Genomic DNA, 70,942 nt, shown 5'->3' on the forward strand with positions numbered 1-70,942 from the left:
TACATCCGTAGACTCGAGACAGAATTCCCGATGCATTTTTGGGACTTTCAGGTGTATGGACCAATGTTTTCTTTTCTGATCAAACCAGAAAGCTTTAATGAGCAATTGGATTTGTCTCACATTAACTGGCTGGACACAGAGGACATCGAAATGCAGCTGATGCACATCCAAGATGGCGCGGCCACGTCCAGACGCCTTCGTGACCGCTCCGCTCCGACTATCCATTTTTCTTGTTTTTTATTTATTTTTTGCTCTGGTTTACATTCCAAAATCCTCTAGTCTTATAGTATACGACGGCAGATCACTTGTAAACATCGGTGACAAGGTTGCACATCTTATCTTGGACACTTTTAAACCTAACCCATCCTGGCCGCCAGAGATTCTACGCGCGCGAGAGAACAACAAAGGACGGGCCGCTCATCCGAGGCGTAGAACAAAAAGCACTGGGGAAAGCGCGCTGGCATTAGGAACAGACTGAGACAGCAGGCGATCACAGCACCACTGCCCAGTATCCTACTGGCCAACGTACAATCCATGGAGAACAAACTCGATGACCTAAGAGCAAGAGTCACCTTCCAACGTGACATGAGGGACTGCAACATTCTGTGCTTCACGGAGACATGGCTGACCCCCACCGTGCCGGACCAGGCCGTAACTCCGTCGGATTCATTCTTTGTGCTCCGCGCGGACAGAACGGCAGAGTCGAACAAAACAAAAGGTGGAGGAGTGTGCTTCATGGTAAACAGAAAGTGGTGTGATGCCAGGAGCATTTCTACTCTTTCCAGCAGCTGCTCGCCACATCTGGAATTCCTGAGCATTAAGTGCCGCCCTTTCTATCTGCCCGTGAGTTCACCTCGGTCATCGCCACGGCAGTCTACATCCCACCCCAAGCGGACACAGGTATGGCTTTGTCCGAACTACATGATGTGCTGAGTTCGCTTCAAAACAAAGATCCGGGCGCAGCCCTCATTGTAGCAGGAGACTTTAATAAAGCGAACCTCAGACAAGTCATGCCAAACTTTTACCAGCATGTCTCGTGTCCGATGAGGGGGGACCGAATTTTGGATCACTGCTACACACCATACAAGCAGGGCTACAAAGCCGTCTCACACCCGGCTTTTGGGAAGTCTGACCACAACGCCATCTTCCTCATCCCCAGTATAAACAAAACATACGGAGGGAAGAAGTAACCACAAGGGAGGTGAAACGGTGGTCTGCCCAATCAGAAGCTACGCTACAGGGCGACTTTTCGGCGGCGCCGACTGGGACATGTTCAGAGCATGCGCAGTCAACATCAACGAGTTTACGGAAGTAGCAGTAAGCTTCGTCAACATGCTAGCGGAGGAGATTATCCCCACTGCGAGAGTCACCACATTCCCTAACCAGAAACCGTGGATGGACAGATCGATCCGGCGCTGCAGTAAACGCCAGGACCGCCACCACAACGCGGGTCTCGCCACTGGCGATATGAGCGCCTACAAAGCGGCATCATACGAGGCGGCGCGCGGTGAGAGATGCCAAACGCCGGTACTGGGAGCGTGTGGAGTCCCGCTTCCACCAGGGCGACACACGGAGTATGTGGCACGGACTACGCACCATTACGGACTACAAACCCAGGGACACTGCGCCGATCAACGCCGACTCTGCATTCACCAATGGATACATTTCACTGTGTGTTATACTTGTATAACTATGCATGTGACAAATAAAGAACCTTGAACCTTGATTGAACTGAAAAGCTCTGTGGTGGTCAAAGTTTGCAGAACTACGAACACAGCAGGAATCCATAGCTGCATGTTCATGGAGCTTGCATTTTCACCAGCTGGACATCACTACCTGAGAAGTTTAACTGTCTTCAGAACATTGCAGAGGCCTTATTGACAGTATTTGGCTCTACATATCTGTGTGAGCAGATTTTCTCTCACATGAAGAGTGTCCTCAGGTAGCCGTCTGAATGCTGGACACTCAGAGACCTGTGTCCCTGAGTGGGAGACCAGAGATCACATTAACATGTGTGTCCCTGTATTAACAAACATGCCATATTGGCCCAGTTTATTTTTCTTATCATTGTTGAGAGGAGACCATAAATAGTATTTGCATTTACTGTTGTACAGTTCATTTGCTGTTATGGAGTTCTTGTTATGGATAAAAAGTGTCTTTTTTTGTTTCAAAATAGCTGATAACCATTCGCTGATAGCTGCCAACATCTGCCAACAAATATAATAATTCTATAAAGTTGTTCTATATAGTGTGTAACTGTTAGTATAGAGCGTTATTAAATTTATTGCTAATGCAATCATATGGCACATTGACTTCTGAGGAAATTTTAGATGGCATTCATCATCAGAAAGGTTGCCGACCCCTGGGTTAGGGTATGGGTAAGTTAGTTATGATAATTTCACTTGGCTTGGGAATACACTAATGTCACTGAATGTCCCCATGATGATAGCTATGTGCCCGTGTATGTATGAGTCCATCACCCAGCACACAAAGCAAGCAGCAGTAACTCTAGGCAAAATTCAAGTAATTGAGAAAAACCTTTAGCCAAAGTTTTTCGGCTCATCTACACAACATCACGTTCAAGACTTCCTCAGATCATTGGCACACAAAGGCTGCAGGATCTAATGAACCACTATTACGAATGGTAAACAACAGAAAGACAGATTGCGACAATTATTAGTCAGACAGAGAGACTGTATCCAGACCAGTCATCAAACTACTACACTCCAAGTACTGCATCATTACGGTGCCCTGGTCTCTTTGCTCCCTTGGGGCATTAAACATACTTACTCGTCCTCATGTCAGTAGTGAGACTGCGAGCAGAGGACATCCTCAGCTTAATGTCTGGGTCTTGGTCCATCACCACTAACGTGGCCTGTCTGTTTACTGCTGGCCACTGCATCACCACATCATTCTCCCCACTGGCCAAGTGGAAGTACAGCCCGGTGTAGTTGCCTGTGTAATCAGTGTAACTTGACAAAGGTATGACACGAACACCATAACCGTAACCTTCAGGGCTGTAGAAGCGTGGGCTGTCGATAACTGTGCTGGTGTCAGCCATTTCCATGAAGTTCTGGATTCGCCACGCAGCATTGGGACAGCGCGTCTCGGTCAGGCTGATGTCATCGATATAGATGCCACCGGTGGAAGCAGAGGGGTCCCCACGCACAGCTTGGAAAGCATAGCGGAATTTCACATCCACTTCCAACTGAATATGGGTGATCTTCCACGTATGGTCAGCATCCGCTGGGTAACAGAAAGGAATGAGAGGATAAATTGTTAATATTAAACAAAAATAACCAAAGTAAAAATGAAATGAGGATTTTAAATGATGATTTCATTAATGGGAGAAAGAAACTTAGCCCATCAACCCAGCCCTAATGAAAAAGTGGACCAATCACCTTTCGACTCATCCTCTTCAGCCCCCACATCTTCTTCGCTAAACCTCTGCACTTCGTAATTCACTAACCGTCCCTCATCTTTCCCCCCCTTTTTGTCCGTTAATAAAAGTACTCCTTCCATCTGCTCAACCAACACATTCTCACTCCCAAAGCGTAATATTTTACGCTAGGTGACAAATCGTCAACATATTACGCTTCCGGGCACCCAACGTGTCCCTAAATGACAAGATCGGAAAGATTAGACGACATGAGAACCATTTGGAATCAATCTACAGATGTTCATTCATTTTACTTAAAATAGTGGAAAACACTATTTAACGTCATTAAAGTGCTGGTTAAGGTTAGGGATCAGGTTAGGATTAGGGCTGGAAAACATGACTGGAACGTGTATTATCGCGGGACTGTCATTCTACTGGATTTCACCCATAACCTGGCGCGTAGCATAAGAATGCGGAAGGTTACCTTTCGCGTTCCTCAGGAACGACGCGGGATGTGACAAATCGTCAGGATGTTACGCCTCTGGAGTGAGAATGGGCTAGCTCAACATACTCTGTTCACTTGTTTGCACATTTCCATGTCTTTCCTTACTCACCCAAATCCACTGCATATGCTTTTCAGCTCAAAATCTCTGCCTGGACAATTGATAAAGTCCTTTTCTCTCCTTTTCTTTCATTTTCAATGAATATGTTAATAAATCGAATCGCCTAGTGCCAAAGGTAATAACAAACAAATGTAATAATATTCAGGCAAAACATTTGCAGCCTTAAATATACCTGAAACTAATATTGTAAAGTCTTAACTTTATAAAACAAAATACCTTGAGGCAACTGTTGTAAATTAGTGCAAGTTTGAAAAGGTGGAATTGGTAAATGGACTGGACCTTGTACAGCTCTTTTCTAGCATACTTGAGCACTTTATACCACTTGCCTCATTCACCCATTCATCGGGCACTTTGTTTCAACATGGAAGTGCTCTCGATCTAACATTCACACTCCACTGAATACATTAGAGAGCAACTTGGAATTCAGCATCCTTCCCAGGGATATTTAGATAGGAAACTAGAGCAGCCAGGGATTGAACCAGCAATCCTTCAGATTAGTAGATGACCTACTCTAACTCCCAAGCTACAGCTGCCACGGAATTCAAGTCATTGCAGTCAAATGAATTGTATAGACTACAATCCGATACCTCCTAGCTACTTTGTAATCTTCAGACTGCACCTTCTGCAGAGATGTAGTCCACCTGTGTGCAGTTCCTCCACTCTTGTATGTCACCCTGTGTTCCTCCCTCTTCCTGAAATGTGTTGTTCACCGCAGCCATTTTCATCCTTTTTGCTAAATCCACTACTATGTGTCCTTCTGCTGTTCTCTCCTTAAAACCATACCTACCCAACACCTCCTCATCCCCTCTGTTAGCTTCACTTACATCTCTTCTCAAGTCCACATCCTCCCTCCTGGGTACACTCAATTTTTCTGTTTCTCTTCTAGCTGACATCCAACCTGAGGAGTGTACGCACAGACAACATTCAACGTCACCAGCTTCAAACTCATGATCCTGTCTGACACTCACTTCACCTCTACAACATGTCACAAACTCTTCTTCCTCGATTACCCCTAATCAATTTCTCTTCCTACCTACACCATGTTAGAACAGCTTGTTCCTCACGGCTACCTGGTCTTTTGTACACACACACACACACACACACACACTACATCTACCTTCATTCATTCCATCACTCTCACCTCCACACTCCTGCTTTTCCTTCTCTGACGCTGCATCCTACCAGAACTTCCCGCTATTCCCTTCCTTTGTCTTCCTACAACAGCAGCACAGTTTTCATCGTGGCTGGGTTCTATAGTAGTTTTTCCCCTTAATAAAGGAAATAATCATTTTAACATTTGTGTATTTACTTAGGTTATTTTTGTGTGACAAATATGCAAAAAAAACTCCAAGATATCAGGAAGAGGAAAACAGTTTTTCAACAACCCTGCACAGATGTCATAACTCAAAGAACCGCAACTTTCCATTTTTGAATTTTTTGTTTGTGTATGCAAATTGTGACGTAAGAACCAGCAATTGACCTGGTACACCATAAAAGTCAGTAGAGACTAAAAGAAGAGGAAGAAACCACTTGTCTTGCTCAATCTATTGGTCAAACCAACCAGACTAGCAGACACATAAAATAAAGATGCAACAGAAACATTTCACCAGTGCTGTACCTGAGAGAACGTGTTAACTGTCGGTATGGTTTATGTTGGGAGGATGACTTGAAATAACATCATTTGAATGCCATTTTTATTCTGCTGAGAAGTTAAGCAAATGTTCCAATGAACATTTGCCTTGATGCAAAGCTGTTTGTTCAGACATTTGCTTCAACTTCATGAGGAAGCTTAAGGCATTTTCTGTGAAATGCTCATCCTCGCTAACCTGCTCATTCGAGAAATACCATAAAAAGTGCGTATTTTCTTCATCCTGCGAACAGTGTCTGTGCCATCATCTGTCTTGACCCATATCACCAGCCTGTCCGCGGGGCCCCCTGTCATCTTGTAGAAGAAATGCAGACACTGAAGGTTCCTCTTGGGGTAGAGGATTCGTGATTCCAGCATAGCAGACTCCTGAGGCTCCCCAGTCATAGTGTTGAAGTGCATGAAGTATCCAGCATCTAAAAAAAATAAATAAACATAAGACAATATATAATAATGTTTCATTCTCTCTGAAATTACAGTAAACATGAAGAGACATTATTCAGACCTCTGCATTGTCCCAGGAGTGTGTGATCCAGTGCGCCTGCAGAGCTCTGAGTGTGGACCCACTTCACATCATCAGAGGAGGCCTGGATCATCCCACAAATGCTTGCATACTCAAAGGCACACTGATCCAGCAGGGTGAGCGGGCCAGCTGTATGAGAATGAGAGGAGAGGTATGCACATAGGAATGTTTTTTACACAGTCCTATAGCTGTCAGATTTAAATAAATACATGAATATAGTTGACTGATTGAAGCCCAGTGCGACAACATATACATACAGCAGTTGTACATCCTGTTGAGCCTGAGGGTGTCCATCTTGCTGAAATCAAGGTACTGGCCAATAATATTGTAGAACTCTGGGATTTTGGTGGTGATAGTGGGGATGGATTCATTCTTATTGAAGGAGAAGGGCCTGTAGTGCATGACGGACTCATAGTCGTATGCAGTGTTTTGATCAGTGATGAAGTCGTCATTGTATTTGTTGAAGTTATGTTGAAGTCCTGCAGGAAATGTTCTCTTATTTAATAAGTGTTATCATAAAAAACAATCATAAATAATTGTACATTTGACACTTCAATTATGTGTCACAATACAATGCATCATAGCATTACACTATAATGATCGTTGTATGTATGTTTGTATGCTCCCTGCCTCTCGTGCACACCGCAGGGTTTGCTAGTGTAATTATTTATGCAGCAGTACACTTTATCCTAATATTTTTTCAGTTAATTTCTACGTAGAAAATGGCTAAATAGAATGAAGGAACTACATATACCTGGCGTAACCTGGTCCAGCCAGATGTTGACATAGTCATTCCGGTCCATGCGGGATTGTTCATGGTAAAATCCCAGCGCATGGAGCAGCTCGTGCTCAACCACCGCCTTGTGGTCACAGCCTGGTCCCAGTGACAGGATCTGACCTGTCTGCTGGTCACCAACACTAGAAAAGCACCTATGGGAGAGGAAGCTTTTGATAACAAATTATAACTGCAAATGTTCAAAGCTTGAAAATCAAGTCACCAGTTATGACATAACCCCTCCAAAGAAACTAAGGAAATTACCAACTGTTTTCAAGTAGTACACAATAGTACTGGTGTACTATTGAGTACTATCGGTACTTTTTGTCTAAGCAAAACAAGGTTACCCACACATTCTTGATAAACATTAGACAGTACAAGGATAAGTGTAGATATAAAATGTTAATAACTAAAGGTAAATAGTGCAACCCTAAGCCCTTTGGACAGTGTTCCTCTGTGAAACTTCGTCATCTAGCCTGAACCTAAATGCACCGCTGAGTCCACCAAAACCATTGGTGTCACAGTTTATGACTGTAGTAAATATTTGTGAGGAAGCTATTCTCATACCCTCCTCTCTTTTCAAACTTGATGTAGGTCTTCTCTCCCTCATAAGGCTTGAAGTCAACGCAAGACTTGAGCCTGTACATTTCAAATGCCTGGTGGACGCAGCCTTTGGCATTCAGATCTGCGAAGCAAAGGAAACAGTCACAATTCTCACAGGATATTTTTCATCAGGCACTTTTATAGAGCAAACTGACTTCTGGAAAGATTTGCAGCTTCTTCCTCATTGTCTGATAATCAGAAGGCAAAAAGTGAGACTAAGTGTGAGTCATTAAAGGAACTCACCCAAATCATCACCAAGAATGTAAGGGATCGGAAATTTCCATCTGTATCTTCGGTCAATGAGGGCATTCCTCCCTTTCTGCAGCATGAGAAAGTGTTAAAAACACAGAGATCATAAATGTTATCTAGTATGATAAAAACACAATAAAAGTTGTTTTATTATCATAATTATAACTTTAGTTACTTAAAAACAAGATTAACAGTGATGAGACAAAGCTGCAAATTAAGCAATTCCAAAATGCTCAGCAGCTATTAAGCAAAAGCCTGGTCTGCACTCCGATTACAACTTACGGGAATTAAAATGTCCCCTTCAAACAGGTTGGCATCTGATCCTACAGCACGGTAAAAAAAAAAGAAAAAGAAACTGTGTTTAACTGCATCAGCAGCAGCACCAAGTATGCAACAGTTTTGATATTACAGCCATTACGTGTTACATATCTCACCCAAGTTTAAGATAGGATTCTCATCTTCTCCATTCTCATACACCTCTGTAACGAAAACAGACTTGGCTCAAAGTCTTTCCACTTCTCTAAAAAGTTCAAGCCTTTCAAGTATCATCTTTGCACATACCGTGTACTTCAGGGGAAATTGGTATCTGCAAAACACACACACACACACCAAGACGTGCAGGTAAACATTCAGTCTCTTCTTTTAAGTCTCTCTAGAAATGCTGAATGGATACTTACAGTGTATGAAGTGTGCAGAACCACTAATCCCAACAATAACAGCACTCTCTCCATCATGATGCAGCGTGTCCCCAAGTAAATGCTGCTTCTTTGGTTTACAAATAATACGACCTTTGGAAGTGGAGGAGCTTTATGCCAGCTGTAAACAGTAACTGAGGGACTTTGACTCAAATTGTTACTGATTTGTGGGTGTTTTCACATGTGCATCAGCCTGAGGTGGCGTGAATATCTCTGCCCTTCCTGTCTTAGGCTATTGCCTGGGTATTATTAGATTCTCTGATGGCAACCCAGAATTCAGTGTAGCAATCAGTCAGGAGCACAAATGCTGATTTTTTTATGTGATATGTGAGGAAACTCAACTCCTTTGCAGTCAGCACACCCATCATGATGACTTTTTACTATGCCTTTCTGGAAAGCATCATGACTTTCGCCATTACCTGCTGGTTCCATTACCTCAGCCTTCTGAACAGGAACAGACTGCAGCACACTGCATCAGTGTGATCTAAAATCATTGGCCTGCCTGTCAGAACTCTGGCACAGGTTTTCATCAACGACCCCTCTCACATTCTTCCCCTGCATTTCAATGGCTCCTCGCTGGGCGACGCCTCCGTTGCATTTCCTGCAGGACTGAGAGGAGGAGAGCCACCTTTGTCCCCAAAGCCACCCTGCTTAGACCATTTCCCACACCCATAAACATAAACTACTCTACAGTCTTTTTATACTGCAGACACTTTACTCACTTTTAGTCACTTACAGTTATTTATTCACCTTCAGTCACTTTAATTTTAAAACTGTGTATATACTGTATATTCTGTGTATTTATTATCTCACTCTTAGTGCCTGTTTATGCCCTGTCCTTATCTTCAATGCCATGCTGCTCTGTTGTATCTTAATTGCCCCTTGGGGATAAATAGTCTTTCTGATTCTGATTCTGATATATTCACGTGGTAATCCAAAGCATAAGGCCCACTCTCCCTAGTTCTACCTATGCTCGCTCACTGTTCTTCAGGTGTTTTGACTTCAAATGTGTAGGCAATTTGATAAAGTTGTGGGTTTTAAGTTAAAGTCTCGATTGTCTATATTTTCCTGTGGGTATTTAAAATCAGACGTTTATTTTTTTATGACCAAATCTAATCGCTAGATGGGGACAGATACCCAGTTTTTACCAGTACGGCGCTCGGCACTACTGCGCACGCACATGCTACATAAAGCCATACGTAACCCCGGTAGACGGTACAGTGGACACTTTCTATGTTAAATCCACACAGAGAGGGGAAGGAGCCAGTTAAAACCTATAATTCACTCCAACCCTGAAAACAGTCACGCTCTTATCTTTGTTGTTGGCGATGTTACACAGAATTTTCCATTGATATTATGGTCCTCATTTCCCTACGTTTATACAGACGGACAGATAAAAGTAGCAGTGCTGCAACTTTCACGATGTTATCTGTGTTGTATTACAGAAACGCCCCCAAACGCAGCACAGACAATGGCATGTATTGACACTCGGTACGTCACTGACTTAAACGCAGCTTTTAAAAAAGTGGCATATATCAAGATTTAGCTAAAGGGTGGGCTTTTGCTATTCTCGTCTAATCAGCTCAGATGCCAAAAACAGTCTTGGACTTGGAGAGGAGACGATACCGACATGCGTCCACACAATGCATTTTCCGAGTTTAGGTAGTTGTAGCCACTGCCTTTTGTGTTACCATATTAGCGTAGTTTCCTATCACGTTAGCTAATGTCAGCGAGGTGGCTAATGACAGTGCCACATTTAGCCTAACATGCTCAAAAAAGATGGTGTGAAACCTTCGAAAAAATGTTTTGCCCACTATCGGGATTTCACCTGACAGTGGGTGAATATTCATATTACTGTGGGTATGTCACAATGGCGTACCGAGACGAGGTGGCCGAGTGGTTAAGGCGATGGACTGCTAATCCATTGTGCTCTGCACGCGTGGGTTCGAATCCCATCCTCGTCGGAAATTCCTTATGTTTAATGTACTAAATTTTGATATCACTTTTCATAATGTTTAAAAAGCAACAACGCTTAGCTTATGAGGATTTAACCATGCTTTAGCACTTATAATTTAAAATGACTTTATTTAGACAATTATATAAACAGTAATATTATTTAGTTGCTAAGCACTTTTTACAAACACAGTTACAAATTGCTTCACAGTTTGGATAAAAAAAAAGACATTAGAAATATGTGGACATATTTATACATGCAAACAGAATCAACCACACACATATTAGAAGAACAAAGGGCCACAAATAATGGGGCAAAAGATACGGTAAAGCTAACCTATAGAAATGAGTTTTCAGCACCCTATAAAAACAAATCCGAAATCCAGCTGACCTGATAGGCTGAGGAAGGCTGTTCCAAAGTTTAGGAACTACAACCAAAAAGTGTGGAGCAGTCAGATGGTCAGAGAGGTCAGGTGCACTTATAAGGTCAGTAGCTCTGCTACACAGGAGCCTGTCCACGTAGGGCTTCATATGTTATTAATAACATTTTTTTTTAATCAAATTAAATCACATGCAGGCTAGTTCTTGTTAGCAGTCTAGCTGTTGGTTTGTTGACCAATTGAAGATGGATTAAGGAGGAATAAGATGCAGAGAGTTACAATAATCAAGAGGGGAGAAAATGAAAGTGTTTACTAGAGACTCTACATTACTGGGAATCAAAGGTCTGATTTTTGCATTATTTTTTAAGTAAAGTTAATAAGACTGGATGAGCTCAAGCTCATCTTAATTTTTGGTCAAAAATAAGACAGAGGATCTTAGTAGATTATTTGATATTGTTGGCAAAGGGGCAGAAGTAATGACAGAGCTACTTAGTGAACACAAGAACCTCAGTTTTGCCAGGATTGGGAAGAATGAACGGTGGAAAAAGCTTGCACTGGTAGTTAGACACAGCAAAATGTTTTAGTTTGTTTTGTTAGCTTTTTATTCTTCACATTGTTGTAACATTCCATCCCGGGGACTTCACATTCTTTTGCATTTCTTCTCTGAGATTCATTTCAAGTGCTCCTCGTCCGCTTGATAGCCCTTGTTGTGACATCCTTCTTTTCCAGCCATGTGTTTCTCATCAGAGCTCTCCTGGGCATTGGCAGGACAACTTACATCTCCTGTGGCCCCATAATGACTGCCATCAGACCTGGGAGAGAGTGTCATGGTCTCTGTCTGTCCCATCTTGAGGTCATCTGGAGCTCGACTGTTTGTTGTCTGAAGAGAGTTAAACAGTGAACTTATTTTCCTTTTATACAATAGACGATAGAGTGAGTTCTATTTTTTGCTTGAATGTTTGTGAACACGTTACCTTGTGATCACGTTGATAGCGATCTATGGCGTACTGGTATTTGGCTGCACTGAGTCCAAGAGCACCAGCTAATCTTTCTCCGAGGAAGTCACAGGCTGAATTTGGAAACAGAAAATGTGGAGACTCAGTGAAGCCTGCACAAACAGCTAAAGTCATGGCCTTCTCTACAGTCACTTGGTTTCTGTATTATGTCACATGGCATACCCAGCAGTGAAAACCTCCCAACTAGAATGGCCACATTCTTGAACGATAGAGTCTGAGAAGAAAAAAGACAGAAGCAATCACATGAGCTAACTGCTAAATATTCACCACAAGTTCCTCCCTTTAAACAGATGCCCACCTTCTGTTTAGGTTCTTCAAAGGGAGTTTTGTTTGACGTCTCCTCCTCTTCCTCCTCGCGGTCTTCAACTACCAGAGTTTCACCGCTGGAGAAGTGGATCACCTTCCTTTCTTTGGGCAAAGCAGGACCCCCAAAGTTTGTTTCAGTGGTGTCTGCTGATGTCTGACGCATCAGAAAACTTTTTATTCACAGCATATCATCTAAGTACTGTGTTATACTCACTGCATTTATAATGCTATTCCAAATAGCACCGGAGCGACAGAGTCATGGCAGACAACTGGACACAGTTCATTTTTTGAACACAAGCTAAGCTAACAGCTATGTTTGCTTCATTATCACAGCACTTACTTCCTGGTTGTTCATTCTTCGGGTTACATTAGTGTTTCTTAAAGGACAAGTATCCATTCATTGTTCTGTGTCACTGCTGTGCCGGACATCCATCCATGCTGACTCGTGTGTTGTGGAGAAAAACAGCTACAGGATACAGGATCTGACTTGAAACCTGAGACGCCAAATACAGAAGTACACAAACCTTATCACAGGCAAGTCGCTCCAACACAATCAGTTTCACTCTTGAACTCAAGGGGCTGGGCTTGGGAGGCAGGTTTGGTGGCGTGTTGAATATCACAGCTTAGCCATGCTAAGCCACTCTGCTGTTAAAGTAGCAGAAAACAAGTCAGATTTTCTTTCAGTGAAGTCTTTGACTGCACAAAGTGGCAATCACGCTATTCTTAGATAACCAAGGTTAGCCTTACTAGCTCAGACAAGCAGTGGAAAAATAACAGAGCACAAACTCTATACCAGATTATCTGGACTGTTAGACTGTTGGGTTATTAGAGTATAGGGTATTGTAGGGTTCGTATTATCGTAGGGTCTTTACCTTACATTATAAAAATTATGCCTTCCAAACCTCGAGTCCTCCGCACCCTTGAGTCTATGGCGTCGTTTTAAAAACAGTTGAAAACAGGACTGCTTACATCTATTCAGCAGTCATTTGGATAATCTTTTGTGTGATTAAGTTTTTTTTTTCATTCAACCGTATTTTTGTTATCTTTATAATAGTATAATGTTCCTATCTTACGTAAATAAATTTTACTTACCAACTTTGAGGGACTAGAACAGAATTGTTTACCGCTGAGATAGCTCAGTCTGGTTTACAGAAAAAACATTGGAGGCAGATGCTGTGCAGGTAAGCTATGCTAACTGTGTAGCTTTAGCTGTCATGTTTATAAACTGAGTCTTGGCTACACAGGCATGGCCAATGACAAACATTTTCTTTGCTATCCACCACCTAGATAATCGCGCTTGCCAGACTTACATGCACACCAGCCTCATCATTCACGTTTATTAATCTGACCATATCGGCCACCAAGTATACATTTTTACTTTGATTCCGTGTGCTAGGGTGAGGAAAGAGAAACAGAAAAATTCTGACAGTTTGCATACCACAGTTTTTCAAATCCATTCAGTTCAGTTTTATTTATATGGAAAAAAAAATCAAAACAATAGTCACCACAATGAGCTTTGTATTGTAAGGACCTTACAATGACAGAGAGGAAACCTCAACAATCAGACAACCCCCATGAGCTAGCACTTGGCAACAGTGGGAAGGAAAAACTCCCTTTTAACAGGAAGGAACCTCTGGCAGATGGGTGTGTAGATTTGTAAAATTACAAGAGTCGTATGTTGTTCAAACACACATGGACCTAAGAGGAAAAGCTCTATGTTTTGCATGTACCTGATGGTTCTTGTCCCATTTGCTATGCAGAGAAAACAACTTATTCTGTACATCATAACCAAATTATTTGGGTATGAAAATAATGACCCTTCTTTCACAAAACATTTCTGTGTTGAAATAAATCTATCATAGTTTTTAGACCAGTTGTTTCAGTTTGACCTCTTGTGGACGTGATGTGACAGTCTTGTTTTTACATCTACAAAAAGCCGAGAAGAAAAAAGTGAGTTTTAAGGGAATATTTAATACCATTGAAATACCTTTTACATGAAAGACACCATCAGAGGAGGGGAGAGCTGCAAGAGTGCACAATGTAAAACCGGTGATGTGGCACACCCTAATGACAAACAGTTGTCTTAAAAAGGATGTGGAACATATCTGATTCCTGCCACGCCTCCTGGATAAATTCACTGCTTAAAGTGTAATGACATCCAGTCTACTCAAAAGCAAAGAAAAGCACAAGGATGAAAATAAGTGCAAAACTCAATAAAAAGTCCAACGATGAGTTCAGGGAAGCAAATATACACCAAGGTTACGAGTATATTACAGTTTTGTTTCTCCGGTAATTAGTAACTTGAGTTTTATTTTTATTAACCTTTTATTTTGAAATTGTTAGAGTCTGATGAATATAAGAAACTTCCTTGAAGCAGCTCTTCAAAACCAAGTCAGACACAAAGGTACAAATGTCGATGTGTGCCTTTAAGGACCGGGCCTGCACTCTGCACACTGTCAACTATTGACAACAGCATGTGAACAACTAACAAAAGTAAGCTGTTCGTGCATCAGTTCACACACTGAAACGATTGACTCCAACACCAGCAAAAACGTGATTGGACTTTATACCCTCTGAAGTGTTTTGAATTGTCTGATAAATTACCACAAACACAAATAAATTAAAAGTTTTAGGGGATAACAGATACAAATTCACAACCTGATAAAGAATGATTCAGCCACAGGTAATAATAATAATATTATAGTTCCTTTAAATGAACAGTCAAAGTAGAAAACAGCTATGTCATGTACAAAAAGTATAATACATAAGTCGTGATGTAAATATTGATTGTAAACTGCTACTACAGCTAAAAGAAAACCAAACTCAATGGCAAAATCATGTGCTGTCCTTTCTGTCTGTCCAGTATCGATTGGGATTCCTATTGACCAGTGTAAATGTTTGAATGAGGATGCTCTGGACACGTAAAATGCAATTTAAAAACTAACAGTTTCAATTATCTTATTCCCAGATATACAGGCAGAGTGATGGAGTGCAGTTTCCCACATTTACTCTTCTGGATTAATTACATTGCATTTATATGTAGTGCTAACTATTCAGTATCAAAGTTTAAGTATCTACAGCATTTTTATGTTTTAGGAGGCCACTTTAAGCCTCTTTAATAAGTCAGTTTCCATTATCTGAGTTATCTGTAATCAGAGCGACCAGTTTACAATGCAGCCAAAGGCACCATTGACATAACCATGTGACCCATAAGGCTTATTTATTTTCATGTCCTAATTAAAAGTGATTCTCACAGAGATGTTTTGAGGATCTGGTCACATAACTGGCTCTGACTTAGATACAGTGATAACTGCTAAATGTAATATGCATGTCTCAGCATGAATGTACAACATGAGGACTAAATATTGCAAGAAAAGAAAGCATCTCTGGAGTTATGTGAGAAAAGTAAATGGATGTCATCGTTGTAAATGACGGTCGTGAAACAGGCTGAAAATGTACTGAATGGAAAGTTTAGGAGAGGACGCAGCCTGTGTCCTTCTGAGGCTTCAAGTCAGGTTCCTTCACTGGCTTCACCTCCTCCTCCTTGGGTTTGGCCTGCACATCAAATATAATTATAATAACACCAACAACTATACTATTGTTATGAAATAACCTAGAATAAATAAATAAATGATTTGGTGTGTACCTTGTCGTTTTTGGCTCCCTTTGTCAGATCGAAGGTGGCGTAGACCTCAGGAGTGCACTGCTCACTGAGAGGCGGCAGCTCGAAGGGGACGGGCTCAGCCAGACCGTAGCTCGCCTTCATGTCCAGCTGTGGCGGCTCAGCCGGGACTTTATGGAAGTATCTGTCCAAAGTAACAAGTAGAAGGAAGAATTTCAGGTTTTCATGTTTGGATCCTTCCCCTGTTGTTTCAAAGACCCTTTTTGAGGCTAACTTAAATATGTACAAGACTTAACCGTGCAAAGACAAATGGGAATCCTCTGTTGTGGTTCTCACTGAATCATCGTCAGCTGGGTCTTTTGATGCTATGTGATCAACTTAACTTACGACTCTAAGAACAGTTTCTTGCAAAACTGCCAGATTTTATTGTCACACTGTTATCGGCCTCTGTCAGTTAAGGGTCATAGTGATTTACAAATAGACTTGTTTCTAGTTTCTCTTGTCATAAAATGCAGTGTTTTCCTGCTTTTACCTGTGCCTGACACATGAAAGGTACCTCTAGCCACCAGCAGGTGGCATTTATGCATCTACAGACTGACTGGCATTAAAGCACAAACAGAAGAAGAAAACAACGATCACCAAACTGCTGACCAATGAAACGTGTGCTATGCTGAAATTAGATGCTACTGTACAAACAGGAACGGGCATCAACAACTGTTTACATAAGGATAGCTATAAACTAGGAAGTAGAGTGGGCTGTCCCCTAATTAGTTAATCCAGTTTTATTTACATAATCACACCAACGCTTTAAACTGTAAAAGACCCTACATTAATCCTCATGTTGAGGTGTTTCTAGGTGATAAAAGTAAACTCATGTATGTGTGTGAATGGGACAAATGTAGCTTGTAGTGTAAAAATGCTCTCTGGTTGTTTATTTGCAGTGAGAAGCAGGCGGGTTGGGTGGCGATACAGCAGGCAGGGGCTGAACATAAACCTGAAGGCGAGCGTTTGTGAAGGTGAAGCTCAGGGCAGCCAGCTGACTGTTTAATCTGACAACACACAAATGTGCCTTGTGTGAGTGGAAAATGTGTTGTTAATGATTGAAAACATGTCCTGTTTGAAGGCATAGTTGGACTCCTGAGCGCCACGGGAACAACGACGTGAACATCGCATCATCTCGTCATATGTGTGACGGGGAAAGTGCAGAATCTGAGCCACAACTCTGTGTGTGTGTGTGTGTGTGTGTGTGTGTGTGTGTGTGTGTGTGTGTGTGTGTGTGTGTGTGTTTGGGGTCTGGCTGACTCACATGAAGCCATTTTCTCTCTGGCACTTCTCCAGCGTCATTTTGATGAGGCCACCCAGCTTGAGGAAGAACAGCTGCTCCGACGGTTTGGCCGTCGTACCCGGGCCTTTGGTCTGACGGTACTCTTTACACAGCGACTCAGCGCGGGAGTAACCTGCACGCAGATGTTCTTGTGTTAACACAAAATATATCCAGGGAACAAAGAAGGGAAACAATTCAAACACAACTCTAAGATCTGCTGCAGCAATCACAGGAAGCTCCTGTTTGATAACCTACATGAGACTGAACCCAAGTGAGCAGGTAACACTCAGTAAGCACTGCAGTCTGCAAAGAACAGAAGTAACAGTCTTCTGTATGGCATGACTTCAGTTTTCAGATTAACACAATTAATGAAGTACTTTCAATAATAAATTTACAAAAGAATAACAATGCAAAAAAAGGTTTAAAAACAAACACACACACTAAATGACAGATGGTTCTATTAGAAGCAAAGACAGAAGAAATAGGAGCTTAACAAATTTATCAGACCACAGCCAAATTTAAGACTTCTGTAATGACCAAAGTCACATTTACCTCTGCTGAGGAGGGAATGTGTTTGTGTGCACGTGTGTTGTTTTGTCTGAAGTCTGATCAAACTTAGGAGTGCAGAGTTGGTTAGCAATTCATTCAAGCCTGCTTTACAGTCTTCAAGGTCAAATCAATGATTTATTAGTGCAAAAGCCTTATAACTTATAAACTGTGATTTGTGTATTTTCAACATAGAAAGTGCCATGTAAAGATTTAAAATATGTCCCATTTGACCTCTGACCTCTCAAAGTGATAACAATGCTATACAGAGCTATTTAAGACTTTTTTAACAGGTTTAAGGCACGTAGGGAATGATATATGGGGATTCTTAGTATGACGTTGCTCATATATATTAAATACAATAGCATTCCCTTTAAAGTAGGGCTGGGTATCGTCACTGATTTCTAGAATCGATTCGTTTCCGATTCACAAGGTCCCGAATCGATTCGATCCACGATTCGATTCAATTCGATTCGATTAAATTCGATTTAAATCTGGGAAATTTTGACAGTCAGAAATATTATAATTCAGATCAGTACATTTACATATTTTTGTATCTATAAAAAGGAAGCTAACACACGCAAGACTTTATCAAAGGTGTGAGCGTCACAGCAGATGCCTTTGTGTCAAAGTAGCTGAAGATAAAACACAGAAAAACATGAAGGTGGTTTTCCTGGCCTGGGATTTTATAAAAATATTCTGCAGTACATCAAAAACGAAAGAAAACCATTAATCAACACATGAACGTTACCTCTGACATTACAGTGATTTTATTAGAGACACGGCTAAGCGTTTTGCATAATTTTAAAAAGTTTAAATTTGTTCAGTATTGGTTTTCTTTTCGGAAGAATGTAAAAGGGAAAAAAGGAAAAAAACAGCGGCAGACAGCGCTGTAAACAACAGTAGACTTGTGCGTAACAAGCAAGCGAATAATGCAGAAAACAGATTTTTAGACGGGAAACTGTTCTTGAAGTACAGAGAGAGGGGGAGGGGGAGAGAGAGAGAGAGAGAGAGCTGTGCATGAAGTGTGATTTTATCATGGTGGAAGCAAAACAGTAAAAGTCAGAGTGATTTCATGACGATGTTTATGTGAAGCGTAGTTTGGACCTTCTTTTGCTGCTGGTTCGGTCAATATTGTTTGAAGAGCGATCAAACTAACAGCTTTAGAATCAGCGCAAAAAGGGCGTGAACACAAAGCGCGGACCCGCCGAAACATCAGAATCAGCGAGCTGTCAGTTTTCAGCCCCGACCGTGTCCGTGCTGTTGTTGTGCCAAAAAGTGATTGTCTGCCAGAAAGTGATTGCCGTCCGTGGGAGCGCGCACAGCCGCTTAAAGCTGCAGCGCCCGTCAGGTGAGAAAAGCGACATCTCACTGATTCTGATCCGCGGGTCCGCGCTGTGTGTTAACGTCCTTGTGAAGAATCCGTGTACCTGCTCTCATTTACTGTCTTAGCTGTTTGGTGGTTGTTGAAATTTTGTGACGTTTCACCTGAGATTCTGGCGTTTCGGGCAAAATAAATTTATATTAAAAAAATCGATTCAGGATTTTAGTGAATCAATTTCACGTTATCCAAGCCAGAATCGATTTTAATCGATGAATCGATTATTAAAACCCACCCCTACTTTAAAGTAAACACTGCACAGAGAGTGAGCTGCCTGGGTGGGGGTTTGTGCTCTCGACGTGCTTGTTTACGTCTCTGTAATTGCATTACACATTACATCATGCATACATACATTTCTCTGCTTCCTGGAGAGATCTGATTGCTTCTCCACATTTGTCACTTGCCAGCAGTGTCTGTCCATGATAGCAGTATGCCTGCAAACATAAACTCAATGACAACAATCTACAATACTTTGTTTTTTTGTTTGTTTTAATGTTATTAACCATAGCTGTGCTGCAACCTTTAGCTTACATAAGCCATGTAGAAGAGCTGCTTCAGTTGGAGATACTTCCTCCACTTGCTGCTGCACTCTGGCTCCAAGGTGTTCAGTGTGTGGTCTGTAGAGACAGAAAACTGACCTTCATATCTTTTCAGCAACCATCATTTTATTTTCTAGGCTCTTGGTCAACAAACCAGAAAGCTTCCCATTGTACCTAGTGATCCAAAAAGCACAGTTGCCTCAGTGACTTCATTTGTTGGAAGGCATACATCTTTCTATAACTTGATACCTCAAAGTCAGAAATGCTTCTGTTCACTTGTTCCATTACTTAGAGTTCTCCTGAGTTTCAGCTCTTAGCTTTGAACAGTTAATTTCATTCAATTCAATTTTATTTATATAGTCCCAAATCACCACAACAGTTGCCTCAAGGTGCTGTATTTATAAAGCAAAGACCCTACGACAAGATGTCCAGTCTTGCTTCTTCCAACCATTTCGAGAATAAAACCAATACATTTCATTTATTTTCTCAAGCCTTGACTGCTACATCTTCCTCCTCTATGGCTCAAACAAAAAGTCACTTTCTAATTTCCAGCCGGTTCAGAAAGCAGCAGCTCGGCTTCCTGTTGGTTTTAGCAGATGGCAGTCCTTGCTTCTCTCCACTGGCTATTCTGGCTAGCTGACAATTTTGAGATTTTACTAATAGGGATTTAAAGCATGTATGTGTTTGGTCCTGAGCTACAAAACATATATTGACACCAAATGAGCTAAATCTCCTCTGATTCCTCGGTACAGTTTCCTGGCTGTTAATCTGAAGGTGAAAGTGCTTTCAGGCTCCCACGGGTTTGAAATGCCCGAGGGGATCAGGCACTGACTGCCTTTAAATCCCTGATTAAAACATCATTTTTAAAGACTTGCTTTTACATGCTGGCATTACACCTTGTCTAATTTTATTCATTGTTGTTTTTCCTTTCTCTTTAATGTTTCCCGCCTAAATGTAAAGACTGGTGCTCTGTTTAAATCGTTGATCCTGCTTCTCCCCGTCTGTCAAAGCACTTAATAAACTCTGTTTCTAAAGGTGTTATATGAATAAGGTTCATAAACAGGTTTATTTTATTCGTGTCAAAAGTACAGACCAGCTTTTTGATAGAAGTTTGCAGTCTCAAATGCCAAAGCTGCGATGATTGTCGCATTGTGTTTCAGTTCAATCGCTCTGGCAATGGTCACTGTAAAAACAAAAGAGAGGAAAGAACCAAACATTTGCACACCGTGTCAGTGATGATTGACGATTAATGATTATCAGTGTCACATGGACTCTTGACTCAGGCCTTCCATTAACTGTCAGATTATTTGCAGAGTCAGCCTTTTTATTTTTAGACTCCACTAGAGCAGCTTTGGGTGAGTCACACTTAAATGGTTATATAATTATGTAAGTCAAATTCTGGGCCAAGGTTTGGCCCCTCTGTTCATCCACTGAGCCAGTTTTAGTCCCATCCCCCTCTCTTTAAGCCAGCTTTCTTCTGCTTGTAAACAAAAGGTTTGAGGAGGAGGTGAGTGGAGCTTCTGTGCCCACACCCACAGCTCAGTGTCACAGATGGTTACAACAGGGATACACATCACAGAGACGAAACAAGAGAAAAATGCACTTTAAAACAGGTTGCTTTCAGGACCCGTTTTCAAGTCTGTTGATAGCAAATTAGCCTTGTTTTATATCTTATATTACAGTGGTAGGTCTTATATTAGTATGCAGGATTATTTCATCCTATAAGTAAGTTATAATTAACATCAATGTGCCTCAAATGGACAATGTACTTTGGACTCAAGAAATATAACAGACTTTAATGACCATCTTAAACGTCAGAGATAAGAGGAACAATATCATCAGCAATCTGGACGATCACTGCACAGTGATCACTGTCGTTACCTTCCTGTGCTTCTGCCTGACACTGGATGATGTATGCATCAATGACTCGGGGCTCCAGGTCTCTGCCCTTTTCAGCTGGAGTGATTAGGCGAGGGATGTGGACATCCTGTAAAGACGATATCAGAATGAATAAATAAAAAAAACAAAAACAAAACTATAGCTTATAAGTCTTAAATCTCTCAACCTATTTGGCTGTAGCTAAAAATAAGAAGAAAAAGAAAGAAAGAAAAACTGTAGTAAAGCACTACAGGGAGTGCAGAATTATTAGGCAAATGAGTATTTTGTCCACATCATCCTCTTCATGCATGTTGTCTTACTCCAAGCTGTATAGGCTCGAAAGCCTACTACCAATTAAGCATATTAGGTGATGTGCATCTCTGTAATGAGAAAGGGTGTGGTCTAATGACATCAACACCCTATATCAAGTGTGCATAATTATTAGGCAACTTCCTTTCCTTTGGCAAAATGGGTCAAAAGAAGGACTTGACAGGCTCAGAAATAGTGCTGGGCGATATGACGATATATATCGTGTGGACGATAGAAAAGTTTCTATCGTGCCATTTGTCTTCTATCGTTTCTATCCCGAATTTTACAAATTATTACATAAAATATATCATTAACCCTTTAAAACCGGTCGGAGCAGGCAAACTCCGTTTTGCCTAACTATTTTTAAATCCCTGTAGAACTGTAACCACGTAAGGTAGCGCAATAATGGTTTTTTTTGCATATGAAACGGTAGGAGTTGTACTTACATCTTATTCCATTAGCTTGCCCTAGGTCACGGTTTCCTTCCACACATAGCTTTGCAAAATTGCATAAAAGCACTTCCAGCAACAAAAACATAATATTCCAGACTTGCAGCAACAAAAACATAATATTCCAGAAACAGGCTTTGCCGATCCGATCAGCTGTTCATAACACTTCCTACGTTGGACTATAACTCAGCGCGAACTATCGCATGTCCGCCATTACATGTCCGAAACCGGAAGTGATGTCATTTTCGCGGAAAATGTAGTTTTTTAAGCTTCAAAGCCTATGTTGGTGTTTTTAAAAGTCATGTTTGACTTTATGTTCTTCTGTATCGTTTCTGGGATGCTTAGAAGTCAAATTACACTGCTGTAAATCGTTTATTTTGATGCACATGCTGTGTTTTTGCAAATTTGCATTTATTTATTTTCATTTTTCCTGTAGTATATAAAAATTTGTGTATCTCAAAAATAAAACTATGAAGACACTCAAAATAAATCAATTTTAAGATAAGCTCTGGTGGACTTGGTTCTATGGTAGGTCTTAAAGGGTTAAATAGCCTGTGCAAATATATTAATGTTGTCTTCTCACTTTACATACTCTTAACTTTATGCAAGAGAAAATAAAGTATAAAAAAAAGAAAAAAAAGAAAAAGAAAAGAAACTGTCTTGTTGTTTTGCAACATGGTGCTGCTTTACATGCACCCGGATTTGCGACATGCTTTACAGTAACTCAAAACAAAGACTGCACCCTCTCCACTCGCTGTTTAAAGACTGCATACTTTCCAGATGACCACAGGTCAGGTGGTATATCGTGATATATATCGTTATCGTGATATAAAATAATTCATATCGTGATAAATATTTTTTCCATATCGCCCAGCACTACTCAGAAAAGTCAAAAATAGTGAGATATCTTGCAGAGGGATGCAGCAGTCTTAAAATTGCAAAGCTTCTGAAGCGTGATCATCGAACAATCAAGCGCTTCATTCAAAATAGTCAACAGGGTCGCAAGAAGCGTGTGGAAAAACCAAGGCACAAAATAACTGCCCATGAACTGAGAAAAGTCAAGCGTGCAGCTGCCAAGATGCCACTTGCCACCAGTTTGGCCATATTTCAGAGCTGCAACATCACTGGAGTGCCCAAAAGAACAAGGTGTGCAATACTCAGAGACATGGCCAAGGTAAGAAAGGCTGAAAGACGACCACCACTGAACAAGACACACAAGCTGAAACGTCAAGACTGGGCCAAGAAATATCTCAAGACTGATTTTTCTAAGGTTTTATGGACTGATGAAATCATAGTGAGTCTTGATGGGCCAAATGGATGGGCCCGTGGCTGGATTGGTAAAGGGCAGAGAGCTCCAGTCCGACTCAGACGCCAGCAAGGTGGAGGTGGAGTACTGGTTTGGGCTGGTATCATCAAAGATGAGCTTGTGGGGCCTTTTCGGGTTGAGGATGGAGTCAAGCTCAACTCCCAGTCCTACTGCCAGTTTCTGGAAGACACCTTCTTCAAGCAGTGGTACAGGAAGAAGTCTGCATCCTTCAAGAAAAACATGATTTTCATGCAGGACAATGCTCCATCACACGCGTCCAAGTACTCCACAGCGTGGCTGGCAAGAAAGGGTATAAAAGAAGAAAAACTAATGACATGGCCTCCTTGTTCACCTGATCTGAACCCCATTGAGAACCTGTGGTCCATCATCAAATGTGAGATTTACAAGGAGGGAAAACAGTACACCTCTCTGAACAGTGTCTGGGAGGCTGTGGTTGCTGCTGCACTTAATGTTGATGGTGAACAGATCAAAACACTGACAGAATCCATGGATGGCAGGCTTTTGAGTGTCCTTGCAAAGAAAGGTGGCTATATTGGTCGCTGATTTGTTTTTGTTTTGTTTTGAATGTCAGAAATGTATATTTGTGAATGTGGAGAGGTTATATTGGTTTCACTGGTAAAATAAATAATTGAAATGGGTATATATTAGTTTTTGTTAAGTTGCCTAATAATTATGCACAGTAATAGTCACCTGCACACACAGATATCCCCTAAAATAGCTAAAACTAAAAAAACTAAAAACTACTTCCAAAAACTTTCAGCTTTGATATTAATGAGTTTTTTGGGTTCATTGAGAACATGGTTGTTGTTCAATAATAAAATTATTCCTCAAAAATACAACTTGCCTAATAATTCTGCACTCCCTGTATAAGACGCAGGTAAAATCCTTTAATTTCCTCAAAAATCGACAGTGTGCCTTATGTACGAATTCTGGTTGTGCTTACTGACCTCGAACCAATTTTATGGGGTACACGGCGCTCATAAATCTGTCAAAAATGCTTCAGTACGACTTTGGTAAGCTACGAAGCAGCACTGCTTGATGGATTGTCAGAGCATTACGGCTACCGTAGTCAGGAGCCTCACGGAGTAATCTGGGTCCTAAACTCCATCTGCTTCAGGTCCCAAAGGCAAACGAACACTGAGAGTTAAAAACTGTCTAAATTCTTTCATCTTTAATAAAATGATCAGAGATGCTGCTTTACCAGGTTTAACAATTAAATTTAACATCCAGGCATCCATGAAAACAGAATTTATTAAATTTAACAGAGTTAGAAGTTAGCAGGAAGTTAGATTGCTAGTTTCCACCTAAACATGATGTAGCATGTTCTGACTGAGAGATTTCTGAAAAAATTCAAACATACAGCTCTGCTATCACTTCCAACATGAATGAAGACAGAAAACTAAACAGCAGTGACGTTTGTAGGGTTACTGAAAATGGGCTAGCTGGTTTATAATGGTGTGCTACGTGATCGCTAGCAACACAGCTATGTTGGCATAACATGAACACAGTGAAGCTGGAAGATGAACGCTAACTTTTTTTACACTGGATAAAAGTTAACGTGAGGGTTCCCGATGGTTAAGGACAAATGCAATCGTATGTCACGATGCTGTAAACGGACCAAACTTCAGTGGGGAGAACAACTGAGATAATCCATTGGCAGTGTTGGGGAGTAACGGAATACATGTACCGCCGTTACACATTTAAAATACAAAATATGAGTAACTGTATTCCGTTACAGTTACCGTTTAAAAAGGCAGTATTTAGAATACAGTTACTTTGTTGAAATAAATGGATTACACAGTGGTATTTTCCTGTTTCATATTGTCGCGGGTCAGGACTGTTTGGGTTTTGTTTGACAGCTACGTTCTGTTGTTCCAGGCGGCAGCGTTACGGTTGCCATGGTTACATGGTGACACGCTCTCTCTGTGACTGTGTGTTTCCTGGGTGAGAGAGCGCCTTTTTGTTGTTGTTGTGCAATGCTAATAGTCAGAATGCTACAGGCATAGCTCTAAACACTGTAGCATCATGGGCAGTGTAGTCCGTGCTGCAGGGAGAATGGACTGCCATACACGTTATGTGTCTGTGAGCGCGAGGAGGGAGAAAAAGGACAGTGGAAAAGTACGAGTTGTCATCGAGCAAAAACGGGAGCTGGAAGCATGTAAATATAATAATAACCACCGCAGCCAAGAAGAGTGCCTGACGAGCCCAGTTGTAAGTACGCTATTAAGACTCGACTGTACACTGTGTTCGTGTTTTCCTCCGAAACAATAAGTTCCGTTGGAGCAGCCTTTCAACGCCTCTCTCTGTCTCTCGCACAACAAAGTAAAGCTATTTTAGCCAGAGGTCCCTTTACTATGGTTCGGAGCCGCGGACCTTCAGTAACAGTAATAAATCACAGCAACAGTACATTCACGTAGTTGTAAAAAGCATGATAATATATTAAGTAATCCAAAGTATTCAGAATACGTTACTCTAATTGAGTAATGTAACGGAATACGTTACAAAATACATTTTGGGGCATGTATTCTGTAATCTGTAGTGGAATACATTTTAAAAGTAACCTTCCCAACACTGTCCATCGACAATACGAGGTTAGTCATTAATATACTGCAACAACATGGAAACAGAGCAGCTGCCAGAGAAGTCAACATTAATGAATCAATGGTAAGGAAGTGGAGGAAGCAAGAAGAATGAGTTGACTTATCTGACTGTTTTGTTTCGCTTAATGCGCCTTATAATCCGGTGCGCCTTATGGTCCCAAAAATACAGTACTTTACAGATGAAAACGTAACGAGGAGTTAAAGTGCGTCATTGATGTTTTCTGCAGGGGCAACTGCACTGATCGGTATCCACTTTTTGTCCTAAGCGTCAGTTTGTATAATAAAACCTTTCCACTGAGGAAAGAATTGACATCTCCCTCACCTTAAGATTTTTGAAGATTCCAGCAGCGATCTTTAAGCTTCGGTGAACGTCTTTCGCTTCTGTCTCTGATACACTGTGTAACAGGCAAACATGAGCAGAATAAAGTAACAAAAAAATAATAGCAATGATTTCAAGGTCATTTAAACCACTTAAAATCTTTCAATGAAACTAGTGGCATTAGGTTAAGTGGTGATTCTAAATGAAGGCAGGTGTGAATGACTGTCTCTATGTGTTAGACCTGTGATAGAGTATGTATGCATGTATAGATGGACAGATTTAATAGTGTCAGATATTGCACCTTAAAAATCTAACATTGTTTTTGTAATACTTTATGTTCAAAAGTCATGGCATTCTGTGCATATTCACATTAGTCACACTGTCCGTTGTTTTTGATGATATATTAAAGTACTTTGTAAAATGCATTTATGGAAAATAGTCTCACAGAAGAAGCCAAAAAGGCTCTTACTTTTCCTTTCCTGCCATCCTTGAGGCAAACTTTGTGTACCAGATGGCAACATTAAAGGCCATGGAGACCAGTTCAAAGACTGCATCCTGCTGGGCACTGGAAGGAGAGCAGGGAGAGACGGTGAGTTAGACAAAACACCGGCAAGCTGCTAATCCACTTTTCTGTGCAAGCAACCTTTACGTGGTCATTTGAGATAATATTTTCTGTTGCTGGACAGACTATAACACAGGATTAGACTCAGCAAGACACCGCCTAGATTAGATGGGTACATTCAATTCATTCAGTTTGATTACTGGTATGAAATTTAATTTAATGTATTTACTTATCTAAGGTGGAAGGGTTTTCTTTGTTTTGTTTTTTGTTTGTTTGTTTGTTCTGTTTTAGTTTTTTGCTTCGAGCCCTATGTACCTGAGCTGCATGCTAAATGATCTTTTGTTAAAAGGGTTGACATAATAAGCATGTGCTTCAGCCAATACCTTTTGATTAGCCTTGTCTCGTGCTTTCTGGGAGATCTTTATTCTGTAGTCATTGAGATATTTGAATGCTAATCAATAAATAAATAGAGTTCTGCCACTCATGACGACAAATACTGAAAATAACTAAATTGGGTATTATAATGTATTTTGCCAATTTAAGAAGTCATCAGCTCTCCCCAGAGGTCTTCATATAAGAAGTATTTCTGTAATGTTTCACTTAAAAAAAATGTTTAAAACTGCTAGCTCTTAGATAATTCATCACTGTATCATTAAACATGAATGAGATTTCTCTGTACGTGCTGGGTTCTTCCACTTACTCTCAGACTAGAAGTACTCCCTCTGTGTCCTTACCTTGGTGTGTTTCCTTGTAAGGTATCGGTCCACTTAAAGTTCTGGATGAACCTCATCTTGTTCTCCTGTGTAGTTCCATCCAAGGGCATGATAAAGCCTAATGCATCATAAAGATTTTTTAAGACAGGCAAAGAGACTGCTGGTTAGATGCAGAGCAAAATAACTGAGATACAATTCACAACCATTAAACTGTGTTAATATAAAACAAAACATTCTCATTTACAATTTATGTGTTTTTGACAACTAGTACATCATTTAACATCCTAGGACCTGGCGTCCAAATGTGGACAGCACATTTTGGGTTGTCTAGACCAAAATACCAAATTTTGCTCTACAAGAGCCTGATATCCACTTACGAGGACATAATACTGCCACTGTTCTATCCAAATTTACAACTTCCTCATATGTGGATCTCATTTTTCTCAGAAACAAAAATCAGGTAAAAAAAAAAATAATAATCAGGTAATTCTTTGTTTTACATTCATCAGGTCCCAATCAGCTTAAATGGCAATGAGAAATTAAAAATGCATGCCATGAAAGAGTTTGGGTCTTAGGAGGTTAAATATAGGCAATTACAAGACAAGACCAGGATCTGTGTATATGTAAGTGATGTATGTGCACAATCCAATCCAAGGCTTTTAACCCTCCTTCACATAGCAATCTTTAAATAGCCTTCACAGGTCTGGTTAGTTTTACGGTTGATTTACTGAAGCTAACTCTATTATTTTCTAGACACGAGCACAGTCGGTTCATTTCAATGTCAATGTCTTTGTTTTTCTGCTGTTAAATATCGCCACGATTAGCAGCAAACTGTTCGCCACAAACATTGGTAAATCAGTTTGTGCACTTGATTTTACTTTTCTCCTCAGATTATTTTGTACCATGACAAGGGAACTCTTAGAAATACACAGTTGCGACTGAAGCAGCAGCGTCAGTTGCACAAATTCCCAAGTCTTACACACAATCTTATCACTGGGTTCTTTGTTTTTAAACACCAGTTTATGCTGATGCAGTTAATAAATCTGGTCCATCATTTCCATGTTGCACTTGTTACATTTCCTACATTAACCAGCTGCTGACAGCTTGACACTTTTGTGCTATGGTGTCAAAATAACCACACACACAGACTTTTCTGAAACATTACAGTAATGTAACGGAACAACATAAAATACAAATATAAAAAATATGACATTCTATTAAAGTCACTGTAGTGTTGGTATATTTTTAAACATAGTAGTTCTCAGATTTTAATGTATTTTCAACACTGCTTTGTAGTATTGACATGGTGGAAACCCGGTCTTACAGTTTTATGTTAGTATCAGATCATGTGAAACATTTAGCAGACATAGGATTAGTAGATTAATACAGGATGTTAACCACTACGCTGTCAGAACCAAATTTTATCAATAGGGTTCTGCACGTTTGTGGAAGATCAATGCTGAAAATCTGTTTTTATGGCCACACTAGTCCATCAACATGCAATAGTATTTATACAATTTGTGCACTCTACTATTCATTCCTCAGTTGGTAGAAACCAAAGAGCCACTCCATAAACACAGAAGAGTCACCTCAACAGGACAAGACTCAGCTGTTCATCTGCTCCTAAAGGATAACAGTCACTCTTTTGAGGATGCCAGCGTTCACATTTTGGACAGAGAAGACAGATGGTTTGAAAGAGGAGTGAAAGAGGCCATCTACGTCCAGCGTGAACAGAACATGTGGCTTATGACACCAACTGTCAACCACCTATAATGTAGTTTTCAGATCCCTTCCCAGGCGCCTTAACCCCCACTTACATCTCAATAGGTCACAAGACAGGGTGAGGCAATGGTTTCACCTGAAACCTCTGCTGGTAATGATGCACGCCTTTTTCCACACCTTGGCTCATGATGACGACACACAAGATTAACAGTGCGTCAATGACTCTCCGAAGGAAAATCCCCTACTAGGGTTTAAATATCTGGGACTCACCACCTTTTTGTTTTAGAGCTGAAGAAGTCTCTTGAATGAGAGTTAAGAATATCTTGAAAAGTCTTATAGAAGTCCAGTCACCTTCTGTTCAAGCTCCTTACATTAGCCATCTTCTCTAGATATAAAAAGTGAGTTCTGGCTCAGTTTGTCCTCACTACTGAGAAACAGGGATGTCCAAATTTAGAGATGACACCAGTTTCAAAGGGCCACACTCAGTTAGTTGCAAATACAGTGTTGTTTTTGAAGTCTTTGAAAATCAAGACTGTTTCATGGCAAACACATTAAAAAGGGAAGGAAGGAGTCATTTCTCTCTTGAAGCTGTCTGCCTTTATCGACTTCGCTTTCTAGGTGCTGTCTGCACCAAAAAGTTGCAGGTGCGATCTGGGTATGCATTCCTGTACAGACTACAGATGAAGCTAAGCAGGCGAGAATGTATAGAGAACCTAAATTGTTACAGAGACCAAATTAAAATTTGTTTATAGCCAGAGCTGTGGCCCCTAGGCAATAACTGATATCCTATCTGTATCGAAAGTTATCTTAGAAAAAGATAATAAGATACAATTTTAGTGAAATGCTGGTGAACAAACCTTGAAGAAGGGAGAAGTATGCATCTGTGGCATTCTTCATGATCTCAGGATTGCAGGTGATATCAGTGAACATCTCCAGCAGCCTCGCTCTAGTTGTCCTCAGGTCACTGAACATATCACAAATAGCAACTGTTGCTTTGTGGACAGCCATATTCAGTGAGACTACATTTGAACAAATCATTGCCATTTTTGTTTAGCAGTGAGGCGACTGAGATTAGGTGGTCAAATAATGGTACCAGTAGCATAGTAATGGTCAAATCCTATCGATAGAGCGTAAGAAACTATACATAGCCGTTTATTAACCAACTGTCGTGGTCACCACCACAGTCAATGTGACAACCCTGCTCACGGTGTATCAGGTGGAGATAAGACATACTTGCATATCTTATTGGCAGCCGGGCTCCCTGCCACCCCATAGAAGTTAAAGGACACAGGAGCTGTCGCCTTCAGTGGGTTTCTGTGAAACCAGTGTGCCATCCTGTGAATGAATACACACCTACAAGACAGAGGAACAGTGTGACAAACAGTTAACAGTTGAGATAAAGGCAATTTAGATTACCGACACGCTAAAATGCCATACGTTACGTGAATGACGACCTTAGTTGTTTAAATATAAAGCAGCTAGCTAACAAATCTGTGACGTTGGCTAGCGTTATTTCACCATCGCGGTGGCTACAAGTATCCGTGTCAGCACTCCAACAAAGCGCTTTTAAGTACTAACCAAACTTAGTTTGAGAAACCAAAAACCCGTTAACATTACTTTAAGATGCCGTGTACACCGTGTATTTTTCTTGTCTGTTCTTGACTAAAGTCCATTACGTAAGCTTCTAGGACCAGCGGCTAACGGCTAACACTATGTACAGTTCCAAACATACGGGATTCGTTAAAAAGACATTACGGCTGCCTTCTAAATAGACAAGTGAACTGAATATATTCAAATACAATACAAACTGTACTGTTACCTGTCGCAGCTGACGTTTAATAGTCTTAAAGTCTCTCAGACTACACGACTTACTTCCGGAAATAAACACGGCATAGTAAATAGCCAATGACAAAGCCCGATTCAGTCACCTGACATGCATCCGGACAACGAGCTTCTGTTTTGTCGAGGGTTCCGAGTGGCCGGTGTCGTCCCAAAAAAGCCACCATAAGCCAAAAAAAAAGTGATTGCCGATGTTTCTGTGCGGATTTTATGTGTAATGCTGGTAAATAAGCTGCAGGCACCTGGATTCACAAATGGGTTATATTTAAAACTAAGAAAACCTGTTTTGCAAGTATCTGAATGACTGCACTTTTGGACCCCTGTGCTGTACACCGTAATTAATCCAGTCCTTTTTGGCCACTTAACATATCTGTTATATTTATCGAAATTTCTGATGTCCTTTGGACCAGATCTCTCTTGAAAAATATATTTTTCTATCAATTCCGCTTTTAATTTATTGCCAAAATGAAGTTATTTGGCAATAGCAGACTAGCCACAAATAACCTTGTGACAAGAATATACTTTCTGGCTCAAAACGAGATATGTAATGCAAATTATAGAAGAATCAGTGAATTACAATAGTTTAAATAACAATAATCCTTTGTTTGGCAAATCCCAAAAATCACTTTTTAGCATGACACCACAAAGGCTATAAAGATGCAACGATAAGCCTCTTTTTAAGTTGTGACCTTCCACCTGGGGTTATTTCGTCTGCTGAGGTGCCTTGTTAATGGTTTCAAGGTGTTACGTTATATTCCAACAATTTCCAGGAAATACCTTTCCAGTATATGCAAAGCATCACAGAAAGAAAGAAAGACAGAAAGAAAGAAAGACAGAAAGAAAGAAAGACAGAAAGAAAGAAAGACAGAAAGAAAGAAAGACAGAAAGAAAGAAAGAAAGACAGAAAGAAAGAAAGACAGAAAGAAAGAAAGAAAGACAGAAAGACAGGTCCTACTGCCATTAACGTATTCACTAAATAATGCTTCAGTTACAACCACTTATTGTAATCGGTTGATCCGGGAAACATTCCTAAGAATTTAGCGCTACATACGAGTATGTTTAGAAGTGTAAAAGCAAAGTGTCAGAAGGGATAAAATTCATTTTATTTTTCTGTCATCTTTCAAAAGTGAGCAATGAACTAGATCATCAATATCAACAAAATAAAAACAATGACCAAAAAAAAAAAAAAAAAAAAAAAAAAAAAAAAATAGTTTGCCCATTCTCAGCAAGTCAGGAATCAGCAAAAACAACAGGTACACACACACACACACACACACACACACACACACACACACACACACTAGATAAAGTCCTGTGTATAAAGTACTTGGGTGTACTTTGTAGGAATCATTTCATTATCACATTCATTTCAGTTGTTAGAGAGCACACAGTTGTGCACCAATATCAGATCACACCACGTATGTGGGGTGACTTACACCTATAGTACGCACAATGCCAGTGTAAAAATATTCTTAAACTACAGACTGAAGATTTTGGTAAAAAGCAACATTCACATTTCACTTTCCCTAAATATAGAATGGAGAAAGACCATAAACTATCACAACAAATGTTATTCTGCATTACTGGAATTTCTGGTCAAAAACAATGTTAACAAAACAGGTTCAAAATCTATTCTAAAACAAGGCCAGGCAGAAAAGGCATATTAGGTCATCTTAAAGGCACTAAATGTATCATTATACCTAGTTTTATTCACCGAACTTTTACACTTGAAAAAGATTTTTTTCTATAGAACCATGACACAGATAATTACATTATCATTTAGTCCATTTTGTCAACAATAAAAAGGTGCAAATATAAAAATGCAGCATTACAGGACCCTGATCCTGCTTCCACATGGTTCACTTTTGCATATCAGAAAGCAAATAAGCCACCTCCTGCTTTTGCAACTGGGAATCAATAAGTCAGGGAGTAGGAAACTGATTAAATTGGCATTATCGCCCCAAAAGAGAGATCCGTTTACATCAGACAGACACTGAATGTTACAAAGAAAATTCCATTTACAAAGTCATTCATTCCAACAGCTAGCTTACAAATGTCTGCCAAATGAGCTGCAACGTTCCTAATGTACTGCCTTCCACACTTGATTAAAGCTGCAAGTCTGAATTGTCTTTTTTTGTTGTCACTTTAAAACGTACCAAAGAAGCACATGAGTAAAAACATTGAATTTCAAACGTTTGATAATAACAGTGTAAAAATCATGTTGCAACAAGCTGAAATGTAAATGTAAATAAATGACTGCAGTGCTCCAAGTTACGCAATTTGCAAATAAATTCACAAATGACAGTGCGTATGTGCACACTCGGGATATTGTTTACTCTCAGTTTACAACAAAGTGCAATATATCTAGTCTAATTTTGTGGCTTGTAGGATACCCAGAGAGCTGCGGATATTCAGTTGAACTGAACTTGCAGGCAGTATACAGAACAAATTTCAACAAAAGGTGTTGGCACCCATACATCTTTGGTAATTTAAGAAAAAAAAATTGATTGTCTTTACTGTGCTGAACAATGCAGTATGTTTAGATCTGATTTGGTCCAATTTTTTTTTTATCATTTAAAAAGAAAACAAACAAAAACAAAACACTGAAAGTGAAGACAACCCAATGCAGCCCCTAAAAAGCCTGAAAAAGTTATTTTCAGATGGCACACCTGTAGAATGTTAAAAAGCTGCAGTTCAGAGTCGTTTGGCGTAGTTATTGCATAGAATGTGATCGCGAATGTCTCCCCATCCTCCGTTCTTCATGTGCGCTTTGTGCGCCACCGGTTCTGCACCATCGAGGACAAGAGATGGAGGAAAGAGGCCGGCCTTAGCTTTCTGAAGTCCTTCGTCAACCTTCTGCGCGGCCCACTCTGGTCTGCAGTTCTCCTTCTGGTGAAGTCCACAGTCTCCTGTATGAAGAACCCTTGAGCCCAGTGCTGCCGCCACTTTGAGGGGCTTCGATATGCAGGTTCCAGAGATGTGCTGCAAAGTCCAGTCCCAGTTGTAGTCGTCGTACGTGCAGAATTCATTGCTGCACCCCATCAGCTTGTAGTACACCTCCCTGGAGATGGCCATGCCTATGTTGTGTTTCGTGGACATCCAGCCTGTGGTCAACACCTTGTTGGATAGGGCGGTGAAACCATCCAGGCCGTTATGGTTACCCAAAGCCAGCATGTCACAGTCTGGGCAGTTGTTTTTTCTGAACTCGATCATTGATTTATAAAAATGGAAAAAGTCTGGTAAGATGTAGTTGTCTTCCTCTAGAAATACTGCAAAGCCACTGTAGCCCTGCATCGCCTGCACTCGCTCCCACACGAAGTGCAGCTTCCACCACCAGTGGTGTTTGGTTTGAGTGATGAAGGCTTCTCTGTAATGCCCGTAGGAGTCGGGGTGTTCTGCATTGAGGCATCCTGTTTCCAGAGCCCTGTCCTTGGATATGTCTCGGGGGCAGTCTCGTGGATCCTGCCCAGGAAACTCTCTTGGATACAGCTGAGTGCTGAAGGGGAAATAAATCTGCAGTACCTTGCAGAAAGTTATCCCTTGAACAATTGTGTTGATTTCCTCTGAAAAATAGTCATGGCTAAAGATGAGGAGGAAGCTGTGGACCTCAGCAGCTTTGGCCAAAGATTTGATAAGCAGCCTGAGGTATTCCGGTCTGTTGTGGACTTGCACAACCAGCACCAGCCGAGGGTCCCCTGAAAATCTGTCTGCATTGTGAACAGACTGCTTTAAGTTGGCACTGTACACGGACTGAGTTAGCTCCGACAGAGACCCGAAGTTAAACTTTACCGGGTCACTAGAGCTCACGCCCGGGTTCTCTTTTGCGGTGTTACCAGGTCCGCTTGTGTCATCAGAAACTAATAACACGCGTGTTGAAAACAAGAGAGTAACAACTACGAAGGAAACGCCGAGCAGCGCGAGCAGATTCCTCTTGAGCAGCCGAAACCTCATTTTCTTTGAGTAAAAACACACTCCGGAGCTGAATAGCAGTGGCGTTCATTCACCTTGTCGCGCGCCTCTTCGCCCCAAACTTCCGTGCAACATTGCGTCCTCGCGCCCCTCCTCATGAACGCTCCATTGTCGCGTGACAGTTCTTGAACCGTGTGTGAAACGCTTCCTGACGGTTGCTCTAGAAAAGATGTCGAGGGCTTTCCAGAGGAGAGCCGTGTCATTTGTTACACAGTCGCTCCTGCCGCTTGTTTTTTAACACCTGTGTGTGGAAAAGTAGAAGCAAGCGGTTTGACCAAGTTCATAAAACTTATGTGTACATTTAGCGGTTACGAAAAAGGGAAGTTAACTCTCCGTTGTTAGTTTGTTGTACTTACCCGAAGTAGGTGTAATGTGTCAACACGATACTACCAGGAAGAGGATGATAGGGCTGTGATACATGTTGGGTTCAACTTATTGACTGCTGACGTGTACAATCCAACCAATGGGGGAAGAGCGCGAGGTCCTGCTAAGCGAATCATGATCCTGCTTATAGCTCCGTCACATGAGAAGGAAATGCAAATCAGAGCCCATTTGATTGGTAAACGATAGCGAATGTTTTATAGAAGGTTACTGCTTTTACTGCAAAGACCTTGGAATTAAATATTTGCTTATTATGTGGTGTATGAAATTAGACTGTTGTATGTAGGTACTAAAGCCAGGGAGTGAAATAAGAGTGACTGGGACTTTTCTCTTCTTACTTCTTATTCGAGTAAGCGTTCTGCCCGTTAATTTAAAAAAAATATTTGAGGTGGAATCAAGGTTAGGAATGCTTAAGGAGGCATGGCATTACACTCTGCTAACATTTAGGTGATGAGGGCAGGTATCTTGGGTGGTTTGGAGAGCACCCAATTAATCTGTGATGTAAGCTAGAATAAGCACTGTACATCATTTGAAATGTCCCATTCTAAACTGAAGCTTTAAGAATCCATCCACACTATAAAGCTGCCTTTTGTTGCTGTCACATCATCTCCCAGTGGAAGCAGTTAGGAACTGTGATGGCACACCCTCCCTGAGCGAGGCCTGGGATTCCAAAGTAGGTGTATTTGTTAAGTGTGTTACCCTTGGCGTGTCACAACCCTCCATGGTGGTTGTAGCTAATATGGTAATGACGGCCCCCCATCATTACCATATTAGCTACAACGGCCTGGGAAGTGCTGCAGTCTGACCTGTAGAAGCTCCAAGCATGTGGATTTAGTGGGTCACTGGTCAATACTAAAGAAAGAAAGTTGAGATTAGATTGATCTCAGTCACAAAAATTTGTTATTATTTATTTTTTGGTTGACTGTAAGTCTGAAAACATAAAGGTGATCAGTTCTGTATATAATATACAAACTGTTTCTTTTTTGCAATATTTATAGCTTCTTTGTTATCAGCTAAGCTGTTTAGCATTGTTTCCATTGATGAATGTAACAAAGTAAAAACAGCCCGATTACAAATCAAGGACCACATTACAACACTTTTTACTGGTTGTGTTGCAGTAGTGAATTATATTTGTGTTTCAGTCAACTGCCTATTTGGTATACTCTTAATTTAATTACCTTACAATAAAAAATGAGCTTTGGCTTATTTCAGTTTCCTCAACCTATGCTTTACACCCTGCTGGATTCTTGCCCCAGTCAATGATGTCATGTCACACCAGCACATGCAATTCTGATTTTCTTTGCAGATAGGGATTGCGAAAAAAAATACCAGGGAAAAAATGAAAGCTGTAAATGTTGTATCGTTATACTGTTCCATACTGTTGTGACCCAGTCACTCCTAATTCACTCCGCCTTCATTCTTCCTCCTTCACTCTTCCTTCTACACCTACAAGTTTTCTGTGGCCTTACTGACTTTGGGCTCGTTCTACATCGTTCATGAAAGGAAACACAATCCCCCCCCCCCCCGATCTGTTCAGGTCTGACTGGTTCAACACATAACAAAAGTGTGAGGTGTAACTCCTGAAACTCTAAGGCAGTAACCTAACAAAAGGAGATGGAACTAAAGATGTTAGGGCTTAGTGCCAGCATTAGGGCAGTACTGAGCCTGAACTGAACTGGAGGTTTGAGAATACTCGTAATGCAGCGCTACTGAAAAATCTAAATGTTTGTTAGGTGCTGTTTAATAAATGGATACAATATCATGCACACAATTAAATGAGTATGTGATTTGTTTAAGTTTTTATGCATCAGATTTAGACTTACAGGTGCTAGCTTTTATTCCTATAGAACAATACATGCTTCCATCCAGGAACAACAGATGGAAATGAGCTTTTGACTATATCTGGTACAGTATATGTGTGTTATGTATTATCTCTGCTATATAATATAAATAAATAAGTAGAATAAACACAAATACCAAATTTTCAGTTTCATGGTGTGTGGTCAAATAATGAGAGAGGTCAGCATTGTTTTATTCCTTGATGTTTCTTTTGTTTCTTAAGGTGCTACTGAGATTACATGACTTTACAAAAGAAATGAATAGAGATTGTTAAACACAATATAGATAGTTAAATGTGCAAATGCAAAACACATATCATGGAAATGCAGCATACTTGTTTACTTGTACTGTCAGTGGCACAGGTTGCTGATAGGAAACATGTGTGACGCACATTTACATCTACTGTTTCCTTTTCCTTTCTTTTTGTTTTTAGTAGAATGAACATTTTGTTTTTAAAGCCCACTATTCTTAAAAGAAAGATCTTCTGTAGGCAGTGCCACTTTCTCCACATCACACAAATGAGCAGGCCAGTGTGCTCCACTGAGATACTGCCACAGTGCCTGAAAGAAATTTTCATGGAAATCACTTAACTTGAAATCCATCCAATCTCTAGTATCTGTATATAGTGAACACAGAGTGACAGTTATCAGTCTGTAATCAGGAGGTTGTCTTTTTTTTAGGACTGATAGTATATGCCAGACTGTAAAAAAAACATATCTAAAGATGACTAAGTTTAGCTGCCCAACACAGCAGAATCATATCTTGACAAAAGCTTTATTTGAATTGCAAATGTTGAGGAACGCCTGTCAGAAGCTTTAGTCAATTGAAACTGTGCTGTGGTTTGCCAGCAGAGACGTGCATGATAAAGCATGTTTTTAACAAAAAAACTTTATTTCTATTAAACTATAGCACAGCCTGATTTAAAGCAGTCTGACAGGTGTTTTTCCAGTGTGATTATAGTGGATTTGTACTTTTATCACAGTTCACTTTATTTAACTGTTAGCACTGATGCTTTCAGAAACACAACAAAAACATAGCCTTCCGTTTTTAAGACTTCGTGTGTTTTTCTGTTTTGCTGACTGAAAGCCAGTGAAGGAGTCAGAATGTTGTCATTTTTACGGCAGAACAGAACAACACGCAGAGAGGTTGTTACATTTTCATTAGGGGTTGCAGTTTAACACATTATAGTCTGGTAGTGCAATAAACTGAATAGCCTTATTTCTGATCTGTAGACTTACTAATCTAAGTAGATTTGTTGTTTTTAATATTTTTAGGTAATTTGTGGTCTTGTGACTGTTAGCCATATTTGGGAATATTAAAACAGTTAGTATACACCAATGTCTGCTGTATTTTAATAGGAATCAATTCTGTTTCCATGTAATAACTATTCTATTTTCTTTAGTGGTTTAGTTGCAGATGCCACCAGAAGTGGAACAGACCGTCTGCTCCACTTCTGGAACAGACCAGCCCTTCAGGCATTATTTACATTAAACATAGTTTTGTTTTTTTGTTGTTTGTTTGTAAAAAAAAAAAAAAAAGAAAAGAAAAGAAAAGAAAGAAAGAAAAGAAATTAGCACAGAAAAAATCTAAGCAAATACAAGAAAGAGAACAAAAATGAATATTATAAAGAAATATAATAATAATAATAAAAAAAATAGAAAATAATCCACAAACATCACTGTCCATAAAATTTAAAAAAAGAACATTTCATATTATTGTTTGAACAGTATAGAAGTTTGTAGATGATTATTACAACATAATATTTTAAAGTATCGGCATAGTTGTATTCTAACACTGTAAGGGTTTGGCCACTGTGTGGCTCTGTTGAGAGAAGCAACTTTAAGGCTCTTCAAGGCTTGATATTTGACTTCCCAGGTATGGAAAATGGAAGAGTAAAAATACATGACACCTTATTTTATTTGACCAAACACAGGAAATAACCATATTACTATAAGGAATGCAAATTTAAGTCAGGATGTGCACGTGTTGTTTCTGGATGTTTATTTCCCAGACTTCAGTGAGTCCCGTCCCAGTGCAGCCACACTGTAAAATCTAATATTGTGTTTAATTAAAAATATTAAGTAGGCTGAACTCAATTTTTTATCAATTTGTTCTTAGAACTCAATTTAAGTAAGTTACCAGTACTTTTTATGCAAAAACGCTGATCAACTCAATTTATTTGAGTTGTCTTAACTTAGAAAAACTAAATAAGCTGGAAGTTTTGCTTCTTAGTGCGGAAGGATGAAACAATGTGGTTTGAAAATGCCACGTCACTACCGTCCTCCTCCCTAGCACGGATCAGTCCGCATTTTTTCTGGAATGTGTTGAGCAAACCTGGAGAAGCTTCAGCTCAAGATATTATTGTTGTCATTGCTGTGGATCTTTACCTGATACACTGACTTGGTGAGTAAATGTTTACTCTTATTCAAACTGATTTTGTGGCTTCTCTTAGTTTAGCACCAGGTTTATAATCTTGCTAGCTAGTTAGTGTTAGCCTAGTGTTGCTGCTGCCGCTGGGCTCATGTTACATAAAAATTAACACCACAGCCTTAAAACCCTTACATAAAACTATGTCTGTGAAATTTTATGTTGATTGTTTGAAATAAAAAAGTGAGATAAGAGCCCAGACAAAATCTTTCGGTAGGTGCAGACGTTAGGGGTGGGGTGTGGGGGGTATTTTCAATCCATAGCCATAACTAACTAACTAACTAACTATGTTTAACCTGAGTAGCAAAAGACCGCTGGGGGGTTGAAAACGATACGCCAGCAGTTAGCTGTGCTCGCCGGCTCTATCGAGCCTTGATCTCCCGGTCAGCTATCGGTGGTTGGTGGCTGGTGGATAACAGAGCTCTCCGAAAACGTCGAAGCACTTTTGCAAATATGTCATATTTTGATAAATTAAGTAGATATTTGAGCATTACGTAGCTACATTCTCGTCTGAAAATATCTTAAAAGTTTATTTTGTGGCCCAGAAAGGGTAATCTGGGGAAAAGGAGGATCGCATTTGTTGGCCGCAGTTGTCGGAGCCTGTGTATGTGCATACTTGTGTGTACTTGTGAACTTGTGATACGTCGGAGACCAAGTACTGTTCCAATTCAAAGTACACATGAAGCCGAGAACGCGAAAAATTCCGGGATGTGTTTTTGCTTCTCCCGTTTTATCGAGCATGTATCGGTGGTGACTTGTGTGGACTTGGAGTGACTTGGTACAGCTAAATATCCCAGAATGCATTTCGTCCAAAACTCAAACGAGGCAATTGCGGAGGAGCGCGGCTAAAAAACTTTTGAATATTACTTTTTCTGGGTCACAAAATAAACTTTTAAGATATTTTCAGGCGAGAATGTAGCTGTGTAAAGTTCAAATATCTGCTCGAATTATCAAGACATCACATATTTGCAAAAATGCTCCGACGTTTTCGGAGACATCTATTTTTTTTTTTTTTTGTGGCAGCTTTTGAACATATGTGGCATCTATTAATGTCAAATCTAGCCTTTCTTTAACAACATAAGCAAACTGCTTTTATATTTAACCGACTTTTCTGTTTAATTACATTTTAAATAATAATAGTAATAATAACAATAGTATTTGTTTTGTTAAAAAATGTGTTTAAAAACAAGTTTTGTTGTGAAAGCTATAATCCAGATTAGTGGCCTGTTAAATGGTTAAAGTCTAGGTTGGCTTTATACTTGAGAATAAAGTAATATAGCTTGTCCTTCTAAAGAATTAAGTTAAATTCCACAGCTGAATCATAAGAAACATTATGTTACATATAAACCCTGCCATATGTTGGATCTGGTCATTTTGCTTATTAGAAACTTTATATATTGGAAGTTAGCTTTTAACAAGCATGTAATGATTATATTTAAATTAGGTGGTCTTTTTTTAAACACATATCTCTTCAGGCCTAAACTGACAGTGCCAATACCACACATTCAGACACAGTAGTAGATGGTGTTTTTAATACTATATGTGTTAGTCTAATTTGGTTGTATGGGGCCTACATTGACCTTCTGTATTGTAAGTTATAATGATTGCACAGCCATTAAGGATCAAATCAGCTTCTAAAAAAATTTCTGTTTTTTCTCCCTCTGCTTGCTTCTTACTGTCTTTGAGGCTCGGGACCAGCACTCCTGCTGTTGGACAGAAAGACATCAACTTAGTGGTAAGTGTTTTGGTTTTCCCATATATCAACAATTGTCAGTGACATTTATATTAATCAGGCTGAATTTTAATCATACTTTAGATCAGCCTGTTTTACTTATTGTTTTATTTGTGCTTTGGTTTGGGGAAGTTGTTTCATTACTGATCTTTTCCTGTCCTCTGTTATTACAGTGGCTTGCAAAAGTATTCGGCCCCCTTGAACTTTCCCACATTTTGTCACATTACAGCCACAAACATGAATCAATTTTATTGGAATTCCACATGAAAGACCAATACAAAGTGGAGTACACTTGAGAAGTAGAACGAAAATCATACATGATTCCAAACTTTTACAAATAAATAACTGCAAAGTGGGGTGTGCGTAATTATTCAGCCCCCTTTGGTCTGAGTGCAGTCAGTTGCCCATATACATTGCCTGATGAGTGCTAATGAGTAAATAGAGTGCACCTATGTGTAACTTAATGTCAGTACAAATACAGCTTGAGTTTTTTTGAGTTCTGTGAATTAATTAGATTTTACAGTGCAGGGGTTCTCATGCCTTGAAGCCCCTTGTGTAGCATCAACAGTTCTCTGAATCTCAGCCAGGAAAAAGTCCCACGCTTCTTCCCCTTCTTCACAGAAGACTCAGAAATCCTAAACATTCAAACCCTCTTAACCATAAGTTTATTTCACTTCATATTGTGTTTCATCTGATGTTTGTAGAATGTGACTCTTCTTGCAGGTTTCTGCACAGATCTCAAAGAGAGATATTTCGCCTCTATTCCTGCAGATGAAACTTGAGTCCAACCATGATGTGCAATGTGTTGAGATTGTGCCACAGCTGAATGAGCCCTGGATGGAAGCACCATGGCAACAGTCCCATGGATGTGTTAGGGAATCGGAATCATTCGTTTTCTTTTTTAAACTGCTGTCCAGTTTAAAAAAAGAGAACGAAAGAAAGAGAAAAGGTTTGACTGTCACGGGTTGCCAGGGCAAGCGGTGGGGATGTTGGAGAAAGGAGGACCCAAGTGCTGGACTTTTTATGATAAACACTGTGTTTATTTACAGTGGTGTAAATAATCCACAGAATAATAAATCCCTGCGTGTTGCCTTGACTCCCGTGTCATGTCTTCTACCCACGAATCCGTGCTCTTCCGCTCCTGTGTGTCCCCGCACCCAATGCTCGCTGCTCTTGTCTTCCTGGAGAAAATAACAAAGAAGCAACCGTCAGGACACTCAAATACTGCCGGCATGCACTTACTTAACTTGGCTCACAAAGAACACTAACATGGAGTCTCACACAACAATCCCACACCGAGGAGCCCTCAGCCACACTGTTAAAAAGCTCCCCGACGAGGCTTGATCAGCTGCAGGTGTGTGATCATCCGCTTCAGGTGTGGCCAGCCTCCAGACGGGACACACCCACCAGGCCTGCCTGAAAGCCAGTGCTCAGCCACACCCATACACACACCCACTTGCCTGTACATACAAGCATGGAGAGGACAAGAACAGCAGCACAGTGCAACAAACATACATAATATAAAATGAGTCCACAACTGCTCATGGACCCTGGGTCGCTGAGACCCAGGTCCCTGACATTGACGTCAAGTAAAAGTTAATAGATAAAAAAGAAGAAGAATACCAGACCAGCAAAAAGTTTAAGAAATTCACTTTTATTTATGTAGCACCAAATTACAACAACAATCACCTCAAGGTGCTTTATACTGTAAGACAAAGACACTACAATAATGCAGGGAAAACCCCAACAATCGGACGACCACCAATGAGTCAGCACATAGCAACAGTGGCAAAGAAAATATCCCTTTTAACAGGAAGAAAGCAGGACAAGCAGGTCCCTGTCAGATCAACCAGGTTCACAATAAAGACTCCCTCATCTGTTAGCCCAAAATGGGAAAAAAAAAAGCCACTACAATCACTGAACAAACATGCATTAAAGATTCAACCAAGAAAAAAACATCTAAGTGATGAACTCAAGCAACGATGTTGGCATTTTTTTAGACGTGTGGTTTTCATACAGTTAACCTGAGGTGGGATCGCAACTCTGTTTGAAATATTGGGAAATTTTTTATTAAATTCATTCATTCAGTATCAGCCCACATCATCTCATGGCTCAGCTGAGAGCATTCTACACATCCAAATGGCAAATCCATTATGTGATTTCAAGTTGTTTTCAGCCTGGCCACAGTTGTTTCATCTGCAGGCCACTTGGCATCCAACTTCCATCCCAGCTTCCCAGGTATGACGCTGACTTGGTACGTGTCATACCTGTTAGCACTAATGCCTGCTCAGTTCTGTATAGATCTTTATAGATCTTCCTACTGCTTTGTTCACATATCAATGAGTGAAAATGCATTTAACAAAAAAGAAAGAAGTGAAAACAAAGTACTGCAAGTAGAAAAAACAGTCTCCTGAGGTCTTGACTGAAGATGTTTCTATGTCATGGAATTAAATGAAATTAAAGAGGAGGTCAGTGATGGTTAAGAAAAAAAGATTAAAACAAGATGTTTTCTACCAGTTCATCCACAAAGCGTCACAGCCGTTTATAAGAAATTCATGCTCTTAATGATCTAACAAAGGGAAACTATAGAAAGCCCAGCCAGATGAATACCATAAACTCGTAACACAAGCATGAGTCAGTCAGCCAGAAATGACTCACAGTCAGTCAGTCAGACTCACATGACCTGTGCCATTTTTTAATTGTAGCCACTGGATGGTGCCAGTGAGCAACAAAGCACTATCAGCTTTTCTCCCCAACTTTGATCACAGCTAAAGAAAGCAGCTGTGAAATGTGTTGAAGCTTAGCTGTACACCCAACATACCAGTTCTGCATTGCTGTAATTCTGAAACAGGGTATCTGAGATTACTAAGGAAATGCCAAGTAAAACTGAGTTGTAGCAGGCAAGGTACTGACTTTTAAACAGGACATGTGCTTCTAATAAGTATCCACACTGCAGCTTTTTCCAGTCGGACATTTGGATCAAACTCTCATAAAGCAGACCCTGAACAGATTTCACTTTTGTGAGCTGTAAGAACCACTCTATTTTTCACCCCCGACCCGAAACGGGCATTGCACATGTGCACAGATGAGGAACATATAGAGGATTCCTCCTCCACATTTACTTCTTTGAGAAGTACACTGTGTCCTGAGCCTCCAAATAACAGGAATGTGGAACTAATCAATAGATGGCATCAGCTCCATTCCTCTGCACTTATGTTAGAGACTAAGGGTTTTGTCCCACTTAGACTTTAATGCTGTTTAAGGGAAACACCCACAGGGGAGACAGAGAGATTCAATGTGAACTCCAAATATTAAGTTCCTTTCTTATAAATTGAATTTATGTGTTTATCTCATTATCATCTTTGCACTGTGGTGAATTTATTCCTAGCAGCACAGTCCCCTGACATTAGTTTGGGTTTAGACATGGGTGAACTCTGGGTTGTTGGTTCTTTAAAAAAACAAAAACAAACATTCATTATTATTATTATTATTATTATTTTCTCCCACAAACTGAGACTGTTTTATGTTTTATGGACATTTATTAAGAGGGGCTTTCTCATGTTTAGATCAGAGGGTAAGAAAAACTGCATATGTGCATATATATTTATTTATGCCATAAAGGCACATGTGTTTACAAAAAGTTGATGTGTGGATTCATGGTTGCACTATAGCACCATCTATTGCACTGAGGTAACAGTTTTTTTTTTATTCAAATCATTTGATATTCAATGTGTTACGATTTAATGTTGTCAGTGTTTTGTTTTATGTTATGTTTAAGGATTTGTTCTCGTTTCCTGTTTTATTGTGAAGGTCTGCGTCTCACGTGAGTGTTCAGTTTTACCTCTGTCTCGTCTTGTTGATTATTCCCAGCTGTGTTCCCCACCTGTGTGCAATCTCCCTGTGTGTATTTAAGTCGCGTCCTCTGTCTTTGTTTTTTTTCTTGGGCTGGTCCGTCTGTGTATCCACTATGTTCCACTCGGGTGTCTGGTGTTAGTATTTTAGTTTTGTAAATAGTTGTAAATAGTCTTGTCAAGTCGCAATTGTGTATTTTTGTTCACCTTGTACATATTCTTCACTGCAGCAGCCTAGTAGGCGTGAGAAGCCACTTTTTGTTGACTGAGTTTTCTCCTGTTTTCCGTTTAGAAGGTTAGGTAAGTGAATTGTCTTTTGTTTGGTTTTCGTTTGTATAGGAAAGCATAGGGACCATTAGGGAGTTTTGTTTGTTGTTTTTGGCATTGCTCACTGCTGAAGCTAATAAATGGCTGCTTAGCATTTTAGAAGATATTGTTGTTTGTGTATATACTTGGGTGGTCTGTGTGTGGGCCAATTTCTTGTTGCGTTCATACACGCCTAGACAAAGAACGTAACAGAACTGGGGGCTCGTCCGGGATCCGTCTGTCTTCGCTGGAGGGTCCGAGGGGCCTGTCCAGCCTTCATTCGTCTTCGCTGGAGGGGTCCAAGGGGCCTGTCCAGCCAACATTCGCCTTCGCTGGAGGGTCCGAGGGGCCTGTCCAGCCTTCGTCCGTCTCCGCTGGAGGGTCCGAGGGACCGCTTCAGCATTCGTCCGTCTTCGCTGGAGGGTCCGAGGGACCGCTTCAGCCTTCCGTTTCCGCTGGAGGGGTCCAAGGGGCCTGTCCAGCCAACATTAAATCTTCGTCTCCGCTGGAGGGGTCCAAGGGCCTGTCCAGCCAACATTCGTCTTCGCTGGAGGGTCCGAGGGCCTGTCCAGCCTTCGTCCGTCTTCGCTGGAGGGTCCGAGGACCGCTTCAGCCTTCCGTTCGCTGGAGGGGTCCAAGGGGCCTGTCCAGCCAACATTAAATCTTCGTCTCCGCTGGAGGGGTCCAAGGGCCTGTCCAGCCAACATTCGTCTTCATCTCCGCTGGAGGGGTCCAAGGGGCCTGTCCAGCCAACATTAAATCTTCATCTCCGCTGGAGGGGTCCAAGGGGCCTGTCCAGCCAACATTAAATCTTCGCTGGAGGGTCCGAGGGGCCTGTCCAGCCTTTCGTCCGTCTCCGCTGGAGGGTCCGAGGGACCGCTTCAGCCTTCCATTTCCGCTGGAGGGGTCCAAGGGGCCTGTCCAGCCAACATTAAATCTTCGCTGGAGGGTCCAAGGGGCCTGTCCAGCCAACATTAAATCTTCGCTGGAGGGTCCAAGGGGCCTGTCCAGCCAACATTAAATCTTCGCTGGAGGGTCCAAGGGGCCTGTCCAGCCAACATTCGTCTTCATCTCCGCTGGAGGGGTCCAAGGGGCCTGTCCAGCCAACATTCGTCTCCGCTGGAGGGTCCGAGGGGCCTGTCCAGCCTTCGTCCGTCTCCGCTGGAGGGTCCGAGGGACCGCTTCAGCCTTCCATTTCCGCTGGAGGGGTCCGAGGGGCCTGTCCAGCCAACATTCGTCTTCGCTGGAGGGTCCGAGGGGCCTGTTCAGCCTTCGTCTGTCTTCGCTGGAGGGTCCGAGGGACCGCTTCAGCCTTCGTCTGTCTTCGCTGGAGGGTCCGAGGGACCGCTTCAGCATTCCGTCTTCGCTGGAGGGTCCGAGGGACCGCTTCAGCCTTCCGCTTCGCTGGAGGGTCCGAGGCCTGTCCAGCCAACATTAAATCTTCGCTGGAGGGTCCGAGGGGCCTGTCCAGCCTTTTGTCCGTCTCCGCTGGAGGGTCCGAGGGGCCTGTCCAGCCTTTTGTCCGTCTCCGCTGGAGGGTCCGAGGGGCCTGTCCAGTTTTTGTCCGTCTCGCTGGAGGGTCCGAGGGGCCTGTCCAGCCTTTGTCCGTCTCCGCTGGAGGGTCCGAGGGGCCTGTCCAGTTTTGTCCGTCTCCGCTGGAGGGTCCGAGGGGCCTGTCCAGCCTTTTGTCCGTCTCCGCTGGAGGGTCCGAGGGGCCTGTCCAGTTTTTGTCCGTCTCCGCTGGAGGGTCCGAGGGGCCTGTCCAGCCTTTGTCCGTCTCCGCTGGAGGGTCCGAGGGGCCTGTCCAGCCTTTGTCCGTCTCCGCTGGAGGGTCCGAGGGGCCTGTCCAGCCTTCGTCCGTCTTCGCTGGAGGGTCCGAGGGGCCTGTCCAGCCTTCGTCCGTCTTCGCTGGAGGGTCCGGAGGACCGCTTCAGCATTCCGTCTGCCTGCAGAATAGCGGCCAGTGCCTTGTGCGCTGGTCCTCCAGGACTACAGCATTCATGGCTCTCTAGGTCATGAATCAAACATTTTCATTTGGGGTTAAATGTTTGATTTTTGGGTGGGGGGAAATGTTACGATTTAATGTTGTCAGTGTTTTGTTTTATGTTATGTTTAAGGATTTGTTCTCGTTTCCTGTTTTATTGTGAAGGTCTGCGTCTCACGTGAGTGTTCAGTTTTACCTCTGTCTCGTCTTGTTGATTATTCCCAGCTGTGTTCCCCACCTGTGTGCAATCTCCCTGTGTGTATTTAAGTCGCGTCCTCTGTCTTTGTTTTTTTTCTTGGGCTGGTCCGTCTGTGTATCCACTATGTTCCACTCGGGTGTCTGGTGTTAGTATTTTAGTTTTGTAAATAGTTGTAAATAGTCTTGTCAAGTCGCAATTGTGTATTTTTGTTCACCTTGTACATATTCTTCACTGCAGCAGCCTAGTAGGCGTGAGAAGCCACTTTTTGTTGACTGAGTTTTCTCCTGTTTTCCGTTTAGAAGGTTAGGTAAGTGAATTGTCTTTTGTTTGGTTTTCGTTTGTATAGGAAAGCATAGGGACCATTAGGGAGTTTTGTTTGTTGTTTTTGGCATTGCTCACTGCTGAAGCTAATAAATGGCTGCTTAGCATTTTAGAAGATATTGTTGTTTGTGTATATACTTGGGTGGTCTGTGTGTGGGCCAATTTCTTGTTGCGTTCATACACGCCTAGACAAAGAACGTAACAAATGCAAAAGAGAGATTTAAAAAAAAGAAAAAAAGAGTTTGTTAATTGAACTCTCTTTAACAAGCCTTCTTGAAACTTCTTTAAGTAGTCTTCAGGAATAGTTCTCCACGCTTCTTGGAAGACTCTTCTTTGGCTCTTGGCTGCCTTTTATTGTATTCTGTGTTAAGATGATGATCCCACACTGCTTCAATAATGTTGAGTTCTAGACTCTGGGGAGGCCAATCTGTAACTGATAGTGCTCCACTGTGTGTCCCTATACACATATTTTTTAACTGCAGTGTTTTGGATCAATGTCATGCTGAAAAATGAAGCTGTTGCTAATCAGACACTCTCCAGATGGTATTCAATGGATGATCAAACTACGACAGTAGTTTCAGCGGATTCACGCTTTCAGCAGTTTTGACCGGATCCCCAACACTGGCTGAAATGTAGTGCCAAACCATGACAGAGCCCTCAGTGTCGATCACTGTTTTCCAGCTCAGTTCTTGTGTGTAATGTGACATACATCAGCCTTTTCTCCCTGTTTCCCTTCCTTAAGAATGGCTTAATGACAGCCGCCCTTCCACTGAGATCATTTCAGAGACTTTAGCAAGCAGTGGGTGAATCTACAAAAGGTCGCGTTTCTAGCCTTTGCTGTTTTTTGCTGTCTATATGTGCAGTTGACATCGCCTTTTTGGTGGAAAAATTACAATTTTAGTCCAGCCAAATTGTGTTTTGTCATAGATTCAGATAAAGAAATGGGAATAAATTGTGTTTATGTGACAGGCTTCTGGTAACAAAGATATCTCTTAAAATTGGCTCTTTGCTAAGTTGTCTGTTATGTGTAGACACTGATTCATCCCTTCAGTTTAGGGCTTTTTTTTATGGCTCCTTGGAAGCGAAATATCAAGAAATATTGAGTGACTCAAGACTTTTGAATAGTGCTCTATAAGAGAGACACACTGTACTCAAAGAAACCTGAAATAAAAGCTATGAGGGAATTCCACAGAAACAATGACAGGGAGAAAAGTCCTTCTGAAATCTCAACGGGTCAACAAACCTTTTAAGCAGTTTTCACCATGTTGACTTGTGAAAACTATAATATATAATATCTGACTGTGTCCCAGCTATATTAAAATAATTAACCAATATGGTTCCCCTGGGTGTTTCGAGATAATGGGCAGAAGTGAAAAGGCTCTAATTTAGGAAAATAGAAATTGAGGCCAAATTTGAATTATTGGGGGCAAATGAATAACAGAAAAGGAAAGAAAAGGAATGAAGAAAAAATACCAAAACATAAGTGAAGCATCAAAAAAGTGTGCCAAAGAAAAAGCAGGACGAAATATTACCCACATTTTCAGGCCAAGCAAAGCAGATAATGTTGCACACAAGCTAAAAAAAAAAACCCCAAAAGGTTTTCCATATCAACACTTCTGGACTTTGTTATTCCTTGCAAGAGTTTTTCAAATGGTCTGTGTGAATGAAAAGCAATTGCAACATTTTTAAAAACAACTGTGGTTTGCCTACAAATGTCTGAGAATCACAAAACCTTTTAAATGGCACACTAAAGAACCAAAAAGATAAGCAAGCTAAAGTGAAAAACAGACCCAAACCTGCTGCAAACAGCTGTGGTTTCCTCCTTCTGTGTTGAAGGTGCTTCTTTGTCGAGGGGCCTTTTTTCTCACACTCCATCCATGTCAACCACAGAATCAGAGGTCAGCATATTTAGTAAGGCTACAGAAACACTTGATTGTGTCTTTCCCACAATCCTGCATTTCCCCTAATACAGTGCAATAGATTTTTTGTGTGTGGTTATTTGAACAGATTTTCTGTTTTAAAAAAGTAGTACTTCCTTGTGTTACTTTCTTAAACTTCACTGAGCAGTTTCACACAGACTGAGTAGCTCTTAAGCAAAGTAAACACATAGTATAAAAGTGATGTAGTGTATAATTACCAATACACTGTTCCAAAGTTCCAAATAATGAGGTCAGTGCATGTAAAAGTAATTCCTGTGAGTTGAAAGCTTGGGAATATTACACATTCAGGTTCAGGCAGTTTTTTTACACTCTGCAACGTCACCAAGAAGGGAGCTGTCTTCACTTCACATTTACACATCTTTTGTTTGTCAGAAGCAGCCAATCAGATATGTTGCTGCAGCGTGAGGCAACTAAGGATTGTTTAACTATGATTGTAGTGTCTGAGAATACAAAAATAGAGTTACACAGCTTACAGAATTTCTGCTTTTGCATGAAGTGGTGGTTCACAAATCAAATATTCTAAATCTGTTCTACATTCTGCATCTTTCATGGGGAGTTACACAGTGATGGTACTGCAGCTGAAAACAATTTCATATCAGACTGTTTGTATTTTGGGATGAACAGCTGGACATCTATAAAGGAGGCAGCTGAAAAGGCTCTTTAGACACATTGTTGTATTTTACCACAGGCCACATTTTGTTTCAAACACATTAACAAATGTATACTGCTGCTAATGTGTGTATCTTAAAGAGTTTAAACAGCATTCCTCTGCAGGGAGGTCCCCCATTTTTAAAAATAAATTGTCCAAGAAGGTCTAGAGCAGGGGTACCCAATCTCAGTCCACGAGGGCCGCTGTCCCTGCAGGTTTTAGATCTCACCCTGGGTCAACACACCTGAATCACATGATTAGCTCATTACCAGGCCTCTGGAGAACTTCAAGACATGTTGAGGAGGTAATTTATCCATTTAAATCAGCTGTGATGGATCAAGGACACATCTAAAACCTGCAGGGACACCGGCCCTCGTGGACTGAGATTGGGGACCCCTGGTCTAGAGAGCTTGGAAAGAAAAAGCGTCTGGACTTCTTTAAGTTGCTTGAAGACGTTTCACCTCTCATCTGAGAAGCTTCTTCAGTTCTAAGGTCAAATGGTGGAGAGTTCCAGATTTCAGTCCTAGGGGAGTGTCCCCCAAGGGGGCCATTAACCCCCTAATGAGCCTTGGTATGGCCCGGATCTGGCCCACACAATTTGTAGATACATGGCCCACATACTGCAAAGAATGACGGCCCTTTGGTGGCCCAGATCTGGTTTGCCAGAGGTGGCCCACACATGGGCCAGCACAAGGCCGGTTGCAGACACACTGCTGGCCCTGTGCTGGCCCAGAACAGTTTCAGCTCTGGCCCCAGATGTCAGCCTAATGTGTACCTTAATCAAGCCATGTAATAACAACATGTGCTGGAACATAATAGTGCAAAAGTAACATGACGAAACTCTGTTCAGACAGTGGATGGACTGATTCTTATACGGCGCTTTTCTACTCTCTTGGATTATTCAAAGTGCTCTATACAACATGCCACATTCACCCACTTTGTCTGAGTGCTTTCTAACTACATTCACACTCTTGACACACAGACTGGAGGAGCCAGGGATCAAACTACTAACCTTGCAATCAGTAGGTGACCTGCTCTACCTTCTGAGCTACAGCCTCCTGGGGGTAAACATGAGTAAACCGTCACTAGGTTTTGGATAAAGTGTACACTCACAAACCTGTCAAACCTGCATTTGAAATGTTGGCTACCATAGCAGCATAGTATTGCAACATGGCATTTGGGTCTTCTAACTAAAATAGGAAAATAGGAATATAAACAGTGCCATTATTGCCAGACCTGGCACACATCTGGTTGACATACACCCTGCCATGACACCAGTCAGTCAGAAGTGCCAGCTTGATGCCGGATCCGGGCCAGACCTGTTTTTATGAGCCTGGGCCACATAAACCAAACCACAATTGGGCCAGATATGGCATGCTATCACATAAACAGTGCCATCTATGCCAGGCCTGGCCCATATCTGGATGACAAACCACTTACTATGCCAGAAGTCAGCCAGCAGTGCCGGCTTGACACCAGATCTGGGCCAGACCTGTCTGCTATGTGGGTCTGCTCCCAGTCGTCTGGCATGAAAATGGTGCAAAAGACAGGAAAAAACAACAGGATATGAGTGTGGAGGTCATTTTGGATGATAAAGTAACATGTAATCATGTTACTTTATGTGAGCAAATCCACTTGACTTATACGCTGTCTGTTTTCTTTTACTGGTCTTCCTTTGGTCCAGACTCTTAATGCAATTACTACACAAACTGAGACCTTTATGATAAAAAAACTAACAACAGTCTCACTTTTACTTGTTGAGTTTATAATGCACTTTGGTTTACTTTATATAGGACATTACAACAGTAAAATAGCTTGATAGTCAACATCCAAACACTAACAAGATAAACCACGTAGACTCTATGGATTCTATAAGGTCCATGTGGCTTGTTTCGATTTCATTTCCAGGTCAAGCTTTCTAAGCATCAGGAAAGTCAAAGAGAAATTTATTTCTCTTAGTGTCCCCCAACACCCATTAGTAAGAATACGCTCATTGCCCATTACTGCCCATTAAATGCACCTCTATTGTTCTACTGGAGCATGGAGCAAGGCCAAGCTTCATGAATACCCAAGAGAATCCTGTGTCTGCTGACAATGATCATTAGTGATGAAGATATTCTTATAGTGTTAGCAGGTTGTGTTGAAAGCAAACACTGTAAATAAAGGATGAACACAGCCATCATGTCAGTTGTTGATTAGTGAAATCCCGTTCTGAAGTCTTAAGCTGAGCATTTTCTGCCGGAGAAACTGAGGCACACAGGAAGCTGATAGGCTGGTGAGTTGTCACTTAATCAGAAACCCATAATTGTCTTTGTTCTCTATTTTGATCACAATTTCAAATCTAAACATCACGTTGTATTCACCAGTAATCTAAATCAGTGAATGAGACAGTAAATTCATCAGGAAAGAGTCTACTGAAGCACTAAAGCAGGGGGAAGTTTCTAGTAGTTGTTGCTTCGGCCAAATGTCTGTTTGCCAGGAGAGGAGTCCCCCCCTGCTTGACATTAGAAAGAATGCAGATTTAAGTCTTTCACACTTTCTTCAACTTTTAGAACAAGAAGGTTCATTCATTTTTTATACACAGCCTGTGTTTGAAGTCACAAATACAGATCCTATCAGAGATGTGTGGGATTATAAGACCTCCGACAGAAAAGCAGTTTAATTTTATAGCGTTGACCAGATGTCATCATCTATGGTTACAAAACAACACCCTCTTGTGGCCTTATTAATTATGACAGGAGCAAAGGAGAACATGAGATGATGTATTTATGTTTTCCCAAAGTCTGTAGGCAAGGTCACAGTGAACGAAAGCGTCACCACATTATTCCACGTCAACATGGGAAATCCATGTAACCATAACATTCCTAAACCTTAATTGTTTTTTTTAATTTTAACCATGTGTTAATTTTAACCATGAAAACAGAAGTCCTGGAGGGTTAATATGTACTACTTCTTTTAATCCAAACCATAAACACTTCATAAACCGTATCAAGTCCTTGCTTGTGCCTAAACCTAACCAAACTATTCTACACCAGTGCCAATTCATAAAGGTGTTTTTAACATGTGTTTTCTTCAGCTGCTGGTTCATTACTGTCTGTATCTGTCTGGATAAACAACCACCTGTAAGTCAAATTAATAATATAACATAATTTCATAGCACAGACAACTTTGTGCCAAGGCGTAATGCTGTTTTCATCATGTCTACAAGTTAACACAATGTAATCACTGTTGTCTTTATTAAGTTTTAGGTTACTCATGACACAAAAGTTTCCACACTGGTAAATTTTCCATTGAAGAGTGTTTTTTAAAGTGAACTTCGTGTTCCTATACGCAGCCTTTACACAAACAGAACATTATGCCAAGCTCATCCGAGCTGTTGTGAGTCTCATCATCCATCATTTGCTACTGATTAGTGCTGCTCCAGCAGCAGACACATGTGCAGCTATTTTCTGAGTTTTCCATTTGAATGGAACAACAAGCCAGAACACTGTGTGTTCTCCAATCTTTCCAGTTGTCGGCGTGCTGATGCCGCTCCCGATCCTTTTTTTCTGACCTGGTGAAAAACCAAAACGAACGACTCGAGACAGACTTCTTCAATTCAGTCAACTTCTTTATTTCAACCCCTGCGCAGGAGGGAATCAGCTCAGCATAAAGCCTCTTGCAGATTCGAAGGGCAGTCCTTCGAACAGTTACATTTATATTATTCCAAAGTTCCTTATTTATCTTTCCTGTTATTCTGATATCACGTTCGCCTACACGTCATACACAGTTTCGATCAAAACAACTTCTTCCTCATCTATCGTCTTCTACCTTTCCTTTTAAGGTCTTGCATCTTTAACCCCTTTCTTAAATGCATGTCTTAATTGTTTATGTGTGTGTGTGATGTACATGTCTCTATCTGCAATGTGTGTGTATGTGCGGGTCATGTCAAGTGTCATGAGTGTGCGCTTTGTAGGTGTCAAGTGTGTTGCGCCGGGGGTTTATGCTCTCCTCCTTAGTTCTGCTTTTGTTAAACTGTTCTTAATGCTGCCCTTTTGCCCACCGTTATCTACTGTAACTTCTGTACTATTTCTTAGTATCTCATCTATGCATCTTTTTCCTGTGATGTTGCTTCAACTATTCTTACCCCTAAGGTCACACACCGGCCTGCTTAAAAGTATAATGTTTAAATAGTATAATGCTGAAACGTATAATGCTAAAAAGCTATATAATGCTATATAATTCCACACAGTAGAAATAACAGAAAATGTTCAGTGTCTTACACAACACCAGAGGCAATGCAAAGCAAAATGTAAAAATGTGACCAAAGCCTTCAGCCATGAGACAGTTGTTTTTTATTTATACAGCCAAGAACTTTTTTCAACCATAGTGTTCAAGTGTCCCTATATACACAGTACGTACACAGATTCCTCTTGCCCCTCATTCTCGCCTCATCCCTCGTGTCTGCGAGTCTGCATTTTGGGTCCGACTCCTGCCTGCACACAGCTGAAACATGACAGCTTTGCCTGCAGTGAAAACTAGAGAAAAGTTCAACTTTTAAAGTATACCATGCACCAGGCCAGGGGCGTATCCATACCATGCCCCACCCCCCCAATAATCAGACCCAACCAATATAACCCCCAATAAAATTATGAATTATCTTGCATAAATAGGCTGTTGATTTTCTTTAGTCATTTCAGTTATTACCAGCAAAACTTGTATGTTTAATCATCTGGGAATTTACCCAGATTTATTTATTCATTTAGACAGAGATCTTGACCCCCCCCCCCCAATGTTCAGCACACAGTTACGCTGATGCAGTTAAGCCGATCAAATCATCTGCATTTATGTCATCACTTAGTCACTGTAGTGAGTAATCATCTTGCTGTATATGGACCTAATAGGTCAACTAGCTAAGTGGAATCTAATCTCTGTCTCTCTGCTCACTTTAGCATTGCAGCTTGCGATTTCTCTCATGTTTTTTAAAATGTAAAACCTGTCCTGATAAAGTTCCTTTTGTCTTCCTCTAGGTAACTGGCTATTTAAAACGTTCCCAATGTGAATTGCCAACTCTGAATTGAAAACAACTTTCTAGAGAGATGTATTGCGCAGAGGCAGTATCCATATCATAGAAGACAGAAAACTTTTTTTTTTGGCTTCTTCTTTGATCACAGTTTTTTTCTTGATATAAATATAATTTTTTTGTTTTGCAGGATAGTTACACGGCGAGCACAATTAAACTGTAAAACTCAAAGATTGTGCAAAACTCTCTGGATGCACTCCTAAAGGGTGCAAAATAACTGATTGAATATTTAACACGATACGTATGACTGTCATGGTCCTGAGTCCGTGACTCACTGATTTTGTGTTTGGTGTATTTATTAGGGCCCGAGAACTGAGTGTGCGAAGGCCCTATTGTATCTTCTCCGTTTATTAGGGCCCGAGCACTAAAAGTGCGAAGGCCCTATGTTATCTGCTCCGTTTCTTATTAGGGCCCGAGCACTGAGAGTGCGAAGGCCCTATTGTATCTGCTCTGTTTATTATTAGGGCCCGAGCACCGAGAGTGCGAAGGCCCTATTGTATCTGCTCTGTTTATTATTAGGGCCCGAGCACTGAGAGTGCGAAGGCCCTATTGTATCTGCTCCGTTTCTTCTTCTTCTTCTTCTTCTTCTTCTTCTTATTATTCAGGCAAAAGAAGGGCCTTTTTGAGGGCTTTAACATGCTCGAAAACTCTTGGAATTTTGCACACATGCCAGGTCTGGTGAAAAATTTTGTATTTTAATGGTTTTACATATGAGCACTGGGAAATGGCTCTGTAGCACCACCTATGCCTTGTTAAATGCAGCCCTACAAACACATCGTTTTAGCTACATGTATGAAATTTGGCACACATGTGTATCATGCCAAGACGAACAAAAAAGTCAGTGGGACCATTGATGCAAACCCAACAGGAAGTCCGCCATTTGGAAGTGAAGGTGACATTTTGGCTCTAATTTTGCCATTTCCATGCCTCGAACTTTTGCGAACTCCTCATTGGAATTTCATCGTACAAGCTTCATATTTGGTCAGTGTCAACTACACACCTGGGCCATGTTAAATTGCGGAGCTTTTGAGTTTTCGGGATACGGTGAGGCCGTGGCACCATGGCGAATTTCAATGACTCGCCATGAAAATATTATTGCCTCTCATTCTGTCATACATTGTCCGACCTTGACCAAAGAGCACACATATGATAAGGCTCCACCCCTGAACATATTTCAACTGCCATATTTGACATCATGGACAGCGCCACCTAGTGGGAACATGAAATGTCATGTTTTACACTTTGGGGTACAGTATAGTGATGGGTGACATCTGCAGCCTCAAATTTCTCCAGGAAAGCCTTAAGGAGTTGGTCTTGGGTTACAGTGAAAACTGTGAGTTTTCGCAAAAGGGTGTGACCCTGAAAGCATGGCGAACTTTGATGTCTCGCCATGAAGAAACAAATTAGTATAACTCAATGAAATCCAGTCTGATCAGTACCATACTTTATAGGCATGATGTCAGACCCGCCCTGAACAGATTGATGTGCCCATTGTCAGGAATACGCAGAGCGCCACCTAGTGGCAACAGGAAATGCCATGTCTTATATTTTGTTGTACTGATTTTCACAGGTTCATCGTGGCCACCTCAAAAGCAGTGAATATCACCATCAGTCCCTCATGATGCTTCAGTGAGAACACTGTGACATTAAACTGAACGGCGCACCCTGGTGGCAACGCAGTTCACCATGACCAATGAAGTGGCTTTTGAGGGGCTTGGAAAGTGTAAAAAGTCTTGAAATTTAGCGCACACCCCCAGTGTCATGAGCGCTTTGTTGTTATTTGATCATTTTCCTTGAATAGCGCAAAATGGCTCCACAGCGCCCCCTACAAAATTTCAAAACAACAGCCCCTGCTCTGTGTTTTATCTATGAGTCTGAAACCTGGTAAGCTTATGGAAGATGTCAAGATGTACAAAAAAGTCTCTTGGAGCAATATCCCAAATCCAACAGGAAGTCAGCCATTTTAAAATGAATGTGTAATTTTGGCGCCATTTTCCCCTCCTTTCAGGCCTCATACTTTGACGAACTCCTCCAAGGGATTTCATCATATTGAACCATTCTCCAGTGTGTGGAATCTAAAGACCTTTGTGATGTTAAATTGCGAAGCTTTTTACATTCAGGGAAACGGGGTGGTCATGGCGGCACGTGGAGTTTCAATCACTCGCCAAAAAGCAGTAATCGGCTGTCGCTCAAAAACACAATGTCCAATCTCTCCCAAAGGTCACAGGCGTGATGAGACTTGAGTTCGGAAATGTTTGTTATGCCATTTGTCAGTAATGGTTAGAGCGCCACCTAGTGGGATGACTATAATCATGATTGAATGAGATAAAATGTTAGCTGGTGGTTAAATGCATGAATTCCATCAATGTGAAATCAGATCGGACGTGCTGGTTTTAGGTGTTGGGTGTGGCTCGACACGCCGGGGTGCGAAGGCCCTCATATCGCTGCTTGCAGCTTTAATTATTAGGGCCCGAGCACCGAGAGTGCGAAGGCCCTATTGTATCTGCTCTGTTTCTTCTTCTTCTTCTTCTTATTATTATTATTATTATTATTATTAGGGCCCGAGCACTTCGAGTGCGAAGGCCCTATTGTATCTGCTCCGTTTCTTATTATTATTATTATTATTGTTATTATTATTATTAGGGCCCGAGCACTGATAGTGCGAAGGCCCTATTGTATCTGCTCCGTTTCTTATTATTATTATTAGGGCCCGAGCACTGAGAGTGCGAAGGCCCTATTGTATCTGCTCCGTTTCTTATTATTAGGGCCCGAGCACTGAGAGTGCGAAGGCCCTATTGTATCTGCTCCGTTTCTTATTAGGGCCCGAGCACCGAGAGTGCGAAGGCCCTATTGTATCTGCTCCGTTTCTTATTATTATTATTATTCAGGCAAAAGAAGGGCCTTTTTGAGGGCTTTAACATGCTCGAAAACTCTTGGAATTTTGCACACATGCCAGGTCTGGTGAAAAATTTTATATTTTAATGGTTTTACATATGAGCACTGGGAAATGGCTCTAGAGCGCCACCTATGCCTTGTTAAATGCAGCCCTACGAACACATCGTTTTAGCTACATGTATGAAATTTGGCACACATGTGTATCATGCCAAGACGAACAAAAAAGTCAGTGGGACCATTGATGCAAACCCAACAGGAAGTCCGCCATTTGCAAGTGAAGGTGACATTTTGGCTCTAATTTTGCCATTTCCATGCCTCGAACTTTTGCGAACTCCTCATTGGAATTTCATCGTACAAGCTTCATATTTGGTCAGTGTCAACTACACACCTGGGCCATGTTAAATTGCGGAGCTTTTGAGTTTTCGGGATACGGTGAGGCCGTGGCGCCACGGCGAATTTCGATGACTCGCCATGAAAATCTTATTGCCTCTCGTTCTGTCATACATTGTCCGACCTTGACCAAAGTGGACACATATGATAAGGCTCCACCCCTGAACATATTTCAACTGCCATATTTGACATCAGGGACAGCGCCACCTAGTGGGAACAGGAAAAGTCATGTTTTACACTTTGGGGTACAGTATTGTAATGGGTGACATCTGCAGCCTCAAATTTCTCCAGGAAAGCCTTAAGGAATTGGTCTTGGGTTACAGAGAAAACTGTGAGTTTTCGCTGAAGGGTGTGACCCCAGCAGCATGGCGAACATTGAGGTCTCGCCATGAAGAAACAAATTAGTGTAACTCAATGAAATCCAATGTGATCAGTACCAGATTTTACAGGGATTATGTCAGACCCGCCCTGAACAGATTGATATGCCCATTGTCAGGAATACATAGAGCGCCACCTAGTGGCACCAGGAAATGTCATGTCTTTCATTTTGTTGTACTGATTTTCACAGGTTCATCGTGGCCACCTCAAAAGCGGTGAATATCACCATCAGTCCCTCTTGATGCTTCAGTGAGAAAATTGTGACTATAAACTGAACGGCGCACCCTGGTGGCAACGCAGTTCACCATGAAAGATGAAGTGGCTTTTGAGGGGCTTGAAAAGTTTAAAAGTCTTGAAATTTGGCGCACACCTCTAATGTGATGAGGGATTTCTTTTTATATGTTCATTTTCCTTGAACAGCGCAAAATGGCTCCACAGCGCCCCCTACAAAATTTCAAAACAACAGCCCCTGCTCTGTGTTTTATGTATGAGTTTGAAACCTGGCAAGCTTATTGGAGATATCAAGATGTACAAAAAGTCTCTTGGAGCAATATCCCAAATCCAACAGGAAGTCAGCCATTTTAAAATTAATGTGTAAATTTGGCGACATTTTCCCCTCTTTTCAGGCCTCATACTTTGACGAACTCCTCCAAGGGATTTCATTAGATTTACGCGATCTCCTGTGTGTGGAATCTAAAGACCTTTGTGATGTTAAATTGCGAAGCTTTTTACGTTCAGGGAAACGGGGTGGCCATGGCGGCACGTGGAGTTTCAATCCCTCGCCAAAAAGCAGTAATCTGCTGTCGCTCAAAAACACAATGTCCAATCTCTCCCAAAGTTCGCAGGCGTGATGAGACTCAAGGTCGGAAATGTTTATTATCCCATTTGTCAGTAATGGTTAGAGCGCCACCTAGTGGGACGACTATAATAATGATTGAATGAGATGAATCGTTAGCCGGTGGTTCTAGGCATGAATTCCATCAATGTGACATCAGATTGGACGTGCTGGTTTTAGGAGTTGTGCTTGGCTCGACGTGCTGGGGTGCGAGGGCCCTCATATCGCTGCTTGCAGCTTTAATTAGGGCCCGAGCACAAAAGTGCGAAGGCCCTATTGTATCTGCTCTGTTTCTTATTATTATTATTATTATTATTATTATTATTATTATTATTATTATTATTATTATTATTATTAGGGCCCGAGCACAAAAGTGCGAAGGCCCTATTGTATCTGCTCTGTTTCTTATTATTAGGGCCCGAGCACCGAGAGTGCGAAGGCCCTATTGTATCTGCTCTGTTTCTTATTATTATTATTATTATTATTATTATTATTATTATTATTATTATTATTATTATTATTATTATTTTTCGCAAATGAATCGGCCTTTTGAGGGCCTAAACATGCTCAAAAACTCATGAAATTTTGCAGACGCATCAGGTCTGGTGAAAATTTACGTATTTTAATGTCCGTGAGACATGTCCAGGGAAAATTGGCTCAGTAGCGCCACCTAGAAAATGAGAAACGCGAGCCCCGAGATGGGTATGACCTACATGTATAAAACTCGAACACATATCTAACGTTCGGAGACGCACAAAAAGTCTATTATGGCCATGTCCTAAACCCAACAGGAAGTCCGCCATTTGGAAGTGAAGGTGACATTTTGGCTCTAATTTTGCCATTTCCATGCCTCGAACTTTTTCGAACTCCTCATTGGAATTTCATTGTACAAGCTTCATATTTGGTCAGTGTCAACTACACACCTGGGCCATGTTAAATTGCGGAGCTTTTGAGTTTTCGGGATACGGTGAGGCCGTGGCGCCACGGCGAATTTCGATGACTCGCCATGAAAATCTTATTGCCTCTCGTTCTGTCATACATTGTCCGACCTTGACCAAAGTGGACACATATGATAAGGCTCCACCCTGAACATATTTCAACTGCCATATTTGACATCAGGGACAGCGCCACCTAGTGGGAACAGGAAATGTCATGTTTTACACTTTGGGGTACAGTATTGTAATGGGTGACATCTGCAGCCTCAAATTTCTCCAGGAAAGCCTTAAGGAGTTGGTCTTGGGTTACAGAGAAAACTGTGAGTTTTTGCTGAAGGGTGTGACCCCAGCAGCATGGCGAACATTGAGGTCTCGCCATGAAGAAACAAATTAGTGTAACTCAATGAAATCCAATGTGATCAGTACCAGATTTTACAGGGATGATGTCAGACCCGCCCTGAACAGATTGATATGCCCATTGTCAGGAATACGTAGAGCGCCACCTAGTGGCAACAGGAAATGTCATGTCTTTCATTTTGTTGTACTGATTTTCACAGGTTCATCGTGGCCACCTCAAAAGCGGTGAATATCACCATCAGTCCCTCTTGATGCTTCAGTGAGAAAATTGTGACTATAAACTGAACGGCGCACCCTGGTGGCAACGCAGTTCACCATGAAAGATGAAGTGGCTTTTGAGGGGCTTGAAAAGTTTAAAAAGTCTTGAAATTTGGCGCACACCTCTAATGTGATGAGGGTTTTCTTTTTATATGTTCATTTTCCTTGAACAGCGTTTAATGGCTCCACAGCGCCCCCTACAAAATTTCAAAACAACAGCCCCTGCTCTGTGTTTTATGTATGAGTTTGAAACCTGGCAAGCTTATTGGAGATATCAAGATGTACAAAAAGTCTCTTGGAGCAATATCCCAAATCCAACAGGAAGTCAGCCATTTTAAAATTAATGTGTAAATTTGGCGACATTTTCCCTCTTTTCAGGCCTCATACTTTGACGAACTCCTCCAAGGGATTTCATTAGATTTACGCGATCTCCTGTGTGTGGAATCTAAAGACCTTTGTGATGTTAAATTGCGAAGCTTTTACGTTCAGGGAAACGGGTGGTCATGGCGGCGCGTGGAGTTTCAATCACTCGCCAAAAGCAGTAACCTGCTGTCGCTCAAAAACACAATGTCCAATCTCTCCCAAAGGTCGCAGGCGTGATGAGACTCGATGAAAATTTACGTATTTTAATGTCCGTGAGACATGTCCAGGGAAAATTGGCTCAGTAGCGCCACCTAGAAAAATGAGAAACGCGAGCCCCCGAGATGGGTATGACCTACATGTATAAAACTCGGAACACATATCTAACGTTCGGAGACGCACAAAATAGTCTATTATGGCCATGTCCTAAACCCAACAGGAAGTCCGCCATTTGGAAGTGAAGGTGACATTTTGGCTCTAATTTTGCCATTTCCATGCCTCGAACTTTTGCGAACTCCTCATTGGAATTTCATCGTACAAGCTTCATATTTGGTCAGTGTCAACTACACACCTGGGCCATGTTAAATTGCGGAGCTTTTGAGTTTTCGGGTTACTGTGAGGCCGTGGCGCCACGGCGAATTTCGATGACTCGCCATGAAAATCTTATTTCCTCTCGTTCTGTCATACATTGTCCGACCTTGACCAAAGTGGACACATATGATAAGGCTCCACCCCTGAACATATTTCAACTGCCATATTTGACATCAGGGACAGCGCCACCTAGTGGGAACAGGAAATGTCATGTTTTACACTTTGGGGTACAGTATTGTAATGGGTGACATCTGCAGCCTCAAATTTCTCCAGGAAAGCCTTAAGGAGTTGGTCTTGGGTTACAGAGAAAACTGTGAGTTTTCGCTGAAGGTGTGACCCCAGCAGCATGGCGAACATTGAGGTCTCGCCATGAAGAAACAAATTAGTGTAACTCAATGAAATCCAATCTGATCAGTACCAGATTTTACAGGGATGATGTCAGACCCGCCCTGAACAGATTGCTATGCCCATTGTCAGGAATACGTAGAGCGCCACCTAGTGGCACCAGGAAATGTCATGTCTTTCATTTTGTTGTACTGATTTTCACAGGTTCATCGTGGCCACCTCAAAAGCGGTGAATATCACCATCAGTCCCTCTTGATGCTTCAGTGAGAAAATTGTGACTATAAACTGAACGGCGCACCCTGGTGGCAACGCAGTTCACCATGAAAGATGAAAGTGGCTTTTGAGGGGCTTGAAAAGTTTAAAAGTCTTGAAATTTGGCGCACACCTCTAATGTGATGAGGATTTCTTTTTATATGTTCATTTTCCTTGAACAGCGCAAAATGGCTCCACAGCGCCCCTACAAAATTTCAAAACAACAGCCCCTGCTCTGTGTTTTATGTATGAGTTTGAAACCTGGCAAGCTTATTGGAGATATCAAGATGTACAAAAAGTCTCTTGGAGCAATATCCCAAATCCAACAGGAAGTCAGCCATTTTAAAATTAATGTGTAAATTTGGCGACATTTTCCCCTCTTTTCAGGCCTCATACTTTGACGAACTCCTCCAAGGGATTTCATTAGATTTACGCGATCTCCTGTGTGTGGAATCTAAAGACCTTTGTGATGTTAAATTGCGAAGCTTTTACGTTCAGGGAAACGGGGTGGTCATGGCGGCACGTGGAGTTTCAATCACCGCCAAAAGCAGTAACCTGCTGTCGCTCAAAAACACAATGTCCAATCTCTCCCAAAGGTCGCAGGCGTGATGAGACTCGAGCTCGGAAATGTTTGTTATGCCATTTGTCAGTAATGGTTAGAGCGCCACCTAGTGGGACGACTATAATAATGGTTGAATGAGATGAAATTTTAGCTGGTGGTTAAATGCATGAATTCCATCAATGTGACATCAGATCGGAAGCGCTGGTTTTAGGTGTTGGGCTTGGCTCGACGCGCCGGGGGTGCGAGGGCCCTCATATCGCTGCTTGCAGCTTTAATTATTATTATTATTATTATTATTATTATTATTATTATTATTATTATTATTATTATTATTATTATTTCGGCAAATGAATCGGCCTTTTGAGGGCCTAAACATGCTCGAAAACTCATGAAATTTTGCAGACTCGTCAGGTCTGGTGAAAATTTACGTATTTTAATGTCCGTAGACATGTCCAGGAAAATTGGCTCAGTAGCGCCACCTAGAAAAATGAGAAACGCGAGCCCCGAGATGGGTATGACCTACATGTATAAAACTCGGAACACATATCTAACGTTCGAGACGCACATAAAAGTCTATTATGGCCATGTCCTAAACCCAACAGGAAGTCCGCCATTTGGAAGTGAAGGTGACATTTTGGCTCTAATTTTGCCATTTCCATGCCTCGAACTTTTGCGAACTCCTCATTGGAATTTCATCGTACAAGCTTCATATTTGGTCAGTCTCAACTACACACCTGGGCCATGTTAAATTGCGGAGCTTTTGAGTTTTCGGGTTACTGTGAGGCCGTGGCGCCACGGCGAATTTCGATGACTCGCCATGAAAATCTTATTGCCTCTCGTTCTGTCATACATTGTCCGACCTTGACCAAAGTGGACACATATGATAAGGCTCCACCCCTGAACATATTTCAACTGCCATATTTGACATCAGGGACAGCGCCACCTAGTGGGAACAGGAAATGTCATGTTTTACACTTTGGGGTACAGTATTGTAATGGGTGACATCTGCAGCCTCAAATTTCTCCAGGAAAGCCTTAAGGAGTTGGTCTTGGGTTACAGAGAAAACTGTGAGTTTTCGCTGAAGGGTGTGACCCCAGCTGCATGGCGAACATTGAGGTCTCGCCATGAAGAAACAAATTAGTGTAACTCAATGAAATCCAATCTGATCAGTACCAGATTTTACAGGGATGATGTCAGACCCGCCCTGAACAGATTGATATGCCCATTGTCAGGAATACGTAGAGCGCCACCTAGTGGCAACAGGAAATGTCATGTCTTTCATTTTGTTGTACTGATTTTCACAGGTTCATCGTGGCCACCTCAAAAGCGGTGAATATTAACATCAGTCCCTCGTGATGCTTCAGTGAGAAAATTGTGACTTTAAACTGAACGGCGCACCCTGGTGGCATCGCGGTTCACCATGACCAATGAAGTGGCTTTTGAGGGGCTTGGAAAGTTTAAAAAGTCTTGAAAATTGGCGCACACCTCTAATGTGATGAGGGATTTCTTTTTATATGTTCATTTTCCTTGAACAGCGCAAAATGGCTCCACAGCGCCCCCTACAAAATTTCAAAACAACAGCCCCTGCTCTGTGTTTTATGTATGAGGTTGAAACCTGGCAAGCTTATTGGAGATATCAAGATGTACAAAAAGTCTCTTGGAGCAATATCCCAAATCCAACAGGAAGTCAGCCATTTTAAAATCAATGTGTAAATTTGGCGACATTTTCCCTCTTTTCAGGCCTCATACTTTGACGAACTCCTCCAAGGGATTTCATTAGATTTACGCGATCTCCTGTGTGTGGAATCTAAAGACCTTGGTGATGTTAAATTGCGAAGCTTTTACGTTCAGGGAAACGGGTGGTCATGGCGGCACGTGGAGTTTCAATCACCGCCAAAAGCAGTAACCTGCTGTCGCTCAAAAACACAATGTCCAATCTCTCCCAAAGGTCGCAGGCGTGATGAGACTCGAGCTCGGAAATGTTTGTTATGCCATTTGTCAGTAATGGTTAGAGCGCCACCTAGTGGGACGACTATAATAATGGTTGAATGAGATGAAATTTTAGCTGGTGGTTAAATGCATGAATTCCATCAATGTGACATCAGATCGGAAGCGCTGGTTGTACGTGTTGGGCGTGGCTCGACGCGCCGGGGTGCGAGGGCCCTCATATCGCTGCTTGCAGCTTTAATTATTATTATTATTATTATTTCGGCAAATGAATCGGCCTTTTGAGGGCCTAAACATGCTCGAAAACTCATGAAATTTTGCAGACGCGTCAGGTCTGGTGAAAATTTACGTATTTTAATGTCCGTAGACATGTCCAGGGAAAATTGGCTCAGTAGCGCCACCTAGAAAAATGAGAAACGCGAGCCCCCGAGATGGGTATGACCTACATGTATAAAACTCGGAACACATATCTAGCGTTCGGAGGCGCACATAAAAGTCTATTATGGCCATGTCCTAAACCCAACAGGAAGTCCGCCATTTGGAAGTGAAGGTGACATTTTGGCTCTAATTTTGCCATTTCCATGCCTCGAACTTTTGCGAACTCCTCATTGGAATTTCATCGTACAAGCTTCATATTTGGTCAGTGTCAACTACACACCTGGGCCATGTTAAATTGCGGAGCTTTTGAGTTTTCGGGTTACTGTGAGGCCGTGGCGCCACGGTAATTTCGATGACTCGCCATGAAAATCTTATTGCCTCTCGTTCTGTCATACATTGTCCGACCTTGACCAAAGTGGACACATATGATAAGGCTCCACCCTGAACATATTTCAACTGCCATATTTGACACCAGGGACAGCGCCACCTAGTGGGAACAGGAAATGTCATGTTTTACACTTTGGGGTACAGTATTGTAATGGGTGACATCTGCAGCCTCAAATTTCTCCAGGAAAGCCTTAAGGAGTTGGTCTTGGGTTACAGAGAAAACTGTGAGTTTTCGCTGAAGGGTGTGACCCCAGCAGCATGGCGAACATTGAGGTCTCGCCATGAAGAAACAAATTAGTGTAACTCAATGAAATCCAATCTGATCAGTACCACATTTTACAGGGATGATGTCAGACCCGCCCTGAACAGATTGATATGCCCATTGTCAGGAATACGTAGAGCGCCACCTAGTGGCACCAGGAAATGTCATGTCTTTCATTTTGTTGTACTGATTTTCACAGGTTCATCGTGGCCACCTCAAAAGCGGTGAATATCACCATCAGTCCCTCTTGATGCTTCAGTGAGAAAATTGTGACTATAAACTGAACGGCGCACCCTGGTGGCAACACAGTTCACCATGAAAGATGAAGTGGCTTTTGAGGGGCTTGAAAAGTTTAAAAGTCTTGAAATTTGGCGCACACCTCTAATGTGATGAGGATTTCTTTTATATGTTCATTTTCCTTGAACAGCGCAAAATGGCTCCACAGCGCCCCCTACAAAATTTCAAAACAACAGCCCCTGCTCTGTGTTTTATGTATGAGTTTGAAACCTGGCAAGCTTATTGGAGATATCAAGATGTACAAAAAGTCTCTTGGAGCAATATCCCAAATCCAACAGGAAGTCAGCCATTTTAAAATTAATGTGTAAATTTGGCGACATTTTCCCTCTTTTCAGGCCTCATACTTTGACGAACTCCTCCAAGGGATTTCATTAGATTTACGCGATCTCCTGTGTGTGGAATCTAAAGACCTTTGTGATGTTAAATTGCGAAGCTTTTACGTTCAGGGAAACGGGGTGGTCATGGCGGCACGTGGAGTTTCAATCACTCGCCAAAAGCAGTAACCTGCTGTCGCTCAAAAAACACAATGTCCAATCTCTCCCAAAGGTCGCAGGCGTGATGAGACTCGAGCTCGGAAATGTTTGTTATGCCATTTGTCAGTAATGGTTAGAGCGCCACCTAGTGGGACGACTATAATAATGGTTGAATGAGATGAAATTTTAGCTGGTGGTTAAATGCATGAATTCCATCAATGTGACATCAGATCGGAAGCGCTGGTTTTAGGTGTTGGGCTTGGCTCGACGCTACCGGGGTGCGAGGGCCCTCATATCGCTGCTTGCAGCTTTAATTATTATTATTATTATTATTCAGGCAAAACAAGGGCCTTTTTGAGGGCTTTAACATGCTCAAAAACTCATGAAATTTTGCACACATGCCAGGTCTGGTGAAAAATTTTGTATTTTAATGGTTTTACATATGAGCACAAGGGAAATCGCTCTAGAGCGCCACCTATGCGTTGTTAAATGCAGCCCTACGAACACATCGTTTGAGCTACATGTATGAAATCTGGCACACATGTGTATCATGCCAAGACGAACAAAAAAGTCAATGGGCCCATTGACGCAAACCCAACAGGAAGTCCGCCATTTAGAGGTGAAGGTGACATTTTGGCTCTAATTTTGCCATTTCCATGCCTCGAACTTTTGCGAACTCCTCATTGGAATTTCATCGTACAAGCTTCATCTTTGGTCAGTGTCAACCACACACCTGGGCCATGTTAAATTGCGGAGCTTTTGAGTTTTCGGCATACGGTGAGGCCGTGGCGCCACGGCGAATTTCGATGACTCGCCATGAAAATCTTATTGCCCCTCGTTCTGTCATACATTGTCCGACCTTGACCAAAGTGGACACATATGATAAGGCTCCACCCCTGAACATATTTCAACTGCCATATTTGACATCAGGTACAGCGCCACCTAGTGGGAACAGGAAATGTCATGTTTTACACTTTGGTGTACAGTATTGTAATGGGTGACATCTGCAGCCTCAAATTTCTCCAAGAAAGCCTTAAGGAGTTGGTCTTGGATTACAGAGAAAACTGTGAGTTTTCGCTGAAGGGTGTGACCCCAGCAGCATGGCGAACATTGAGGTCTCGCCATGAAGAAACAAATTAGTGTAACTCAATGAAATCCGATCTGATCAGTACCAGATTTTACAGGCTTGATGTCAGACCCGCCCTGAACAGATTGATGTGCCCATTGTCAGGAATACGTAGAGCGCCACCTAGTGGCACCAGGAAATGTCATGTCTTTCATTTTGTTGTACTGATTTTCACAGGTTCATCGTGGCCACTTCAAAGCGGTGAATATCACCATCAGTCCCTCTTGATGCTTCAGTGAGAAAATTGTGACTTTAAACTGAACGGCGCACCCTGGTGGCAACGCGGTTCACCATGACCATTGAAGGAGCTTTTGAGGGGCTTGGAAAGTTTGGAAAGTCTTCAAATTTGGCGCACACCTCCAATGTGATGAGGGCTATCGTGTTATGTGATTATTTTCATTGAATAGCCCAAAATGGCTCCACAGCGCCCCCTACAAAATTTCAAAACAACAGCCCCTGCTCTGTGTTTTATCTAAAAGTCTGAAACCTGGTGAGCTTATAGGAGATATCAAGATGTACAAAAAAGTCTCTTGGAGCAATATCCCAAATCCAACAGGAAGTCAGCCATTTTAAAATTAAGGTGTAATTTTGGCCACATTTTCCCCCCTTTTCAGGCCTCATACTTTGACGAACTCCTCCAAGGGATTTCATCATATTGAACCAATCTCCAGTGCCTGGAATCCAAAGACCTTTGTGATGTTAAATTGCGAAGCTTTTTATGTTCAGGGAAACGGGGTGGTCATGGCGGCACATGGAGTGTCAATCACTCGCCAAAAAGCAGTAATCTGCTGTCACTCAAAAACACAATGTCCAATCTCTCCCGAAGGTCGCAGGCGTGATGAGACTCGACCTCGGAAATGTTTGTTATGCCATTTCTCAATAAAGGTTAGAGCGCCACCTAGTGGGATGACTATAATCATGATTGAATGAGATGAAATGTTAGCTGGTGGTTAAATGCATGAATTCCATCAATGTGACATCAGATCGGACGTGCTGGTTTTAGGTGTTGGGCGTGGCTCGACACGCCGGGGTGCGAGGGCCCTCATAACGCTGCTTGCAGCTTTAATTAGGGCCCGAGCACAAAAGTGCGAAGGCCCTATTGTATCTGCTCCGTTTCTTATTATTATTATTAGGGCCCGAGCACAAAAGTGCGAAGGCCCTATTGTATCTGCTCTGTTTCTTATTATTATTATTATTATTATTATTAGGGCCCGAGCACTTCGAGTGCGAAGGCCCTATTGTATCTGCTCCGTTTCTTATTATTATTATTATTATTATTATTATTATTATTATTATTATTATTATTATTATTATTCAGGCAAAACAAGGGCCTTTTTGAGGGCCTGAACATGCTCAAAAACTCTTGAAATTTTGCACACATGCCAGGTCTGGTGAAAAATTTTGTATTTTAATGGTTTTAAATATGAGCACTGGGAAATGGCTCTAGAGCGCCACCTATGCCTTGTTAAATGCAGCCCTACGAACACATCGTTTGAGCTACATGTATGAAATCTGGCACATGTGTATCATGCCAAGACGAACAAAAAAGTCTGTGGGCCCATTGTCGCAAACCCAACAGGAAGTCCGCCATTAGCAAGTGAAGGTGACATTTTTGCTCTAATTTTGCCATTTCCATGCCTCGAACTTTTTCGAACTCCTCTTTGGGATTTGGTCGTATAAGCTTCATCTTTGGTCAGTGTCAACTACACACCTGGGCCATGTTAAATTGCGGAGCTTTTGAGTTTTCGCGATACGGTGAGCCCGTGGCGCCACGGCGAATTTCGATGACTCGCCATGAAAATCTTATTGCCTCTCATTCTGTCATACATGGTCCGACCTGGACCAAAGAGCACACATATGATAAGGCTCCAGCCCTGAACATATTTCAACTGCCATATTTGACATGAGGGACAGCGCCACCTAGTGGGAACAGGAAATGTCATGTTTTACACTTTGGTGTACAGTATTGTGATCGAT

At 41.5% G+C, this 70,942-nt stretch overlaps 4 protein-coding genes and 1 non-coding gene across 8 annotated transcripts; 1 reads left to right on the forward strand and 4 right to left on the reverse strand.

Annotated features, from left to right (window-relative positions):
* Nucleotides 1–2,264: 2,264 nt before the first annotated feature.
* On the reverse strand, nucleotides 2,265–8,554 carry mep1a.1 (meprin A, alpha (PABA peptide hydrolase), tandem duplicate 1). 2 transcript variants are annotated; one of them, XM_039599304.1, is made up of 11 exons: nucleotides 8,475–8,554; nucleotides 8,359–8,383; nucleotides 8,232–8,276; nucleotides 8,080–8,120; nucleotides 7,792–7,867; nucleotides 7,513–7,630; nucleotides 6,925–7,100; nucleotides 6,428–6,649; nucleotides 6,153–6,299; nucleotides 5,848–6,063; nucleotides 2,265–3,246 (listed from the first exon to the last, which is right to left on the reverse strand). In XM_039599304.1, the coding sequence occupies exons 1-11, from the start codon at nucleotides 8,529–8,531 to the stop codon at nucleotides 2,777–2,779; spliced, it is 1,593 nt and encodes a 530-aa protein (XP_039455238.1). In that variant the 5' UTR covers nucleotides 8,532–8,554; the 3' UTR covers nucleotides 2,265–2,776. The 2 variants fall into 2 exon arrangements, with proteins under 2 accessions (XP_039455238.1, XP_039455239.1); XM_039599305.1 differs by having other exon boundaries at nucleotides 3,107–3,246; nucleotides 5,829–6,063.
* A 1,820-nt stretch (nucleotides 8,555–10,374) lies between these two features.
* Nucleotides 10,375–10,456, forward strand: trnas-gcu. The gene has a single exon. It is a non-coding gene; the product is annotated as a tRNA-Ser (tRNA).
* A 101-nt stretch (nucleotides 10,457–10,557) lies between these two features.
* LOC116315450 (protein FAM177A1) lies at nucleotides 10,558–13,951 on the reverse strand. Its single transcript, XM_031733760.2, has 6 exons — nucleotides 13,240–13,951; nucleotides 12,488–12,641; nucleotides 12,140–12,301; nucleotides 12,004–12,055; nucleotides 11,800–11,894; nucleotides 10,558–11,705 (listed from the first exon to the last, which is right to left on the reverse strand). The coding sequence occupies exons 2-6, from the start codon at nucleotides 12,542–12,544 to the stop codon at nucleotides 11,496–11,498; spliced, it is 576 nt and encodes a 191-aa protein (XP_031589620.1). The 5' UTR covers nucleotides 12,545–12,641; nucleotides 13,240–13,951; the 3' UTR covers nucleotides 10,558–11,495.
* A 147-nt stretch (nucleotides 13,952–14,098) lies between these two features.
* brox (BRO1 domain and CAAX motif containing) lies at nucleotides 14,099–35,415 on the reverse strand. 3 transcript variants are annotated; one of them, XM_031733758.2, is made up of 13 exons: nucleotides 35,282–35,415; nucleotides 30,672–30,791; nucleotides 30,296–30,402; nucleotides 27,738–27,834; nucleotides 26,911–27,006; nucleotides 26,445–26,517; nucleotides 21,441–21,546; nucleotides 20,653–20,742; nucleotides 19,552–19,637; nucleotides 19,373–19,454; nucleotides 17,076–17,226; nucleotides 15,794–15,953; nucleotides 14,099–15,702 (listed from the first exon to the last, which is right to left on the reverse strand). In XM_031733758.2, the coding sequence occupies exons 2-13, from the start codon at nucleotides 30,770–30,772 to the stop codon at nucleotides 15,619–15,621; spliced, it is 1,233 nt and encodes a 410-aa protein (XP_031589618.1). In that variant the 5' UTR covers nucleotides 30,773–30,791; nucleotides 35,282–35,415; the 3' UTR covers nucleotides 14,099–15,618. The 3 variants fall into 3 exon arrangements, with proteins under 3 accessions (XP_031589618.1, XP_031589619.1, XP_039455331.1); XM_031733759.2 differs by lacking the exon at nucleotides 35,282–35,415 and adding an exon at nucleotides 31,258–31,409; XM_039599397.1 differs by lacking the exon at nucleotides 35,282–35,415 and adding an exon at nucleotides 31,056–31,122.
* LOC116315448 (alpha-1,6-mannosyl-glycoprotein 2-beta-N-acetylglucosaminyltransferase) lies at nucleotides 32,359–35,287 on the reverse strand. Its single transcript, XM_031733755.2, has one exon. It carries the CDS (start codon nucleotides 35,226–35,228, stop codon nucleotides 33,972–33,974), a length of 1,257 nt encoding a protein of 418 aa, XP_031589615.1. The 5' UTR covers nucleotides 35,229–35,287; the 3' UTR covers nucleotides 32,359–33,971.
* Nucleotides 35,416–70,942: the final 35,527 nt, after the last annotated feature.

The sequence above is a fragment of the Oreochromis aureus genome, linkage group 15 (assembly GCF_013358895.1).
Source record: "Oreochromis aureus strain Israel breed Guangdong linkage group 15, ZZ_aureus, whole genome shotgun sequence".
NCBI classification, from domain to species: Eukaryota; Metazoa; Chordata; class Actinopteri; order Cichliformes; family Cichlidae; genus Oreochromis; species Oreochromis aureus.

Excerpts from the sequence above, each read along its gene's own strand:
- mep1a.1 (XM_039599304.1), bottom strand. The coding sequence starts at position 8,531 with ATGATGGAGAGAGTGCTGTTATTGTTGGGATTAGTGGTTCTGCACACT. Across the intron at positions 8,277-8,358 it reads AATTTCCCCTGAAGTACACG|AGGTGTATGAGAATGGAGAA; the intron begins GTATGTGCAAAG and ends TTTTCGTTACAG. Across the intron at positions 7,631-7,791 it reads CATTCTTGGTGATGATTTGG|ATCTGAATGCCAAAGGCTGC; the intron begins GTGAGTTCCTTT and ends TTTGCTTCGCAG.
- LOC116315450 (XM_031733760.2), bottom strand. The coding sequence starts at position 12,544 with ATGGATACTTGTCCTTTAAGAAACACTAATGTAACCCGAAGAATGAAC. Across the intron at positions 12,302-12,487 it reads GAAGAATGAACAACCAGGAA|ACATCAGCAGACACCACTGA; the intron begins GTAAGTGCTGTG and ends CTGATGCGTCAG. Across the intron at positions 12,056-12,139 it reads TTGAAGAACCTAAACAGAAG|ACTCTATCGTTCAAGAATGT; the intron begins GTGGGCATCTGT and ends TTTTCTTCTCAG.
- brox (XM_039599397.1), bottom strand. The coding sequence starts at position 31,111 with ATGGACTTTAGTCAAGAACAGACAAGAAAAATACACGGTGTACACGGC. Across the intron at positions 30,403-30,671 it reads GCTGCCAATAAGATATGCAA|TGACCTGAGGACAACTAGAG; the intron begins GTATGTCTTATC and ends TGATATGTTCAG. Across the intron at positions 19,455-19,551 it reads AGCTCTTCTACATGGCTTAT|GCATACTGCTATCATGGACA; the intron begins GTAAGCTAAAGG and ends TTATGTTTGCAG.
- LOC116315448 (XM_031733755.2), bottom strand. The coding sequence starts at position 35,228 with ATGAGGTTTCGGCTGCTCAAGAGGAATCTGCTCGCGCTGCTCGGCGTT.